This window comes from Dioscorea cayenensis, chromosome 18 (genome assembly GCF_009730915.1).
Source record: "Dioscorea cayenensis subsp. rotundata cultivar TDr96_F1 chromosome 18, TDr96_F1_v2_PseudoChromosome.rev07_lg8_w22 25.fasta, whole genome shotgun sequence".
In the NCBI taxonomy this organism is placed as follows: Eukaryota; Viridiplantae; Streptophyta; class Magnoliopsida; order Dioscoreales; family Dioscoreaceae; genus Dioscorea; species Dioscorea cayenensis.
Window position 1 is genome coordinate 16,184,801 of NC_052488.1, and position 72,089 is coordinate 16,256,889.

Below are 72,089 nucleotides of genomic sequence, written 5' to 3' on the forward strand. Positions count from 1 at the left end.
GTATTAATACACGGTGGCAAGTTTGAAGTCTGGACTATTTTCAGTATTTTTTAGTTGTTCAATTTTTTCGAGGCTTACAGAGAAATAGCTTATTGTTTTGCAATATTTGTATTCATATCCTATTCAATATAAATTAATTAATAATACTTATTAGTTTTTATAGTGACACATCGATGATTTTATTTAGTAATCATGACTTCCACAATCATAGAAGTTAATATTGGTTTTTCTTAATAATTTAAATTATATAAATAAAATAGATGATGTGATTTTTTTTTATATTAACAAATATGCTAAGTTATTTTAAAAAAAGAGTTGGAGATCAATATGTATATTAAAATTTACTAGATTTGATCCTATGACTATTTGAAGTAAATTGGTATGAGAACATTGTGAAATTTCCCTCCCTTAATCATAAATAAAAATAAACTTAAAGTAGCGTAGCATGGAATTTATTCGGAGGATGGGTAGGGACGAATATTTTTTATTAAAATATTTTAATTGGCTTTTGGACTAAAAGAAATCTATCAATTAACATCATTGATTTATAAAATATATAAATACATATTTTTTAACAATAGTACAATAATTATCTATTTATAATGAGAACGCAAATGAATTTTTTTTTTTTTGCTTTCAGATTATCTCCAACGATGAATATAGGCAGGGACTGGAACCAAGGGGGCTAGCAAGGACATCGACCCCCTCGACACCGCAAGCTTCTTCTTTGTTTGGCTGGAAGACATGGAGATCAACTTCACCGCCCTCCCCCACCCAAAAACCGAGTCCCCCTTTGGCAAGGCTAGCTCGGCCAGCAGCCTGTAAATGACTAAATAGCAACTAGACATCAAAAGGACCAAGTTTTCTAATTCAACTCCAACTGAGAAAACTCTTCTACAAGTCTTGAAAATTCATACAAGAGAGAAGACTTAAAAGAAAAATAGAAAAAATGAAAACATTGAACTAAAACATCAGTAATTTAAACAGACTGAAATTTTGGTAACTAAAATGAAACTGACTAGGTGAGTAAGCTAGCCATGTGCAGCAACCCGGTGCATCAAACCGCTTATCAATCTTGCCTTGAACTTAAAGGCACCTCTTTGATTGATCAGATCTGGGCCACACGATCATAATCCAACCCCGATGCTTGACTTTAACCCCAATGCTAGACTTTCTTTTTTGCCTCGAACTTATGCACTCTCTTTGATCTTCAAATCCTGACCGTTCTTCACAAACACAATCCGAGCTCTCTCCTTTTGCCTTGAACTTATACTAAACCCCTTGATGGATTATATCACAGCCATTCCTTTCGCTCTTAAGCTTCAACTGCAACAATGAACTTTCAAAAACCTGTAATGACCATTATACCCCTTGATCATAATCTATTGCCCTCAGCCCCCCTATCAATAAGTCCTGGTTCCGTCCCTGAATATAAGAGTGTACAACACAGAGTGGTGGCTAACTCTAGTGAAGAATTAAAAGTATGATCAATCATTACATTTTTCAGCCCAGGCAAAAGAGAAGAGTCTGATACATATGGTCTTTTGTCAAAACTAATATCAATTGAAATCTCGGCTCAATATGGTAACGTAAAAGATGATAGAGCATCACAATGTCTTTTTAAACAAGTAGTTAAAGAGTAAATCTCAACTAGATCCATATAAGCTACTTGGAAAATGATCATAGTTTGCTAAGATCCACAGAGGGGATTAGTTGTGGTTAAAATAAATTGTGATTTGTTGAGGTTAAAATAAATTGAAATAAATTGTAATAAGAGTTTGTAATTTGAAACTTGTATCTAAGAAAAAAGAGCTTTACTATGAAAACTATGTCTATCAATACCAATTGAAAACTATTTTATGAATTCAAGTTTATTAATTATTTTACTTATGACCGCTAATAGCAACTAGGGTTTTAATTTATTTACAATTGTTAATAGTAGAGTTAAAGCTACCCATCGTCCTACACAAGAATTATTATTTGTTTTCGTGTCTTAATTAATAATAAAATAGTTTTGTGCTTCAAGCAATAACCACTTATATTGAATATATTTAGCCCATTTTAATTCAATGTCATCTACTGCATGGATTCATGTTGGTTTGACGTAAAATGATGTCTTGTGCATTAGAGAGATTATTTCGTACAGACAGTGGATAATAAATGATGAATTAATTTATTTTCAAATTTCTTACCTATCATTTGCATAATTATGTTTAATAAAACATTGTGAAAAATAAAATTGGGAATTTTACTTAAATATATTAGCAATCTCTTCTAACCTCACTTTTTTTCTCTCTACCTCGTAACCATAGAGAGAGATCATAGTCATGGTGGATGACTTGGCACAGTGTCCCTCACCTTTTAAGGAGAATTTTTTTTGTCAATTACATATATTTTGATTTATAAAATATTTGTAATTATAGATTATAACTATATTTTATGTTTTTGGAATAAATCAGAGATTTCGGTTAAATTATACTTAAAATTAATGGAGGTTTGGCATGAATAAAACAAGCTATAAATTTCAAGAATTTATGAAGATTTGTTGCAGCAAAAAACAAATATCTTAGCTTAGAGAGTTGGCACACCTTATCCAACAAAGTTGTTGTTAAACAAAGGCATTAAATTAAGTAGTTATGCCCAATATTTGACAGTCAACCCTAATTATTTTTATCTTTATTTTATTTTGTTTAGTGGTAATCAATTTTAAAAGTTAAAAATTACCTTAATGAAAGTGGAATTTAGTTTTGATTTTAGTGTTATCATTTTGAACTAGTAGAATGACGTTTGGATATTTTCTTTAAAAGGGGGAGTAGTGAAAAGAAAAAGCCACAACAAGAAAATAGGTATTTTGTGTCACTCATTTATTGATGGTAAATAAACCACCACTTAATTTATAATTTGTGGTGGTTTATTTAACTGCAGCTAATAGTTTACATTTTGCGGCGATTATGTAGATAACCACCACTAATATATTGAAATCAACCGTTGTTACACATAACCTATGCTAATTGGTTGCGGTTCTCAACTACAACAAAATAAGATTTTTGTGACATTTTTGATATATCGTCAAATAGCAAAAAAATCATTTGAAAAGCTCCATACCAACTTTTGTAACAAATATTGATTATATGTCTCAATTGCCACAATCACTATGTTTTGTTGTGACGTTTCCAAGAAACATCGATACCTATATATACTAACAGTTGTTGTAATACTTTCCCGACATTTGTAAACAGTGTCAATATATAGATTTTATTCAAGCATTTGTATATTCCTTGAGCAACACCTTTTTTTTTTTTATTTTGTACAATATTTATAAATGTAATTGCCACAAGTTTTTATCACATTAATTTTGAAATATTGCGATATTTATAACTATTGTTATAGAGATTATATAATAACATTTGTTAAAGGTCTCTTAAATTACTCATATCGATCTTTCATGAACATTGGTTTTACAAAATAGAAATTATGAATACTAATTTAAGTCGATATTCATAAATGTCGGTAAAATTTATTCATCTTATCTAATTTTAAAATTAAATGTCATTTATAAATATTGTTATAAGAATTATTTAGTAACATATATTAAATGTCTCTTCAAAGTCTTATATCGACATTTCATAACTACAATACTCTAGAAAGCTAATTTCACTAGTAAAATGAACCTTTCTTGTTGGCTAACCTAGGAAAACCGCATTCTCACCTTGGAATACCTTGCCAAATGGAGATGTACGTAAAAGACACGCAACAACAACTTGTGTTCTTTGTTACTCATCTATTGAAACGACAAACCACATCTCCTAATTCACTGTTCATTTGCTAAGAGAATTTGGAACTTTTTTCTGCCATTTGCATCCATAAAAAATCCTTGGGAACCTTGAGACCCAGGCTATGTTCCCTACAAAAGGAAGTCTGGGATTTCCTAGTACCGCATTGTTGTGGAATGTTTGGCTTGAGTGAAATGAATGAATTTTTAATCATAAATCCAAACCAACATTTGTGATTATTTGTAAAATTGCTCATACGACACACCTTTAGATGAATGTTGTTCCTATAGTAAAGAAGACTAAACTAGACGACTCCATTTTGATGATTAAAATAAACTAGGAATTCTTGGATCCCTCACAATGGAGGCAAGTGATGCTTTTGGATACTGATGAGTAATTTTTAGTACTTATCCTCTGACGTTTTCCTGAAGTCCTTCGTGATTTGTTTTTTCTTTCTTTATGCATTTTCACTCTCCTTTTCTCAGTTATATATCTACTAGTTTTTATTGCCCCCATTTGCTTTTTTTTTTTGATAAAAGTGGATAAATTACTGCTTTATTGCAAATAGAAAGAACATAACAAGACTAACACACAAGAGGAGTAAACAACAGTGAAAGAAGAACAGTACAGCTGAGTTCTCACCAGCAATGAACAACTCAGAAAAAGGGAAAGAGAAAAAGAGAGAAGAAAGTAGCTAGGAAGGCGAAGACATCCATCTGGAGCCACAGGTTTGTCTAAGCTGCAAGGGGGAGTAGATTACTCCTGAGCTAAAGAAGTGTCTGTGTTGCCTGCATCGTTTGTGACTCATGCGCTCAGGATGTCAAGGAAGTGATTAATCTTCTGAGAAGCTACATTGAGAGTATGCTGATGATGAATTGAGGCTGTGGAAAACTAAGGAAGAAGCATATTAGTAATTTTGAACAAAACATTATGGAACGGTAAAGTAAGTGCTTGAAATAAGCGAATGTTTCTTTCGAGCCAAATATTCAAAATAATGGCTCTTGAAAGTAGGTCCCACAATATTCATTGATTAGAATTCAATGAAAGTAACCAGGAAGTCCAAATGCTTGAAACATATGATGGTAAAAAGTGCAGATCAAAAATTTGAGAAAAGTAAGACCAAATTCATTCTGAGTAAGCACATTCCAAAGAGAGGTGCTCCACAGATTCAGAAGCTTTGTGGCAAAGAAGGCATGTATCTGTGGCATTTAGGTTACAACCTTTTCTAAAAAGACTAGAGAGAGTTAGGATTTTATTGTACCAAACAAGCCAACAAAAAAGAGTGATTTTGCTTGGACAGTGGATTTTCCAAAAGTGGAGTTACAGTGGGCTATGCATTCCTCCATCTATTAGAAAATTGTAGAAGGATTAAACAAAATTAATGCCACTTTTTTCCAATGCCCAAGTATTGATATCATCCTAATTATGAGAACATGCTGGTAATGAGTTTAAAAGTGAAGATAAATCTTCTTGTGTAGCAGTATGGAATAAGTTCTCTACGGAGTTGCGAAGTTACAAAAGTTGTCTTAGAAAGATCCAGGGATGTGAGTAATCGTTGAAAAGAGCTGGCCAGAGGTCCATGAGGGTTCGCCCACCAAGCCATCTATCCAACCAAAAGAAAGTGGTATTGCCACTTCTAATAGATTTGGGAAAACAAGATCTAAAAGGTGGTAGGGTGGTATTGACTTCGGCATAGAAGAAGGATTTATTTCTGGGAGGAGTTTGTGATAAAGACCCAGATGATCTGAAAGAGTAGTTGGTTCTAATAATTTTGGCCCAACAGCAGTTAGGTTTGGTAATAATTGTGGTACCTTGTCCTGATTTTTGACCTCATGATTTTTTTTAAATTCTTGTGCATGCATTAGGGGTAAAATGGTCATTTTAAACTAGTGGCATCCTTGCATGATTGCACTATATGTTGTATGTGAAAACCAGCCGAAAACCAGGGGCACCGGTCTTTTGGACTCTTTTCTTGCTATTTTCTATTATTAAGGCCATTTTGGTCATTCCCCCTTTTGTTTAAAAAAAAAAGAAAACCAAGGGCAACGGTCTTTTGGACTCTTTTATTGCTGTTTTTTATTATTAAGGGCATTTTGGTCATTTCCCTTTTGTTAAAAAAATTAAATTGAATGAGGATAAGAGATGCAATGTGGCCTTCTCTATTTTTCATTTCCTTCTTTTCTTCTTTATTTTCATTCCTTCTTCTTCATTTGGCCGAACACCCTTCTTTGAAAAAAAATTTTGTCGACGAGCTTTTTCGACGAATCAACGCTCCTACTCTCCTCCTCCCATTCTCTTGAGCTTGGTAAGGCTTCGATCCAGCTGTATTTTCTTTTGTATTTTTTTCTTGTTTTTGAAATCTTTGAAACCCTAAAAATAAACCTTGGTTGAGTTGTTTTTAGGGTTAAATCGAAACCCTCGATCTTGTGATTCGTTTGTGTATGTGTTTGTTAAGAAATTTTGTGATTTGGTGTTGTAAATCAGCGAGAAACCATCGTTTTAGGGCCTGCTTTACTGTAGCAATGTCTTGGTTAATGTAGCACTTTCTTGTTTACTATAGCAATACACTGTAGTACCAAAAATTTTGGTCTTTTCTTGTATTTCTTTGGTCCAAATTGAAGCCTAGGAAATTAGGAATTCATTGGTAACCTAAAAATTAAATATTAGTTAACCCTAGGATCGATTTGGGGTTGTTTGATAGAAGTCAAACTTGGTTTTCTTGTTTTTCTTTTATATTAATATTTATTGTGTTTTGTTGTGCTTTGACAAGGAGGTGAAGCGTTGGCTCGAGACAAGGAATGAGTAGAGGATTAGCGATTGGAGAAGTGGTATCATCGAAGTTGTGAGTGGGGTTAGTTATGTATAATTCTACTAGAGAATACCAAAACTTAAAATAAGTTTATTTAGTGATGTTTCATACTTAAAAAGCATTATTGTTCAAAGGAAAGGATTTTTGGGTTGTTACTTGATTCTTAAGTTGTGCGTTGATTTATGTTAAAATCATTGGATATGCTTGTGTTTATCATTTCCGTGGGGAAATGGCAGATATTTTTGATATTGATTTTTGTCCTGGTTATGGACTCCTCGTTGGGAGATGCATGTTTGTATTACTTGGTTGGTGACATCCTACTGCAATAGGCAATTTTCATGGCAAGCTTGTTGAGGTGGTGTGGAAGACCAGCAGACTTATTGGTCGTGTTCAGTGGAATGTAGAGCCATAACTGGATGTTCATTGAGAAGCCGGGGTCACCACATGGTGAACCGATGGGTCAACGTCAATGACATGAGTTCTTTGATGGCTCTGAACCTATTCGCGGCCACAACGAAGTTTTAGAGAGGTTTCTAGACCATGTTGCGTTCCTTCTATAGTGTTATATTAAATTTGTGGTTTTGGCGATGAGTATCTGTTTTATGGATTTTGAGACTAGTATTATATAGTTGTTATATATATATATATATATAGTGGAACTGTTATGATCCATTTGCATTATTATAAAAGTTTGGTTTGATGTTTAACTTGTTTTGTAGTGCAAACCCTATATTTGGTCTTTCGCGGATTGGTTGTTGTAAAATTCTAGTTGGGGTAAAAAGGCTTTCTTGACACTATCTTTTGTTATATTGTATCGATGATTTCTGTTATGTTTATCTATATTCTAAATTGTTGGTATTAGTAATGCATTATTTTTATGAGTTATAGCATGTATTTTGGTATATTCTTGTAGTATTGTGCTAACCCACTCACTGAGTAACTTTAGTTACTCACCCCTCTTTTCTCTCCCCAGGCTTTTGCAGCCAGTAGTGCGGTATTAAAGTGGTGTACTGGGCATCCACTATCTGTTTTTATTCAGCACCACGCTCATGTATGTTATCCTTGATCATGTATATGTTGTATTCGAGCATGGATCCATTAGTATGTTTGAAACTCTAAAAGCATGGTTTGTATGTTTGTCTAATCTTTTCGAAACTCCATTATACTTGTTATTAGTGCAATTCTTGATCTCTGCTATCAGGTCATGTGATTGATGCTTCCCTTGTGTACCTTTGACTTCCCTTATTTTTTTACTTGTTGTTTGAGGTTGTTGATTCCCGGTGTTTTGTCAGCCTTGCGACGACTCAAGGGTTGAGTGGTGAAGTATTCCTCCTTGGGTTGCCGCATTGGTTGTTGGGTCCTAGGGCCCGCGGGTCGGGGCGTGACAATAATCTTCCACCACCATTTTCCTAGTAAAGCTTTGTTGAACTCATGGAGATTGAGAATTCTCTAGCCTCCCATAGGGTGTGGTCTGCATATTCTTTTCCAAGCTACTAGTCTGATTCTAGTAGACTTCAGATTTGGTCCTTTCCAAAGGAAATCTCTACGGATCTTATCAATTTCCTGTATTACCCAAGCTGGTAGTTTGAAAACTGACATCGAATATACTAGTATTATGGATAACATCGAGTTAATAAGGGTTAGACAACCACCCAGAGATAGTTAAATTGCTTTCTAAGGTGGGACTCTCGATTGGACCATTTTAATAAGTTTTGTCCAATCTCAACGTTTAGGTCTCCTACCAGATAGTGGTACTCCCAAGTAAGTAACTGGAAGGCAATTTCTATTGCAGTTCAAGATTGCTACAGAGGTAGTATTTGGTTGGTAACCATAATTAGTTGAATGCAGACAGCTTTTTGAGAAATTGATGGATAGGCTAGAAGAGCCTTCGAAAAGGTAAAGAATTAGTTTGATAATGTGAAGGTCTTCTTGTCCACCAGCGGAGAAGATGATAAGATCATCTACATATTGCAAGTGACAGATACTCTCATCTTGATCTAACTGGACACCAATTAGAATTTTGGATCTAAGAGCGTGCTTGAACATTGCACTTAGAAAATCTGCTGCTAAGGCAAAAAGGAGAGGGGAGAGTGGGTCTCCTTGTCTTAGACCTTTGTTGCAGCGAATATAACTCTGGGTTGTACCATTGATAAGAATCTGGTCCTTAACTGTTTTAAGAATGGTTTGTATCCAAGTTAGCCATCAATGCCCAAATCCTCTGGCTGCTAAGATTTCAAGAAGAAAGTTCCGGTCTAAGGAGTCAAAGGCCTTAGCAAAGTCCACTTCGAGGGCATAACCTAGTAATTTTCTTCTTTGGAGATTAAATATTAACTCTTGGGTTGCGATGATATTGTCAGCAATATATCGACCTTTAATGAAACATGATTGAGATTTATCAACTAGGTCATTGATCACCAGACTTAGCCTTGTAGCAAGAATTTTGGAAATGATTTTACAGGTAGAATTGATTAGGCTAATAGGTTGAAATTCAAAAACTTCTGTCGGCGCATTATTGTTTGCTATGAGCGCGATATGAACCTAATTTTATCGTTCAAAATTAATAGTGCGTTTATAAAAGTCTTGGCAAAGTTTAAAGATTGAATCTTAAAGAGTACTCCAGTGTTTTTGAAAGAAGAAAATTGGAAATCCATCCGGACCTAGTGCCTTGTCTGCGTTCAGGTTAAAAACTGCTTCTTTTATCTCTTCATTAGTAAATGGCAGTTCAAGGGAGGAAAGATCGACTTGAGCCTTATAGTTAAATAAACTTTGCTAATCAAGGAAAAATTTGTGATTGGAAGGTGTTCCTAGTAAAAGCTAGAAGTGGTTAGAAAATAAATTCCCAATATGATGATCACCCTCCACCCGTTGACCATTGTATCGAGTGCGAGGAATAAAGTTCTTGTTACATCTTCCGTTAGCCAGTAGGTGGAAAAACTTTGTATTTGAGTCTCCTTCTTTGAGCCAAGTAATTTTAGATCTCTGCTTCCAGTAAATTTCTTCCTGATTATGAATAAAGTAGAGTTCTAAACGAATCTGGGAGTAACAATCAAATTTGGCTTTTGATAAAAATCTACTTTCACTTATGGAATCTAAGGAATTTAATTTCGGAAGTAAATTTTTCTAATGAAGTTTAGAAGCTTCAAGGTTGAACTTGGTCTAGATACGAAGCTTAGCTTTCTCATAAGCTAATATTTTTGGAAATGATAAAAGCTCCACAGCCATCAAAATTTGACTCAGACCAACAGTCCTAGATAAGGTTTTCTAGTTGATCATTGGAGTACCAAGATTTTTCTAATCTAAAAATTCGGGGATGTGGGGAATGAGCCCCAAATTCTAGACAGATAAGGGAGTGATCTGAACCAAATCTAGGTAGAGCAAATTGGTAGGATCTTGGGTATAACGAAGACCAATTGTGGGAGTAGAGGAATTGGTCTGAACGGATCCAATTCGGATTAGATTGTCCATTAGTCCAAGTGAGAAGTAATTATATCTCTTGGGTTGATTTCTCCTTTGTTCTTATCGTCAAAGTTGAAGGTGGTATTGAAATCTCCGTAGATCACCCAAGAGAGGGAAAGAAGATTCTTAACAGTTAGAAGTTCATTCCAAAAATCAGTTTTGAGTGACCGAGAAAAGGGGGCATAAACACTAGTATATGCCCAAACTGAATTATTTTCTCTATTTGTGAATCTAGTCATAATTGAGTAGGATCCTTTGTGAATTAAGCTGTCAATAACTTGAGAACTATCCCAAGCCATGATAATGCCTCTAGCCGAGCCTAAAGATGGGAGGAAATCAAAGGTATCAAGACGGGAACCCCCTATCGATCTCCAGGTTAAACTGTGAAGATCTTGATGTTTGGATTCTTGAATGCAAACTATGTTTGCTAGTGAAGAAAGAATAAAATCTTTAACTAAATGGCGTTTTGAAGGTCTGCCAAGACCTCTAACATTCCAACTTAGAATTTTCATGGTAAAGAGGAAGGTACTAGCTGTCAGATCTCGAAGGAGATACTGATGATATAGAAGTGTAAGCATCTCTATCCGATTCAAGATTACGAATCAGGTCTAATCACTTACTCTTATGATTGGGTGAACCTGGGAATATAACACCACATGCTTTGTTATAATTAAAAAATTGAGTATCTGACCAATTAGAAAAAATAGAATTATTTAATGAAGTATGTGTGGTACCTTCTCTCGGATCCTCAGGTATTTTTTTCTTCGTGGATCTAGGAGGGTGTGGAGCAAACCCTGCTTCTTCATTCCAGTAACCAGACGGTTTCTTGGTCCTTTCGCTCCTTCGAATTTGCTTCTAAGCTTTAGGATGTGAAGAGAGATCAGGTTGCTGGGGTTTTGTTTGAAGAAAGTTAGGAATGATTTCTTCAGTGTTATGCTCTTCCCTGTCTTCTCTAGGGATATTAGAAGTAGGAAGAACAGACTGATCTTTAATCAGGTCAGTTGAATGGTGATCAATCTCCATTTGAGGGAGATTTTCATCTACAAGAAATTATTCATCCTCAACGAACTCATCATCAAAGTAATCATCTCCTTCTTCCTAGTAGACAAATTCTTCATCAGTAGGATCTTCTTGGATGGCATCTTGAGGGGATAGATCTTGTGAGTAAAATTTTTCTGCATTAATACTTGGTATTAGAGTCCATCTACCATGAATGAAAATCCACTTGTATCCTTCTGGAATTATGATTGATGGGGGAAGTGATTGAAGGCAATTTGGTAAAGACCCTGGTTTTGAAAGTGATGCCGAATTATAAGGAATGAGATCCTTACAATATGAAGGAGATTTGGAGCCTGTTGAGAGAGACTTAGGGTCAGTGGAAATCATAGAAAGATTATTATAAGAAGAAGTGGAATCAATTAAGTCAACATGAGTAGCATCAATTGTAGTATGCTTATCTTGGGGCATGAAATCATCTCTGGGAGAGCAATGAGAAGTTTCAAGGATGATCTCATCTCGAGGTGTATTTGTATCCAGGTGAGAGGATATGATTGCCTGATCTACGGGTTGATCATGAAGATCAGCAAGCTGATCACGAGGAGACGAGATCAGAGGTCGGGGATTAAATTCTTGTGCATTGGGCTGATCATGAAGATCTGAGGATTGATCTCGAGGTATTGAGATCAAGGTAGAAGATTTATCTTCATTGATATGATCACAAGGCAAGATCAGAGGTTCAGAGTGAATTAATGAAAGTTGTTTTGAATTATTGATGGAATCTTTGGAGATCAGTTCATGAGATAGAGTAGACGTCTTCATGGCTCCAAGCTGATCAACCCAAGCCTCATCTCGAGGTAATGTAACGGCTGTTGTGCAACCGGTAATTACGTTGCCACTGTTCATGAATAGGATGTCCCCTTCCTCGTGTCTCTTGCGGGAGACCAGAGGAATCTGGGGGACATCATCCCTCCGTCGATCACCAGAGGGTCTGTTCTCAACAGACAAATGACGATTACCAATTGATCAGCTCATCCCCAAAGAGGTATTGGGGTTGCATTGCTGAGTTGCACTTCCCCTCTGATGGCCAAGATCGGAGCTGTGCTCAACGTTCTTGCCATGTGAACCAGAATTGGGAGGTTGGAGAAGGAGGTCTTTGTCTTTGTCTTCTCTGGGGATCTGATGAGTGCTACGGGTTAGAGGCGAAGGAGGAAGCTGCACCGCAATTCTCTGAGAATTCGAATTAGTAGGGAGAGGATCTTCCGAAGGGGTACTCTGACAGGTGGCATGTGGCGATGGTCCTTGAATAATCTTGGATCCTAGAACTGGAACATGTTGAAGTTAAGCTTTATAAAAAGAATAAAAGAGGAGAAGAGGTAGAGCTATACTTGGTATCATGAAGAAGAATGAAGAACTGAAAACATCCAGCAAAGAGAAGATTAATTCAACATTAGAAATGAAGTTTTGATTCATTATATTGTCACATGTTAAACATGTGATTATCCAAGTCAGTTACTATTGAGCTGTATTCCTAATATACTGAAAAACAGAGAGCTATATATAAGGCTCTTATTCTGTAAAACGATTCTTAATGATCATGAATAAAAGTCTCATCTCTTCTCTTTCAAAATTCCTCTAATCTTCTGGAGTTCTTCTCCTTTTCCTTCATTGATTCATGGTTGCTTGTAGATTGCTTTCAGATTTCATGGAGTTTCATGCTTGTTCAAAGGCTGCAGACCAACCCTCTTTGTTTTTCTGAAGATTGAAGCATTCTCTGTGAGTAAATCTTTGATTACTAGATCTATTTCATCATGGTATCAGAGCAGGAATTCGTTCTTCTTTAAGTCTAGATACTTGTTCTGGTTTGGATCTTGTAATTTCAAAGGCTTTGCTCTTGCTTGTCTACGTTTTATATTTGAGATTTTACTCTTTATGGCTGAATCTTCATTTGGAGCTGAAAGACCAACCATGAATCTCTCGGATGTCTTACATTTACATCCTTCTGATCATCTTGGAATGACGCTTGTCTCTAAGCCATTCAATGGTGAAGGATGTGGTTCTTGGAAAAGGGCAATGGAATTGGCTTTGATATCAAGAAAGAAATTAGGTCTTGTAACTGGTTCTTGCAAGAAACCAGATTTGGATTCTGGAGAGTATGAAAGTTGGGAAGTTTGTCATAGCATAGTGATTACATGGATCTTGAATGGTTTGTCACCAGAAATTTCTGATAGTGTGGTGTATATGAAGGTAGCTAGTGATATATGGCTTGAATTAGTAGAAAGATTCGGGCAATCGAATGGGCCTCAATTTTTCCAAATACAAAAAGAGTTGAGTCAAATCTCTCAAGGTTCTAGTTCTATTTCAGGCTATTATACTAGAATCAAGAAGCTATGGGATGAAATTCAGTCTCTCAATAACATTCCTCCATGTTCATGTACATGTACATGTGGCCAGAAGAAAGAACAACAAAAACTGGAGGAAAAATGGAAATTGATGCAATTTCTAATGGGTTTGGATGATAGTTATCTACCTATAAGAAGCGACATTCTTCTAATGAAGCCTTCACCTTCAGTCAGGGAAGTGTATTCTTTATTGATCCAAGAAGAAAGGCAGAGGAAAATTAGTTCTGGAATACAGTTTGGTGTAGATGCTCTCTCACTGCATGCAGGCTCATCAAACAATTCAGTGAGAAATGGAATTGGTGCTTCATCATTTAGGAACAGATCAGATTACAAGAGATTGGTTTGTGAATATTGTAAGGAAGTTGGTCATACTAAAGACAAGTGCTTTAAACTACATGGGTTCCCAAACACACGTAGAAATGGCAAAGAAACTGGGAAGAAATTTGCTGCTGCAATGCAAGGAGATAATGAGGGAAACCCAATTGCATCTCAGGTTTCTCACATTCCTGAATTGACCACTGCACAATTGACCAAATTGATGGATTTTCTCAATTACAATTCAGCTCAAACACCAGAAAATGGAAATGCTAATCTAGTATCTGCTTCAGCATCTATGGCAGGTATTCATTCTGAACTCCTCTCAAATTCTTTTAGCTCAAATGTTCAAATTAGTAAGCAATCTTTTGTTCGAAAGACTTGGATTATAGACACAGGAGCCTCTGACCATATGTGCTATGATATATCAAGTTTTCATACCATTTCTACTTTGTCTAAGCCTTACAAAATCACACTTCCAACTGGGTCTGAGATTTCATTTTCACATATTGGAACTATTATACTTGCAGACAATCTTATCATTGATCAAGTCCTTTTTGTTCCAAACTTTCTTTTCAATTTGCTTTCTGTCACCAAATTGATTCAACAACATAAATGTAGTTTTATTTTTTCTTCTAAATTCTGCATTTTACAGGGCCCTTCACTAAAGAGGCCACTGGTTCTTGGTAGAACTTACAAAGGCTTATTCCTACTTCATACACCAAGTAAAGGAGATATAACAGCTAAGAGTTCTTCCATGTTGCCTCATTCTGATGTTCCACAAAATTCCTTACAACATTTGTGTTCTATACTTCCAAACACTTTCAATATTTCTGGTAATAAAACTCAATTTGAGTTGTGGCATTGCAGATTAGGACATTTACCTTTGCAAAAAATAAGACTTCTTTCACTCTTGAATTCTACTGAAAATTCAGTCTCTCAGACAATCTGTAATATCTATCCTCGAGCTAAACAACATAAACTACCTTTTCCACACAACAGTATTCATACTACTTCAATTTTTGAACTTATACATTTGGATACTTGGGGACCTTATCATACTGAAACACATGAAGGTTTTAGGTATTTTCTAACAATTGTAGATGATTTTAGTAGGGCTACGTGGACTTTTCTTTTAAAAAACAAGAAAGATGCTGCTTTCACCCTTAGAAGTTTTATTCAAATGGTAGAAGCACAATTTCAAATTAGAATTAAACAGATAAGATCAGATAATGCTTTTGAGTTAGGACAATCAATAGAACTTAAGGCATTCTTTTGCAGAAAAAGGGCTTATACATCAGACATCATGTAACTACACACCACAACAAAATGGTGTAGTAGAAAAGAAACATAAACACTTATTAGAGACTTCTAGAGCTCTTCTTTTCCAATCTAATTTGCCTATCAAATACTGGGGTGATTGTGTTCTCACAGCAACATATTTGATCAATAGGTTTCCTTCCAAAGTCTTGAAAAATAAGACTCCTTTTGAAGTGTTGTTTGGAAAACCACCTGGATATACTCATCTTAGATCTTTTGGTTGCTTATGCTATGTGAGAAATATTGCTAAATCCAAAGACAAATTTCAGTCCAGAGCCACAGCTTGTGTTTTTCTTGGGTAACCTTTTGGAAAAAAGGGTTACAAAGCTTTACAATTTGACACTAAGGAAATAATTGTTTCTAGAGATGTAATATTTCATGAAACAGTTTCCTTTTCATAGTTTTAATACCATTGATTCTTCTACCAATTCTTCAACATTTTTTCCAATTCATGACAATCCAAATTTCTATTCATCCTTGAATTCCTATATTGAAAACACAACTCCTTCTACAGTACTGAATTCCACACATATCTTATCAGAAAATTCAGAAAATCCTGCTAACAATCTTCATTCACCCAATTGCAATCAACATTCTTCATCAAATAACCATTATGTCAGAAAATCCACAAGAACTCGCCATACTCCTAGTTATTTGAGTGATTATTTTTGCAGCTCTGTTAATTCCAATACCTTACAGAATTCATCTTCCTTCTCATTAAATTGCCTTCACACCATTACAAACTGTTGCTCTTTCCCAAAACACATTTGTTTTTCCTCTTTATTGCTTCCAAATCAAAAGATGCTTACCTTACTATCTAGCGCAATTGAGCCACAATCATATGAAGAGGCAGTTAAAAATCCAGCTTGGCAAACAGCCATGGCTCAAGAATTTGATGCTCTCAATGCCAATAAAACTTGGGACTTGGTTCCTCTACCAAAGGGTAAAAGACCTATAAGTTGCAAATGGATATACAAAATTAAATACAAGGAAAATGGAAGTGTGGAAAGGTATAAAGCCAGGTTAGTGGTTAGAGGTTTCACTCAAAAGCATGGGATAGACTATACTGAAACCTTCTCACCAGTTGTCAAGATGACTACAGTGAGGAGTTTGATAGCTGTGGCAGTTAAAAAGAAGTGGGAACTTTTCCAATTGGATGTAAATAATGCATTCCTTCATGGTGATCTATATGAAGAGGTTTACATGAAAAGGCCTCCAGGTTTTGCATCAGAATCACAAAATTTAGTTTGCAAATTGAGGAAGTCTCTATATGGCCTAAAGCAAGCATGTAGGCAATGGCATTTCAAATTGACTAAAGTACTAAAGTCTAGAGGCTACAAAAATTCAAAAAATGACTATTCTTTGTTCTTTAAGGAATCAAATGGCCAAGTCATATTTCTTGCAATATATGTTGACGACATTTTAATGACTGGAGATGCCAAGGAAGAAATGCAGGATCTAAAGGCATATCTTGACCAATAATTTAAAATTAAAGATCTTGGTCCTTTACACTATTTTCTGGGAATTGAAGCTGTGCATCAACAAGGAGATATCATACTAACACAGAGAAAATTTGCAGCAGATTTACTTACTGAATATGAATGTGATTCTCTTTCTCCTGTTTCAAGTCCTTTGGTACCTGGTTTAAAATTGAGAATAGATATGGAAGATCCTTTACCTAATCCTTTAGTCTACAGAAGATTAATTGGAAAACTGAACTATCTCATCAATACAAGACCAGATTTAGCATATTTAGTTCAGCATTTGAGCCAATTTATGTCAAAGGCATGCACAGCACACATGACAGCAGCAATACATGTTCTCAAATATTTGAAGGCTAATCCAAATCAAGGCATTTAAATGAATGCTAACTCCTCATTTCAACTTCTGGCATTCTGTGATTCAGACTAGGCATCTTGCCCACAAACAAGATATTCAGTTAGTGGTTACTATATCACTTTGGGCAATTCACCTTTATCTTGGAAGTCAAAGAAGAAACAAACTGTGGCTCTCTCTTCTGCAGAAGCAGAGTATAGGTCCATGAAGAGAGTTTGTGCAGAACTTGCCTGGCTTACTAGGTTGCTTAATGAACTTCATGTTCCTTCTGTGACTCTAATTGATCTCAAATGTGACAGTCAAGCTGCTATCCATATTGGCATATTGAGATTGACTATCATTTTGTTCGAGAACAACTTTAGGTTGGGCTTATTTCATTACAACATGTTCCTACTCAATTGCAATTAGATGATATTTTCACAAAACCACTGCCTGGGCCTCAGCATCACAGAATACTCTCCAAGTTGGGTGTGTGTTAATTTTATACACCCTCCAACTTGAGGGGGGGGGTGTTGAAGTTAAGCTTTATAAAAAGAATAAAAGAGAAGAAGAGGTAGAGCTATACTTGGTATCATGAAGAAGAATGAAGAACTGAAAACATCCAGCAAAGAGAAGATTAATTCAACATTAGAAATGAAGTTTTGATTCATTATATTGTCACATGTTAAACATGTGATTATCCAAGTCAGTTACTGTTGAGCTGTATTCCTAATATACTGAAAAACAGAGAGCTATATATAAGGCTCTTATTCTGTAAAACGATTCTTGATGATCATGAATAAAAGTCTCATCTCTTCTCTTTCAAAATTCCTCTGATCTTCTAGAGTTCTTCTCCTTTTCCTTCATTGATTCATGGTTGCTTGTAGATTGCTTTCAGGTTTCATGGAGTTTCATGCTTGTTCAAAGGCTGCAGACCAACCCTCTTTGTTTTTCTGAAGATTGAAGCATTCTCTGTGGGTAAATCTTTGATTAATTACTAGATCTATTTCATCAGAACACCATCATCATCGTGACGAACTTTGAAGCTACGAACACCCACATCAATAATCATTTCTGTTAGAAAAGCCGCTGGTGATTTGAGTCTCACTAGGGCCTTGAGATGCTCTAGTATAACATCCTCCTTCTTCTTCACATAAATGAGTTTTCCTAACGGCCTGAGAACCTCGACAATGGAGTCCCAATTCCAGCAGTGCAAGGGGAGATTTGATAACCTCACCCAGTTGTAGTTCACTGCTACAATGGAGTGGGAGCTGAACTCCGGCATCCAGTGAGAGAAGCTGACCGTACATGGACCATGATTAGTCTTGAGAGTTAATTGGTTCTTCTTTACCACCATAATTACAGCTTTAACTAAAGCCATAGAGAGGATAAAGTCATTAGCATAAGGTGTTAAGCTTTCACAACAATTGAAGGGGAATTGTTGAGGTAGGGCTGCATGGAGAGATTGAACGCTGGTGTTGCCAGAAAGAACACGGATAATGACCATTTTTTTAAGATGGTGTTTAGCATAAGGCATTAAGTATTATGTTTGACCTATTCTTTAGCTTTACCTAGTCTTTAGCCTTATTTTAAGCATGAACGTTGTTTGGAGTGCAGATGTATGTATAAGAGGAGGTTGTTAGCTCCAAATAAAGTTAACCCTTTTCTTCAGAAACAAAGTGAAGTTCTGTTCTCCTTTGGACGTTGAATAGCCTTATAATTTTGTCTCCATCTAAGTGTGTTTCCATATTGAGTGTGTGAGAGAAAGAGACCTTTGCCTGACATTTAGTATCCAAGCCCGGTTGAATGCCAAAAATCATGCCACGAAGTAACAACTCTAGCAGTGATGATACTGCTGTCACGAGCGCGCCGAGCGACAAATAGTCTAGTGTTTCTCTCCACTATCCGATGTTGACCAAGATGAACTATGTTGTGTGGGCTATCAAGATGCATGTCTACTTGCAAGCTTAAAACGTCTAGGATGCCATCGACCCCGGAATGAATGTGGAGACAAGGAAAGACAAGATGGTACTAGCCACCATCTATGAAGGCAACCCCAAAGAAAGTTTGTTGCTGATAGCAGAGAAAGAGACGACAATGAAGGCTTGGCAGACGCTCGAGACCATGTATGTAGGCGCAGATCGCGTCAAGGCGGCGAGGCTCCAAACTCTCAAAAGTGAGTTTGAAATTCTTAGCATGAAGGAAGCGGAGACAATAGATGATTTCACAGTGAAGCTTGTTGTATTTTTTGAATATATTTCAAAAGATAATATTTATTTGGAATAAGTATTTTGAATTATCAAATGATATTTTATATTTATTTATTTAATAATATAATTTTAATTTGACTCAATCTATTATTATTGATAAGATTTTATTTATCACTCAACTAACTTTTACCACTTATTCCACGTTTATCTAAGTTTTAGTAGAACGTTAGTTCTTTAACGTTCAATTTTATTAGCCCTCTAACATTATAAAAAAAAATTAAGTGAGTCCTTATCTGGATATGTAAATAATTTGCTGCTCATGATCCCTTGAGATAAAGATCTTGAGGACGGCTTGTTTTATCCTGGGGAAATATTTCAGTATCTCGAAATAATTTCTTTAGGACAGTGCTAATAAGCACGACTCAAGCATATCTTAATTCTCATATTTCCAACAATCTAAAGAAACTATGGCCTCGGCTAATCCTTCTTCCGATACTGCTCAACCACCTCAATCTCAACAAGATATTGTCCCAATCAACTTGCCATATGCTAAGCCTTTTCCTGACGTATCCAAGATCGAAGCTTTTGCAAATGATAACTTTAAAAGGTGGCAAGAACGTGTATTTTCGCTGCTTGATGTTCATGGAGTTGCCTATGCTATAACTGATCTGCAACCTCCTTCAACCGATGATGCGAAAATACAAGAATCGTGGCAACATGCCAATAAGGTATGTCGTCACACTATCTTACATACTATTTGTAATGAACTATTCGACATCTATTGCAGCTATAAGGAAGCTAAAACGATTTGGGAAGCATTAATAAAGAAGTTTACTGCTGAAGATGAAACCAAGCAAAAGTTCATCGTAGGAAAATACTATCACTGGCAAATGACTGATGAGAAGGAGATGAAAGTTCAAATCAATAAATATTAAAAATTTCTTGAAGACTTGAAGAGTGAAGAAATCATATTGCCAGAAAAGTTTGCTGCAAGAGTGCTGATTGAAAAGCTACCTGATTCTTGGAGTGACTACAAGAATGACTTAAAGCACAAGCAAAAGGCTTTCACTATTGAGGAGCTCGTGACTTATATACTGATTGAAGACACTAATAGAAAGGAGTCGAATGCTGCCAAAGCCAAGGGGATGACCTTCAAAGCGTATTTGGTGCAAAGCAATAATAAAAGGTACGAACATAAGTCCCAAAATTACAAGCCTAATAATCCTAATTTCAAGAAAAAGAAAGGCATTTGCTTTGTTTGTGGGAAACCTGGTCATCATGCTCCTCAATGCAAAAATTGATATAAAAATGAGACAGGTAAGGCTAATCTTCCTAAGATTAATTTGGCTGAAGGAGATGAAATTATTGTTGCTGTTGTTTCTCAAGTGAACATTGTAGCTAATGTGAAAGAATATGTGGTAGATTCTGGGGCTACTCGGCAGATATGTGCAAATCGAGAAGAATTTTCCTCCTATACACCAGTAGGGGATGATGAAGAAGTGGTCTACCTTGGAGACTCAAGATCTACTAAGGCTTTGGGTAAGGGAAAAGTGCTCTTGAGGCTCACTTCAGGAAAAACTTTAGCCCTTAATGATGTACTGCATATCCCAAATATCAGAGCAAATTTGATTTCTGTGGCTCTGTTAGGAAAAGTTGGGGTAAAAGTGTCATTTGAGTATGGCAAAATTGTAATGACCAAGAACAATGTATTTGTGGGAAAAGGCTATTGTAACCAGGGACTTTTTGTACTTAACATTTCAAATGTTATAATGGAGAATGCATCTTCTTCTGCTTATATTTTTTATTCAATTTATTTATGGCATGCTAGATTAGGACATGTTAATGATAGTTATATAAAGAAAATGCAATCACTTGGTTTACTATCCGCCATTCATAATGATAACTTGGAGAAATGTGAGATATGTGCTGAAGCCAAAATAACAAATAAAACTTGTATAATTGTCAATAGAGAAACTGAATTATTAAATTTAATTCACACTGATTTAGGTGATTTAAAGCAAACTATGACTAGAGGTGGCAAAAGATATTATGTTACCTTTATAGATGACTATTCTAGATACTCTAAACTCTATTTACTTAGAAATAAAGATGATGCTTATAATGAATTTTTGACATATAAAATTGAAGTAGAAAATCAACTTAATAGGAAACTTAAAAGAATTAGATCCGATAGAGGAGGTTAGTATTTACTTCTAAATAATTTTTGTGAACAAGAAGGCATAATACATAAGATAACACCTCCTTATTCGCCAGAGTCCAATGGAGTAGCTGAAAGGAAAAATAGGACTTTAAAAGAAATGATGAACTCCATGTTAATCAGCTCTCATGCTCCTAACAATTTGTGGGGGGAAGTCATTTTGTCTGCATGTCACTTACAAAACAGGATTCCACATAAAAGAACTGGCAAAACACCTTTTGAGTTATGGAAAGGTTATAAACCCAATTTGAAATATTTGAAAGTGTGGGGTGTCTTGCTAAAGTGTTATTACCTGAACCTAAAAAGAGAAAAATAGGTTCTAAAACCTCTGATTGTATGTTCATTGGATATGTTGAGCATAGTGTTGCATACAGATTTCTTGTTTTAAAAAGTGATGTACTTGATTGCAATACAATAGTTGATACAAAGAATACTGAATTCTTTGAACATATTTTTCCACTGTCTAATAAAATTTCTCATGCACTTGTTGAGATAAATACAGAAATTACCTCTAATGAGGAACTAAGAAGGAGCAAGCGGCTAAGAAAAGAATTTTTTTATGGAAATGATTTTCAAACTTTTCTTGTTGACAATGATCCATTAACTTATTTAGATGCTATCTCTTCTTCCAATGCCATATTATGGAAAGAAGCAATTGAAAATGAATTTAATTCTGTTATGAAAAATAAAACTTGGGTTTTAGTAGATTTACCCCCCGGTGCAAAACCAATTGGCTGTAAATGGATTTTCAAAAGAAAATATAATCCAGATGGCTCCATAGATAAATATAAAGCTCGTTTAGTAGCAAAAGGATTTTCTCAAAAGCAAAATATTGATTATATTGAAACATTTGCACCGGTGACAAGAATTTCTTCTATTCAAGTTCTTTTTGCATTATCTTCTATCCATAAACTTTATGTTCATCAAATGGATGTTAAAACAACATTTTTGAATGGTGATTTAGAAGAAGAAATTTATATGGTTCAACCTGAGGGATGTGTTATTTCTGGACATGAAAATAAAGTTTGTAAATTGGTTAAATCTCTTTATGACCTAAAACAAGCTCCTAAACTGTGGCATGAGAAATTTGATCAAATTTTGATAAATGATGGGTTTTCATCTGTGGAAGTGGATAAATGTGTTTACACTAAAGTTGTAAATGATCAATATGTGATCATTAGTTTGTATGTGGATGATATGCTCATATTTGGTACTAGTTTAGATATTGTAAAAAGTACCAAATATTTTCTATCTTCTAATTTTGATATGAAAGATCTAGGTGAAGCAAAAATGAGAGATGATGGTATTATGTTGTTACAAGAACATTATGTAGAGAGATTTCTTAAGAAGTTTAAAAATTTTGATGTAACACCAGTGAGTACTCCTTATGATGCTAATACTCAATTGAAGAAAAATCTTGGTGACCCAGTTGCTCAGTCTTAATATGCTCAGATTATTGGGAGTTTGATGCATCTAATGAATTTTACAAGACCTGATATTGCATATGCTGTGTGTAGACTATATAGATATACTCAAAATCCCAATCGTGAACATTGGTATGTGTTGGTTAGACAATGAAATACTTGAGAGGTACCATGAACTATGGTATTCTGTATAGTGGATATCCCATTGTATTAGAAGGTTACAGTGATGCCAATTGGATCTCTGATTCAAATGAGACAAAATCCACTAGTGGTTATGTGTTCACGCTTAGTGGTGGTGCAGTAGCATGGAAATCAGCTAGACAAACAATCATTGCTAGATCAACTATGGAATTAGAATTTGTAGCCTTAGAGTTGACAGGGTCTGAGGCTGATTGGCTAAGAAACTTCTTAGCTAACATTCCTTCAGTAAAAGATCTATTACCTCCTGTGTCTATACACTGTGATTGTCAAGCGGCTATTGCTATTGCTAAAAATAAGTCTTATAATTGTAAAAGTAGTCACTTGAAATTGAGACATGATGTTGTAAAGCAGCTGCTGAAAGATGGAATAATTTCCATTGAATATGTGAAGTCAGAAGTGAATTTGGCCGGTCCTCTGACTAAACCTACGGGAAGAAAATTAGTTCTTCAAACTTCTAGGGAAATGGGACTTAGGCCTACAAGTAGTCAATAAAGATGGCAACCCAACCTATATGATTGGAGACCCCATGAAGTAGGTTCATATGGGTAATAACAAGTTAATATTGATTCTGCAGCACTTCAAGTTAAGTTCTTTTATAGTTAGTGCTTTGATTGCTATAATTGTGAGGATGAGTTAAAGAACTCTTAATGAATTCATAATCCTTAAAGATGGTGTATTTAAAGCAGTATACACTTGATGAATTCACCTATATGAGAGTGGAGTGGGGACACTACTATAATATTTTTTGGTCAAATCTTTAGAGCTCTTATGAATAACCAGGCACGCGTATGGCCTATTTGTGCAAGAACGCGTTGAACAACAAATTATGGGTTCGCAATATGATTGATGAAGTCTCTGACATACAACAATAATAGTTGGTTCATAGAAATATCATATTTCACCAAAAATTCAGTAAGTCATACTTCATTAATCTAGGTTTAGTTCATAGTCTAAAAGACACTAAACTAATATGTTGCACCCATATAGTTCCAGAAAAGTTTTTACCCGTGTCATTGGTTCTTTTGAAATATGTGGGGGATTGTTGTATATTTTGAATATATTTCAAAAGATAATATTTATTTGGGATAAGTACTTTGAATTATCAAATGATATTTTATATTTATTTATTTAATAATATAATTTTAATTTAACTCAATCTATTATTATTGATAAGATTTTATTTATCACTCAACTAACTTTAACCACTTCTCCCACGTTAATCTAAGTTTTAGTAGAACGTTAGATCTTTAACGTTCAATTTTATTAGCCCTCTAACTTTAAAAAAAATTTAAGTGAGTCCTTATCTGGATATATAAATAATTTGTTGTTCATGATCCCTTGAGATAGAGATCTTAAGGAAGGCTTGTTTTATCCTGGGGAAATATTTCAGTATCCCGAAATAGTTTCATTAGGACAGTGCTAATAAGCATGACTCAAGCATCTCTTAATTCTAATATTCCCAGCAAAGCTGACTGCAATAGTCAGCAAGATTGCTGGTCTGGGTGGAAATATTGATGAAAGCACCGTTGTAAAGAAGCTTCTTCGTGCCATCCCTAATAATTTTTTGCCGATTGTCACATCGATCGAGCAATTTGTTGATCTAACGACAATGACCGTGGAGAAGGCAATTAGCCGCCTCAAAACCTTCGAGGAGAGGGTCCATGGTAGAAGAGGGGATGATAATGAACACGTTCTACTGACCAGGGAGGAGTGGAACGCAAAGGAGAAGCATTTTGGCGAAGGATGCAATTCGGGCACTTCCAAGGGGCGTGGCAAAGGCAATGGGCGTGGCCGGGGACACGGGCGTGGGTACGGTCATGGAATAGACCATGTTGAGGAAGGTCATGATGATAATCGAGACTACAAGCAAAAGAAGATTGACTAGAAGAAGATCAAATGCTATAACTACAACCACATGGGCATTATGCCTCAGAATGCCGATTTAAGAAGAAAGATGAATGAGTGCATTTAGCCGAGAAGGATGATGACGAGCCAACCTTACTCATGGCACCAACCTGCACACTATTGCAAGCACCAAGGAGATAACCGTCCAGGTGATGCTCAATGAAGAACGAATTGTTCCTGATTTGGGAGGAGCAACAAGTTATGTGGGTGATTCTTGGTACTTAGATAGTGGTGCAAGTAACCACATGACAGGAAACAAGGAGAAGTTCACAGAACTGGACAAGTCTATAGGAGGCACCGTCAGATTTGGAGATGGATCAGCATCAATATTTAGGGGTGTGGCATTGTTCTTTTTAAGTACAAAAGTGGTGAACATCGCATCCTTACGGATGTCTACTATATACCACAATTACAAAGCAACATTGTAAGCCTTGGATAGTTGGAGGAGACTGGGTGTCGCATGGTGCTCGAAGACGATCATCTATACATCTTTAATCTTGATAAGAAGCTGCTGGCCAAGGCTAGAAGGTCGAGGAATCAGCTTTATACTCTACACCTGAACATTGTCGAACCAGTGCACCTACTGATGGACATATAGGAGGATGCTTGGTTATGGCATGCTCGCTTTCGCCATCTAAATTTTCAAGCACTCAGGAATCTAGCCAACAAAGCCATGGTGATGGGGCTACCGCACTTGGATCATGTTGATCAAGTGTGTGATGGTTGTCTTGGATCATGTTGATCAAGTGTGTGATGGTTGTCTCATTGGGAAACAATGATGTGTACCTTTCCCACTTAAAACAAGCTACTGAGCAAACCAACCTCTGGAATTGATCCATGGTGACTTATGCGGGCCTATTTCACCTCCAACGGTAGGAGGTAACACATATTTTCTTTTATTAGTTGATGATTTCAGCAGGTATATGTGGATCTCACTACCGAAACAGAGATGAACTTGAAGCTCAAGTCCCTCCGAACCGACAGGGGAGGAGAGTTCATGTCATAGGAGGTTGAAACATTCTGTAACAAACATGGAATCAAGCACTTCTTCACCATACCATATTTGCCCAAACAAAATAGTGTGGTGGAGCAAAGAAACCAGACAGTGGTGGCAATAGCGAGGAGCCTATTGAAGAGCAAAAGCATGCCTAACTATTTTTGGGGTGAGGTAGTGACCAAGGCAGTTTACTTGCTAAATCATGCACCAACAAAAAGCGTTATCGGAAAAACACCCTACGATGCTTGGCGTCAGAGGAAGCCTAATGTGCATCACTTGAGAACATTCGGTTACCTTGCACATGTCAAGTCAGTAATTCCATTCCCTAAGAAGCTCGTAGATCAAAGCACACCTATGATATTGCTAGGATATCAACAAGGAGCCAAAGCCTACCTGGTGTATAATCAGGTAACAAAGAAAGTTCATGTAACACGAGATGTCGTGTTTCAAGAAGACAAGCAATGGAAAAGAACCCAGTTCCACACAAAGATGTAAGAAAGGAAGGTAATGTTTTTACAATTGAAAATTTTCCTTCTCAACATGCTACAGGAACACTTATGGCTGGGGAGGAAATGCACGGAGTCGCGCTTCCATGGTCGCCAACGGGATTAATGCTGGGCGCAAACCAAGTTGCGATATCTACATCGACAACTACGATAACCTCTCCAAGCTCCGGTAGCACGACAGGAGTTGGACCTCAAAACTATAGGTTTCTTCAATATATATATGATACAACCACACCAATTGATCTTGAAGATGAAGTTAGGTTATGCCTACTAGGAGAGGAGGAGCCTACAAGCTATGAACAGGCAAAGAAGCATACGAGCTAGAGGCGTGCAATGGAAGCTGAGTTGGAGGCCATACACCAGATGCACCTTCCAGATGGGCACAAACCAATAGGCCAAAAATGGGTTTTCAAGATCAAGAAGGACTCTGAAGGAGTAGTGGTGAAACACAAAGCAAGACTAGTGGTGAAAGGCTATGTGCAGCGCAAAAAAGTGGATTTTGATGAAGTTTTTGCACCCGTAGCAAGGCTCGATACAGTGTGACTACTCTTGGCTTTGGTCACACAGGAGGGGTGGCATATGCATTACATGGATGTCAAGTCGGCGTTTCTCAATGGAGAATTGGAAGAGGAAGTCTATGTCTTCCAACCACCAGGGTATGAATAGGAAGACAATGAACAGAAAGTTTTCAAGCTCAAAAAGGCCTTGTACGGCCTTCGTCAAGCCCCCGAGCATGGAATTCCAAGCTGAATAGGAGCCTCTTATCACTTGGATTCGAGAAAAGCCCACTTGAACATGCTGTATACAAACGATGTGCTGGAGAATCAAAGCTTCTAATTGGTGTTTATGTAGATGACCTGATTATAACAGGATCTGATGACAAGGAAGTTGACAGATTCAAGAAACAAATGATAGAGTTGTTCCAAATGAGTAACCTAGGATTACTCTCGTATTATCTGGGGATCGAGGTCTCACAAACACCTTCTGGGATCACCATGAGCCAAGTAGGGTATACAAAGAAAATCCTAGAGAAGACCGGAATGTCTGATTGCAATTCCTGCCAAACTCCTATGGAAACAAGGACTAAATTAAGCAAGCTCAGAGAAGAACCTCCGGTTGAAGCAACCTACTACAACAACATTGTCAGAAGCCTCAGGTACCTGGTGAACACTAGGCCAGACATCTCTTACACGGTTGGGATCATGAGTCGATTCATGGAGAAGCTGACTACTCAACACTTGGCCACAATGAAGCAAATTCTCAGATATATACGTGGCACACTTGATATGGGGTGCATTTATACAAAGAGGGAGGAAACAATGAAGTTAGTTGGGTATAGCGACAATGATCTTGCCGGTGATTTGGATGATCGGAAGAGTACCACAGGTGCTGCTTATTTCTACGGTGGGAACCTGATCACCTGGGTTTCTTGGAAACAAAGGATGGTGACCCTTTCTTCTTGTGAAGCTGAATACGTTGCAGCTGCGATTACAACATGTCTAGGCACATGGCTAAGTCATCTCTTGGCAGATCTTAGAAAAGAAAAAGAAGGGGCAGTGATCTTAAGGATTGACAACAAATCTACAATATCACTGTGCAAAAATCCATTATACCATGACCGTAGTAAACATATCTATACCTGCTATCACTATATTCATGAGAACGTGGAGAATGGGAGAATTATTGTTGAGCATGTCACGTCTTAGGAGCAATAACCAGACATCTTAACTAAGCCTCTGGGTCGTGTGAAGTTTAAAGAGATGCGGAGCAAGATTGGAGTGCAGATTATGAAGAAAAAGGAAGAACAAGATTAGGGGGAGATTATTACAAATAATTGTAATCTTGTTGTTTTTTTTAATACTTTGATTTAGTATTATGTTCGACCTATTCTTTAGCTTTACCTAGTCTTTAGCCTTATTTTAAGCATGAACGTTGTTTGGACTGCAGATGTATGTATAAGAGGAGGTTGTTAGCTCAAAATAAAGTTAACCCCTTTTTTCGGAAATAGAGTGACATTTTGTTCTCCTCTGGATATTGAATAGCCTTATAATTTTGTCTCCAGCTAACTGTGTTTCCATATTGAGTGTGTCAGAGGAAGACACCTTTGCATGATAGGCGGGAATGAGAAAAGTAGTGACGAGGGTCTCTCCGAGGAGCATTTTTGCTTCCACCTCGAAAGGCACCACGTGATGGACGAGCTCCGCCATAACCGGCACGAGCGCCGCCATGACCTCCATGAACTTCGCCGTGGCCATCACGATCGCCACTCAGGAACCTCATCCGACTTTTGAGTTAAAAAAGTTATTTACCAAAATAGAAGTGTGGGAGATTGCTGTTGATTTTTCTCCCTCTTATCATTTTTGTACTTCTAATTATACTTATTCATTCTTTTAATATATTACGGTTTATCTATTTCTTCAATGCAGACACGGTGGGCAAGACTGCTCTAAGGGTACACTGTTGAAAATAATTAATAAATGCTAAACAATAAGATCCCGTTCAGGATAGTATCATTCAATGGTCCGCTGGAAACGTGGACATTTTCAAGGTAGATCCGTTCATTTCTACACGTGATAATTACTGCAAATCAATTTATAATCCAAGTGACATCATCTCAACAATCATAGCAAAAATAAAAATAATTAAATTTAAATGTGAAACTTAAGACATTTAATAACGGAAGTCTTTTAACCAATTGATTCTCCTAGTAGTTATCAATTTTTAATTACTTAAAACAATCACAATTGCGCCATTGGAACCTTAAGCATCCATCATTTGGTTTATAAATATTGCATCCAATAAACCATCACCAAAACCAGACATGGCGGCATTCACAGACTGAGCCACATCTCTGAAAGAGTTCGACGAGACCTAGGCAGAGTCAAAGGCCTCGTTGACTCCAGCGTCACCTCCATTTCCACCATATTCCACCACCCTAACATCCATCTTCCAACTCCCGCCGTCACTCAACTCTCAATCCCCACCGTTGATCTCTCCCTTGCGCGTCCCATCGCCTTAGATCTCATCCGCTCTGCATGCCAAGACTGGGGCTTCTTCCAGGTTATCAAGCACGACATCCCTCTCTCCACCATCGACAACACCATCTCCGCCGTCCGATCCTTTCACGAGCTCCCCTCCATGGTCAGATCTCAATACTGACAGCCACCAAGGATCACAAGAGAGCAAGAACACCTAAAAGATCAAGCAAAGATAAGAACATTCAGACCAAGAAGAAGAACAGTAACTTTACTCTCCAGACATTTACCATTCATTAGTGCTCACCTACCTCCACTCACTCATTCACACCGTTTCATTATATTCGTTCACCATACATAGTCTTACAATAATAAAAGGTTACACAAAAGACTAGAAACACAAGTAACTGAACAAGGTTTAGTCTAACCTGCTTACAAACAACCACACACAAGCCTAGAATTAATACAGTAACCCTTGATGAATAGATCCTGACCCTCCAATTTGATCTTCATATTACCTCCTTGACTAGCTAATATAATTACTTGACTTGGTCTAATCAGAGCACTTATAATAGCCTTTCATACTTCAACTTCATCAGCTGCTCCTCTGCAGCCTTCATTCACACCAACATTTCCCCTCTTGATTGAAGGCTGAAAATTCCCAGTTGATCTCTAAGCCAGCAAAACTTCTTGGCTTCCAAGCATTTTGTGAAAATGTCAGCTAATTGGGCATCAGTACTGCAAAAATTCAAACGAATTTTGTTTTCTGTCACAAGTTCACGAATGAAGTGGAACTTCACATCAATATGTTTTGTTCTCCCATATAGCACTAGATTTTTTTGCAATTGCAATACACGATTTGTTATCACACCAAACTCCAATTTGTTCATTACTCTTCACACCACAATCTGATAGAATCCTTTTTAACCATAAACTTTGACAACAAGTACTGCACAAGGCCACATACTCTGCTTCTGTTGAGGAAAGAGTAACTATGTCTTGCTTTTTTGATATCCAGGAGACAATTCCAGATCCTATTGTAAATGCAGCTCCCGTGGTGCTTCTTCTGTCTACTAGACTTCCACCCCAGTCACTGTCTATATAACACTTTAACTGACAATTAACTCCTTTCTCATAATAAATTCCAAAATCAGCAGTTCCTGCAAGATATCTGAGGGTTTGTTTTGCTGCTCCAAGGTGATTCTTTGTGGGTTGGTGCATGAATCTAGACAGTAAACTAACCAAAAAAGCAATGTCAGGTCTGGACTATGTCACATAGATCAGCTGTCCAATCAATTTCCTGAAACCAGTAACATTTGCATATTCAGCTTCTTCAAACAGACTTAATTTAGAACTAGGACTCAGTGGAGTGATAGAGGGTCTGAATTTATCATGTTATAGCTCCTTAAGAGATCTTCAACATATTTCCTTTGTGATACATGAATTCCACATTCATTATGCATAATTTCCAATCCCCGAAAATATGACATCAAACCTAAATCATTCATTTCAAAAGTGTTTTGCATGTCTTCTTTGAATTTGATTGTCATATCCAGTGAAGATCCCATATAAATCACATCATCCACATAGATACACACAAGCATAATCTCTCCTTTGTCATCAGTTTTTGTGTACAATGTATGTTCAGTAAGGCTTCTCTTAAACCCTTGCTGTTGTAGATAAGTATCAAATTTTCCATACCAAGCTCTTGGCGCTTGCTTTAGTCCATAGAGAGCTTTGTTTAATTTATATACCATCTTCTCCTGTCCTTGAATTTCAAACCCTTTAGGTTGTTCAATGTAAACTTTTTCTTCAATTTCACCATTCAGAAATGCAGACTTGATGTCCAATTGCAAAATTGGCCAATTTCTGTATGCAGCTAATGCAATAAGAAGCCTAATAGTGTCCATCCTTGCAACAGTAGCGAAGATTTCTTCATAATCAACTCCATGATCTTGAGTGTAGCCTTTAGCTAGAAGTCTAACTTTACATTTATCAAGTTCACCATTGGCTTTATATTTCCTTTTGAAAATCCACTTTGCTCCAATCATTTTCTTTTCTGCTGGAAGATAAGTCAATTCCCAAGTATTATTTTTTTTTAATTGCAGCTATCTTAGCTTCCATTGCTTCTCTCCATTCAAGAATTTTATGTGCTTCTTCAAATGTTACAGGATCAGAAACTGTCAGTGCAAAAGAGCATTGTTCATAGATTTCCCTCAGAGATCTAACTCTAATAGGAGGTGTAGCTTCAATATCACTGTTGTTTGTGACATTTTGAATTTCAGTATTTGAATTTTCTGTAGAAACTGTATTTCTCCTGTCAATATTTGCTGTTGTATTATTGCCTGAATTGTTGCCAGGAATTTCAATTGTACCAACTGAATTTTTACCAGAATAATCACTAATGAGAGAGGAGCTTGGTAAAGCAACTTTATGATCATCTGTATTGCTTGGATTCCATTCCCAACATTTATGTTCATCAAAAACAATGTCCCTGCTAGTAAGAACTTTACTGGTGAGAGGATCAAACAACTTGTAGGCTTTAGAATCAATGCAGTAACCAACAAATATACATTTTTGAGCTCTAAAATCAAGCTTCTGTATTTTCTGAACTGGAATTTTTGAATATGCAATGCATCCAAAGCTTCTTAAATGTGATACATTAGGTTTAGCTCTAAACCATGCTTCATATGGTGTTCTGTTTATGACAGCTTTAGTAGGAGATAAATTTGACAAATATACTGTTGTAGAAATACCTTCTGCCCAGAAACTAATAAGAAGTTGTTTGCTATTTAACATGCTTCTGGCTTTTTCTACAAGGGTTCTATTTTTCCTCTCAGCAACACCATTTTGCTAAGGGGAATAAGGAGCTGTAAACTCATGCTTAATCCCATAATTTTCTCAGAACACTTTAAATTGGTTGGCCATGTATTCTCCCCCTATTTGTTCTCAAGACTTTTAATTTTTGATTTGATTGTCTTTCAACTAGAACCAAGAATTTTTTGAAACAATTAAGAACTTCATGTTTATTTTTAATGAAATAGACCCAACTCATTCTACTGAAATCATCAATGAACAGTAAGAAGTACCTGGTTCCTCCAAGAGAATTTACTTGCATAAGACCACATAAGTCTGAGTGAACAAGCTACAACGTTTCTTTGGCTCTCTAGGACCTTCCAGAAAAGAATGGATGTCGAGGCAATTTACCATATATGCAAGGTTCACAACTTGCAATCTTCTTTACTTTTGGTAGACCAATGACAATCTACTTCTGATTAAGTAGTTGAAGACTTTGGTAATTCAGATGACCAAACTTGTTGTGCCATAGTACAGAGTTTTCTTCTTCTGCCACTACAACATGTGACTGTCCAACTTGAGAGAATTCTACTGTCAGTTATGCTGCATTTTCCATTGCTAAAAACTAATTGATAACCATTTGTAACTAGTTGACCCACACTAACAAGATTGTGAGCCAAACTAGGGACAAATTGAACATTTTGGATCAATCTAGTTTCACCATTCTCTGTATTCACTATTACTGATCCTCTACTTGCAACTTGTATTACCTTATTGTCTCCTAGTTTCACAGCATGTCTTTGATTCTCATCCAAGGTCTGAAACAGTTCCCTTTTTCCTGTCATATGACTTGAACACCCGTTGTCTAGAAGCCACACAGAGGGCTCAGATAATTCTGTTTCATTGTATGCCATAAACAAGCTTCCAGAATCATCACTTGTCCTTTTATCACTATTAGAACTTGAGCCTTTTTCCATGTTTCTATCTCTGTACCAGTAATTTGACTGTATGTAACCAAATTTCTTACAATGATAACACTGCACATTTCTTAAATTACCTCTTGTAGGTCTCTGAAATGGAACTTGAGTGCTTTGATCTGAATAGCTGCTGCACTGACTTCCTTCCACACTTTGAGCATCACCACCAAATCTACATCTACCTCTATAATTACTCCTGCCTCATCCTCTAAAGAAATTCCTTCCTCTCCCACAAGTATAGTACAAATTTTGATTTATAATTGGCTCCTGTCTTACAGCTAGTGCCTTTTCTTCTGTATTGATCACAAGAGCCTTCTCAGTAGGAGTATCATCCTGGCTCATCAGTAATGATTCATGTGCTTGAAGTGATCCAGCAACCTCATCCATGGTGATCGTTGTAAGATCCTTAGCCTCTCCAATTAGCGCAACAACAAAATTGTATTTTGGTCCTAGGCTCCTTAGAACCTTCCCAACTGCAAGAGATTCTGGCAATTCATCTCCCAAGCTTCTCATCTGATTGCATAGATCGTTCACTCTTGCTATATATACTTGAACTGCTTCATTCTCCTTTTTTTGCAGATTTTCAAAGCATTGTCTCATAGCTTGAATTCTCAAGGCTTTAATCTTAGGGTTTCCTTGAAACTGAATTTGGAGAGCTTCCCATGCCTCTTTAGCCGATTTAGCAGCAGTAATCCGAGAGAACAAAGAACGATGCACCACCTGTTGGATCAAAAACAAAGCATGTGCATCCTTTTGCCTATTCTCTTCAACCTTGATTTCATCTTTGGAAAACCCCCTTTCAATTACTTGCCATAATCCATTGAACTTAAATAAAGTCATCATCATGATGCTTCAGTGTTCATAATCATCTCCATTAAATTGAGGAACAGATAGTTGAGAGAAACCTGAAGAATTACTGCTTGAAGTCATTAAGAACAAACGGAGAAATTACCTCTGGGAAGCGAGAGATCATCAACCGAGCTCTGATACCAGTTTAACAGCCACCAAGGATCACAAGAGAGCAAGAACACCTCAAAGATCAAGCAAAGATAAGAACATTCAGACCAAGAAGAAGAACAGTAACTTTACTCTCCAGACATTCACCATTCATTAGTGCTCACCTACCTCCACTCACTCATTCACTCCGTTTCATTATATTCGTTCACCATACATAGTCTTACAATAATAAAAGGTTACACAAAAGACTAGAAACACAAGTAACTGAAAAAGGTTGAGTCTAACCTGCTTACAAACAACCACACGCAAGCCTAGAATTAATACAGCAACCCTTGATGAATAGATCCTGACCCTCCAATTTGATCTTCATATTACCTCCAAGACTAGCTAATATAATTACTTGACTTGGTCTAAGCAGAGCACTTATAATAGCCTTTCATACTTTAACTTCATCAGCTACTCCTCTGCAGCCTTCATTCACACCAATAAATACTACACACGTGCCATTCTTGGTAGCTTCAGCTACTTCTCAAACCATGACTTGTTATACTCCGAGGCGGCGAGTTGGAGAGACACTTTGTATCAACTTTTTGGTCCGGTCCGACCAGAACTAGATCGGATACCGGAGGTTTGCAGGTCAGAGCTGGTGAAGTGGGATGAGAGTGTAAAGGAGGTGGCAAGGTGTTGGGTTTCAACCCATTTGGGCAAGAAGAAATAATTGGGCTTGGCCCAAGTTGAAAGAAAAAAGAAGAAAAAAAAAACTGCATTAATAATGGAAGCCACTTGAGGATTCAATGGTAATTTTGCCATTGGTATTTATAACCAAGTGAGATGATGAGGATAGAGTGAGGTTAGCCAAGAAAAGAAAAAGAGGGCAAAATGTGAGGGTTTGAAGGCAAGGAAACCATGAAGAAGAGGAAGACAAAGGAGGCTAGGGTTAAGCAAAGCAAGATGATCGGTCGGCAAATCAGTGCTGGATTTCACCCCAACTTTCGGGTAGTCAATCCTTGCGGGTAGCTATCCTGGCCTACCGGTTTGATCTTCCTTAATCTCTTCTTGATATCTCTCTTTGTTATCCATCATGTGTGTTGATGATGTATGTGTGCCAAGAGCTTACTCTTGAGTTGTTGGGCCTTCTTCTTTGATCCTCTAGTTGTATCTAGAGAAAGACCTCATTGTATCCCATTGTTGATGTAGTGAAGCATGTTTAAGAAGCTCTAAGGAGTCCCGTGGTTTTTCCCTCGATTCGTAGGGTTTTCCACGCTAAATCGTTGTCTTGCATTGTTGTATGTTTGTTCATCCCATTCTAACAAGAATTGAGGGGTTTGGTAGTGTTTTATGCTTGAGTTGGAGCTTTGAAGCCTTGTAGAACCCTTGGGAGGAGCATTGAAGCCTCAAGGAAGCTATTGAAGGTGTTTTCCAGAGTTCGCGGGCTGCACGCGGGCCGCGCAAGGTTGTTAGTGGAGTGTGCCGATCGCCAGTAAAGTGCGCAGGCTGCACACGGGCCGCGCAAGCCTCTTTGTGAACCACAGCGGAACGCCAGTGAACCGCGCGAGCCGCAGACGGGCTGCGTAGAATTGCCAGTGAAGTTCGCGGGCCGCACACCATCCGCGCGTGGATAGTAACAGTGCTACACTGTCAGTGAACAGTGCATTGTTACACTGTCTTCCGTTGTTTTCACTGTTTCTAAATACCGTCCAGACCCCAACACAAGGGAAATGATGGGGTTGATGTGTGAGGGGCTTGGGTTGGACACAAGAAGCTAGAGGAGCTTTCATGTCTTGAGAGAAGAGGGATGGCTGGTCACTACTACCCACATTGCCCAGAGCCTGATCGGACGTTTGGCCTCGTTGATCACATAGATCCAGGCATTTTAACGATTCTTGTTCAAGATAATATTGGTGGGCTTCAGATGAAGAGCATGAGGGATGAGTGTTGGGTTGATGTGAAACCCATCCCTGGAGCTCTTGTTGTCAACGTTGGTGATCTCCTCCAGGTATGTATGTGTTTATTGTCAGAAACAAGTAGTTTAGTTTTTATTTATATATTTATTTATTTATTTATTTCCATTTTTATCGCTTATGAAAAACCAGGTAATCAAACTTATATGCTAACGAGAAATATGTGGATAGGTGAAATAGAAGTTTGTGCATCAAATTGAGATTCATTTCAGGCGAGCTTACTGAAATTTTAATTCAATTTAAATAAATAATAACCGGAGAAGTTAGCATTTTTACTCTTGAAATAATTTATTAAATAGTAATATATTTCTAATATATTAATTCTAAAGACTATGTGTTCTATATCCAAGGATGATAATTTTCATCGGTATCATGGTTATCAAGTCTACCTGGACCAAGTAGGACCCAAAAATAAAACCTCTATTAAAATTTGGGATAGATTTAATATATATTTAAAATTTAAACCTGAATGGGCATGGGATATATTTGAGATTTAACCTTTGGTACCACAAATCCTATATACATATAGTAATTTAAGTATATATATATATATCTATGTTTTTTTACTTCTTATACTTATATACATATTTAAGAATACTTAATGAGTTACCATTTATTATTTGGAAGTCTTTAGCTATGCTACTTTTAAGAGATATATTACTTAAGTCATGTAGAAATTTTTCATATTCAACTCAAAGGTAGAAAATAAATTATCTTCTCTTGTATTAATTCCTTCAAAGTAATAGATTTGAAGTCTTGAATATTTTCTGTATTTTTTAATTGCTCAATTTTTTCAAGGCTTATAAAAATTAGCTTATTGTTTTGCAATATTTGTTTTGATATCCCACTCTATAATTATTAATTGATAATATTTATTAGTTTTTAAACACCGTTAAGAGATGCATCCATGATTTTATTTAGTAATCATGACTTACATAATCTTAAAAGTTAATATTGATTTTGCTTAATAATTTGGATTGTATAAATAAAATAGATGATGTGATTTTTTATATTAAATATTAAGTAATTTATAAGATTTTACTTATGTAAAAAATTATGTTAAGTTATTTTTAAAAATTTTTTTGGAGATCAATATATTAAAATTTGTTAGGTTTGTTCCTATGACTATTTGAAATAAATTAGTATTAATTTTGTGGTTATATGTGACTATTTTTTAATTCAATTATTAAATGGGACAAATTTAGTGTTTGGGATGAGTTTGTGCCTGAGAACTTTAAATAGGTTTAGATTTGGAAATTGTTTTTCTCACGAGCATTGTGAAATTTCCTTCCCTAATCATGGATAAAAGTCAAACTTAAAGTAGTGTAGCATGAAATTTATTTGGAGGCGCTATTGGTAGGGATGATATTTTTGAGTAAAATATTTTAATTGGTTTTTGACTAAAAGAAATCTATCAATAAATATCTTTGGATTATAGAATGTATAAATAAATAATTTTTAATAATAATATAATAATTATCTATTTTTAACGGGAATGCAAGTGAAAATATTTTGGCTTTCAATTTTTTTCCTTTCGGAGATAACTCCAATGATAAATATAAGAGTGTGCAACATAGAGTGGTGGCTAACTCTGGTGAAGAGTTAAGAGTATCAATTGGGACATTCTTCAGTCCAGGAAAAAGAGAAGAATCTGATATATATGGTCCTTTATTAGAACTAATATCAACTGAAAAATAGACTAAATATAGTAATGTAAAGATGATAGAGTATCCCAATATCTTTTTAAACAAGAAGTTAAAGAGTAAATCTCAACTAGATCCATATAGACTACTTGAAAATTGATCTTTGTCCATGAAGGGGATTAGTTGTTAAATTAATTCGTCATTGGTTGTGGTTAAAATAAATTGTAATAAGAGCTTGTACTTTGGAAGTTGTTTTTAAGAAAAAAGACCTTTACTATGAAGATTGTTTATCAATACTAGCTGACAACTATTTTACAAATTCAAGTTTATTGATTTATTTTTGACCGTTATAGCAGAGTTTAAATTTATTTACAACCATAAATAACAGAGTTAAAAGCTAACGATCATCGTACAACAAGAACTATAATTTGTTTTTGTGTCTTAATTATTAATAAAATAATTTAGTATTTGAAGCAATAACCACTTATGTTGAATATATGTAGCCTATTTTAATTCAATGTTATTAACTGCAAAGATTCATGTTGGTTAATGTAAATTGTTGTGTTGTATACAAGGGAGATTTTTTTGGTAGAGACAGTGGATAATAAATGATAAATTAATTTATTTTCAAATTTGTTACTTATCATTTTCATAATTATGTTTAATGAAAACACCGTAAATAAGAAAATTGGTATTTTTTTTATTAAGTTCAATCTGTTCTAACCTCACTGTTTTCTCTCTCTACCTCGTAACTATATATAGGGAGAGATTATAGTCATGGTGGGTGACTTAACACTGTTCCTGATTTTTTATGGAAAATTGTTTCGAACCAGTTTTATGTGAGGAAGCATTATACTAGGATGAAATACTTGTAATTATAGGTTATGATTATATTTTGTGTTTTACGAAATAAATTTGAGACTTGAATTAAATTATACTTAAAAAAGGAGTTATAGCATATTAAAAAAAAGTAACACTACAAATTTTAGGGATTTATGAAGATTTATTGGAGCCAAAAAACTAATGTCCAAGCTCAAAGAGTTGGTACAGCTTATATAACAAAGATTCAATTAAAGGAAGGTGATAAATTAAGTAGTTATGGCCCAATATTTGACAGTCAACCCAAGATATTTTTATTCATTTTTAATTTTATTTAGGAGTACACAAATTTAAAAGAAAAATAACTGTAATGAAAGTGAAATTAAGTTTGATTTTAGTTTTTATTAATTTAGTTTGAAATTTAAAAGAAAAATAACTATAATGATGCCGATTGGGAGGAATTGCAAGCGAGAGCAGTGGCTGTAATTCGGCTTTGTTTAGCAGATGATGTGTTATATCACGTCATGCGTCTCTCATCTCCAGTGGAGGTTTGGAAGAAATTGGAAGCCCGGTATATGTCAAAATCTCTAACAAATAAACTTTATTTCAAGCAGAAGATGTACGGGTTAAAGATGCAAGAGGGTGGAGATCTGGTGGCACACATTAACTACTTCAATTGAACCATCAGTGATTTGCAGAGAATCGAGGTTAGGATTGAAGATGAAGATAAGGCGATGATACTGTTGTGTTCTTTACCGCCTTTGTATAAGCATTTGGTGATGACACTACTATGGGGGAAGGATACGATTAAGGTAGATGATATTTCTACCGCACTGTTAGCCTACAACCAGCGCAGGTAGAAAATTTTTGAGGGTTCTATAACTAAAGGACTCTATGTGAAGGGGAATCAGGATCGTGGAAGAAGGCACGGGAAGGAAAATTTCAGAAATAGGAATTCTAGGTCAAAATCTAGAGGTAGAAAACTTGTACAGTGCTGCAGATGTCAACAGTTTATGCATATTCGGAAGGATGTCAACAGAGTTGTACAAAATTTGTTTTGTTTCGTCTCACTATGGTGAATAGTTGGTCATATCCAGTTCTAATTTGTTTTGTCTACTCTTTCCTTGTGTCTTATATTCAACACAAATATTTAGTCTGTATGAATTCTGAATGCATATTACTTCTAATGCTCTTATCATGTTTATATACTTTAATACATTCTAGTTTTAATAATCCTACCCTGATATACTATTCAGGCACATCAGTCACCATTTATCTCATCTACATAAATTTGTATATATCCACATAAATTTGACAATTGATTAAATATTATGTACATTGAGTGGAATTGAAAGTTATGTGCATTGTAGAGAGTAGGGGTCAGAGGTTTGAGTTTACATTGTCCTACAACTCTCAAAATAATGACAGCAATGCAATAAAACCATGTTCTGAATAAATAATTTTTCAAATATTGAAACAATTCTTTGGAAGAAATAAGCAAGTATTTCTAATTGAAGTCATTTTTTTTGCCTTAATTACTGATGTAGATAATGAGATAAATGTATTAAATATATGATTACTTGACCTGGAAGTAGCAAATAAATATATATGTTTACTTGACTTGATAAATCCTGGTTGGTCTTTGGTAAGTGCTTGAGTAGACATATTTTTATATATGTTTTACATGCATTGGGCATCATTTTTACCATGGTTTATGTCTCATATTGTGTATTTGTTGTTCTTTTGTGCAATTAGGTTGTGAATGCCTTGAAGAATTAAAAGGGAGGAAAGATAGGCTATAAAGGCACAATGTTGAGAGTTCTTGTGCAATTCAAAGACGAAGAAGCTAGAGGAGTTCATGAATGTGAAGATGTGTGCTAACTTCCAAGGAGATTCAAGTCAAGTCACTAGTTGGAAGGGCACAAAGGCAGTCACATCTTTATTTTCCTTCTCTTTGTGAAGATTGCAAGATCTCTCGAAGATGCGTCGATGAAGAAAAGTCTTATAGCCTACCACATGATCGTGTGCCCGATTATGTGATCTCTAAGAGGAGAATGTTTGGATCGCGTTTGTGAAAATCATTATAGCAAAGTACTGTAGCAGTACTATAGCAAAGTTACTTTTCATGCGACCGCATGAAAATTCCACTCGCCCGCGTGGAAATTCCTGCGGCCCATGCGGGTGCGTGGAAAATCCACACGGGCGCGTGAGGGCACGTGACAGACGCGAATCTGAGCTATAAATACGCCGTTTGCTTTATTTTTGGGGGACTTTTTGAGGAGCTTTGAGCGAATACTTGGAGAGCAAATCAGCTAGGGTTTGAGGAGGAGGTATTTGCCAATTTGGAGCGAGTTCTTCACCAACTTTGATAGTTTCCTTCGCCGTTATAGCACTTGGGAAGCCATTGGCGACCTAGCTTCCGAGAGGAATCATTCAAGACGTTGAACTACCGATCAAGGCCAATCAGCACGAATTCGAGGGTGTTTTTCTTTATGGATTCCATTGTTTTACATTGTATTCATTATTGTTTTGTAACTTGCTTCATGGAGGGCTAAACCCTAGTAGGTATTTGGGCATGTGAACCCTAGGATCTAGACTTTTGTATTGATTTGCTTTATATTTCTAGTTAATCCGAGTTGATTTGAGTTTTAACCTTGTTATTTCATTGCTTGTATGTGTTAGTGATCTTTGTTATTGATGTACATTGCATGATGTGTTACTTTGATGTGAGAGGTCTCCATTAAAGTTAGAACTTCAAGGTTAAAAAGGATTGAGAGGGTGAGTCATGAGATAGTTGAGCGTCCCCTTTCCCTTCCGATTGAGTGTTTCTTATCTCTGTATTCCCTAGACTTTACGCAACCATATTTGGTGTAAGGCGTGAGATTGAGAGATTTCTCCACTGGGACCTTGTAGGGGGTTAGGGATCCTTCACCGGGAAATAGGATTGGATCTATCTTATTGCGGTCATATGGGGTTTGAGGTGTTGAGATTGAGCGATTTCTCCACCGGGACCTTGTAGGGGACTAGTACCGATTGCTTGGAGACAAGGACCAGTTGTTCTTGGATTACCTTGACTCATTAGACTCGGTTTAGATGCATTTTGTGAATTTTGAGCTTCATGAAAGATCTTAAGGGGATCATTGCCCGAGTACCTCATCTTTAGTGATTGAGAACTCCTTTACTCTATTTACTTGCTTATTAACTCTTCTTGCAATTAGTTTACTCCATCACATTCATCGATTTTGACTAGATAACTGAGAAGTGGTTAATACTAATACTTCTGTTCCCTGTGGATTCGACTACCCACTTACCAGGGTAATTATTACTTCGACACCTGTGCACTTGCAGTTTACACACAACGCGAGCACGTGTCATGTTTTTGGCGGTGTTGCCGGGGAATGGGATATTAGGAACACTAGAACTTGGTTACTTTAGTCATTCATATTTTCATTTACTTTTCTACTTCATATTTCTATCTTTCGCCGTTCTTTTCATTCCATTTTTCTCTTCTTTTCCTATATTTATTGGGTGAACAGTAATTTCTGGTTTCTTTTCCATTTCAAGAAATGTTCAACGAAGCATTAATTATTGGGGCATTGAAGGATAGGATGGCATCCAATGAGAGGAAAATGGAACAATTTGTGTCGAAATTTGATTTGGGTAAGCAACATGATGAGGTGCTGAGTTTAAGGATAGTTGAGCCACAAATGATGAATGAGGAGTGTGGAATGCAATATCAAGGGATGAATTGTCAACATTGTTGGAACACTTTGAAAAATCTGCGTTTATGTCTTTTAGGAAAGGGGCTGAAATTCAATCGAAGAAAATTCCTTCATCTTTTTCTATGGCATTCGCAACAGAATGTGTTGGGTGTAATCTGAGTCAAATGAAGAAGATGAGGCCATAATTTGTGTTGAATCAATCTCGTCAATTGAAGTGTGTGGTTTGAGTAATCAAGTGGAAGATTAAGATAGTTTGGATATCCTTGGGGTAAACAAACCGGAACAAGATATACTCAAGGAAGAGTTAGAAGATACTTCCAAGGGGTTTGAAGAAATTGAGAGGAAACAAGCCAATCGACTACGACCTTCGGTGGAAGAACCTCCCGAGTTAGAGCTAAAAGCACTACCAGAACACTTGGAGTAAGCTTTTTTGGCCAAAGGATCAAAGTTGCCGGTAATCATTGCTTCAAATCTCTCCAGAATAAAAAGAGCAGCTGGTCGCTATGTTAAAGTTGCATAAAACAGCCATTGCTTGGAAAATTTCAGATATCAAGGGAATCAACCCCTCTTTTTGCACTCACAAGATTTTAATGAGGACAACTACAAAACTATGATTCAACCTCAACGAAGATTGAACCCAAACATGAAAGAGGTGGTCAAAGCAGAGGTTGTGAAGCTTCTTGATGGAGGGATTATTTACCCCATTTCCGATAGTGGTTGGGTGAGTCCAACACAAGTGGTACCTAAAAAGGGCGGCATGACAGTGGTGACGAATGAGCAGAATGAGTTGATTCCGACGAGAACGGTCACGGGATGGCGTGTTTGCATTGATTATCAAAGATTGAATGATGCCACAAGGAAGGATCATTTTCCATTGCCATTCATTGATCAAATATTGGAGCGATTAGCTGGTCATAAATTTTATTGTTTTCTAGATGGAATTTCGAGGTATTTTCAAATCCCAATTGCCCCTGAAGATCAAGAGAAAACAACCTTTACTTGCCCATTCGGGATTTTTTTCATATAGAAGAATGCTATTTGGACTTTGCAATGCACCAGCTACTTTCCAAAGATGTATGATGGCCATTTTTGATGATTTATTAGAAGATATAATGGAGGTTTTCATTGATGACTTTTCGGTATTTGGAAATTCTTTTGAAACATGCTTAAATAATCTTGAGAAAGTACTTATGCGATGTTAAGAGACAAACTTGGTTCTAAATTGGGAGAAGTGTCACTTCATGGTCCAAGAGGGGATTGTCCTTGGTCATAAAATTTTTAGCCAAGGAATGAGGTTGATCGGGCAAAAATTGAAACCATTGAAAAACTACCTCCTCCAACCAATGTCAAGGCAATTAGAAGCTTCTTGGGGCATGCAGGTTTCTATCACCGATTTATCAAAGATTTCTCCAAAATAGCTCAACCAATGACCAAGTTGTTGGAGAAAGATGCCTCATTTGAGTTTGATAAAGAGTGCTTGCTTTCTTTCAACTTGTTAAAAGAAAAACTCATACAAGCACCTATCCTTATCTTACCGGATTGGAATCTCCCTGTTGAACTTATGTGTGATGCCAGTGATCATGTCATGGGGCTATTTTAGGGTAGAGAAAAGATAAACATTTTTAGCCAATTTATTATGCAAGCAAGAGTTTGACAAGTGCCCAAGAGAACTACACTACTACTAAAAAGGAATTGCTGGCCGTGGTGTTTGCAATTGACAAATTCAGATTGTACCTCATTCTTTCACAAGTGGTTGTCTTCACTGACCATTCAGTGCTATGTTACCTAATGAACAAGTCCGATGCAAAACCAAGGTTGATTCATTGGGTGTTGCTACTGCAGGAATTTGATGTTGAAATTAGGGACAAAAAGGGGGCAGAAAAATTGGTTACAGATCATCTTTCTCGCCTTAAGGGCTTAGAGGAAGAAGGACCATGGACAACAAAAATTAATGACGCATGTCCTAAAGAACACTTGTATAGTTTGCAGGAAATTTCAAAAGCTGACACAGCATGGTTCGCCGACTTCCCCAATTATCTTTCGGGAAGAGTTCTTCCAAGAGGGCTTTCTTTTCAACAAAAGAAGTTCTTTGCTGACTTGAAGCATTTTTATTAGGAGGATCCCTATCTTTTCAGAATGTGTGCAGATCCTATAGTGCGAAGGTGTGTCTCGGGAGAGGAAGGATGGGATATTTTAGCTCATTATCATTCGGGCCTGGTTGGTGGCCATTATGCTTCAGGTAGGACAACTGAAAAGGTTTTAGCAACGGGCTTTTACTGGCCGACATTATTTCAAGATGCGAGACAATTTATGCAAAGTTGTGATAGTTGCCAACGAGCAGGAAATCTGTCTAGGCGTGATGAAATGCAGCAAAACCCAATACAATTCTACAAGGTTTTTGATGTGTGGGGCATCAATTTCATGGGAACATTCCCTAGTTCTAATGGGAATTGTTATATATTAGTCACAGTGGACTATGTATCTAAGTGGGTTAAGGCTCATGCTCTTCCTACAAATGATGCGAGAACAGTGGTCAAGTTCCTTAAAGGATTTTTCACTTGATTTGGGACTCCTAGAATCATCATAAGTGATCGAGGGACTCATTTTTGTAATGCCCAACTTGAGAAAATTCTGAAAAGATATGGTGTGAACCATCGCCTTGCTACTCCGTATCATCCACAAACAAGTGGGCAAGTGGAGGTGACTAATCATGAACTGAAAAGAATTCTATCAAAATCGTTGGAACATAATCGAAAGGATTGGTTGGAATGGCTAGATGATACATTGTGGGCATATCGAACAGCATACAAAACTCCGGTGGGAACCATGCCATACAATTTAGTCTATGGAAAAGCGTCCCATCTATCGGTAGAGCTTGAACACAAGGCATATTGGGCAATTAAGGCAATGAATTTCAGTCTTGCATGGGCCGATGACCAAAGAAATGTTCAGTTGAATGAGTTAGATGAGTGGAGATTGAGAGCCTATGAAAATGCAAGAATCTACAAAGAAAGAATGCGTCTATGGCATGACAAACACATTAAATTGCACAGAGAATTTAAAGTAGGCAATCAAGTACTACTTTTTAACTCCCATTTGAAGTTATTTCCAAGAAAATTAAGGTCAAGATGGTCAAGACCATACAAGATCACTCAAGTATTCCAATACGGTGCTGTCGAGATCACTCACCTAGCGAAAGGAACATTCAAGGTAAACGGGTACAGATTGAAACTCTACTTTGACGGGGATGTGCAAACTGAATAGAAAGAGGTTTTACATCTTTATGGGCCACCATGAGATAAGGACATGTACATCAAGCTAAGTGACCTTAAACAATCGCTTCTTGGGAGGCAACCTAAGTTTTTAGTTACTTCTTAGTCTTGGAATTTTAATTCTGCAGTAATAATTTCATGAGTGTGCATCTTGATTAATTTTAGTTAATTGCTAGTGTTTTCATGGAATTCTTCGGTGATTTGAATTATTTTACATGTGTATGACATGGTTTAGGGTGAATTTAATGTGTATAGTTAAGAAATTTCTGTTAATTTGGAGTTTCATGGCTTATGTGGGCTGTCTACAGAAATTCTGCAGTCCACACGGCCGCGTGGAATTTCCACGCGGTCGTGTACAGTACCCACACGGGGGGTGTGGAATTTCCACACCCCCAAGTGCCTATATGAAGATGAAGATGCACTATTTATCATCATTCCTCTTCAAAGAGCCTCTTCATCTCTTACTCTTTCACTCCTATAAAACCCAAGTGTTGATCTCTCAAACCAATTTTCTTCAACTCCTTGAAGGTTTTGATGTGTTTTGCCGGAGTTTTCACCCAGTTTCCATCTCCGATTTGATCCGGCAAGCCCTCACTCTCTCCCACCTCTTCCATGCCTTTATGCCCATTTTCATGGAGCTTTCATGGTGTTTTTGTGCAAAACTTCTTAGGAAATCATGCTAGACATCACTTCTTTGTGCAAAACACAAATTTTATGAGGCACAGGAGCCCGATTCCGGCCTAGTCACGCCTTCGTTCTGCGCCAGCCAGCGCGCTAGTCGCACCCTCGCGTTGCGCGCAGCCAGTGCGCCAGTGTGGCTTAGCCCACGCGGGCGCCTAGCCCTCTTGTTCTAGCAAACACGCACCCACGAGCTCGCGTGGGCTAGGACAGTGGCCAACCGGCCTTGTTTTTTCCCGACTCGCCACTCTCGCACACGTGGTGCCCAATTTACACTGTATTCATGCCGAACTAATGTTTTTAAGTGTTATCTTCGCAGATATGGCACCACAGACCAAGAGAATAGCTCATAAATGTCCTCGCTATGACAGGCAGCCAACCCCACCACCGGAAGTCAAATTTTTTGATCCTGTTCTGCAGCAACGATTTGAGTGTCTCCAGCAACTCAAGATTGGACAGTCGCGCTTTATTGACTGGGATGCATTAGAGGACATTGGTCTTGCTCATTTTCCTTTGACCGTGACGTAGCCGACGCTAACTTTGACACAAAGGACACCGTTCATTTCTGAGCCTTCTCAATATATCTCAGACCCAGTTCTCAATATATCTCAGGTTGTACGATCAGGATTATGTCGATATTATTTAGTACATAGAGCTTCTCACCGATTATTCTTATGATCTATCTCAGTCCAGGCCAGGTCTTCCCTGATTTATGCGGCGGCCGTAAGTATGTCCTAGGTCAGTTGAAGGCTTCTTTGCTCACGCGACCAGTAAACAGGTATATTCATACTATTCTTAGTCGGTCAGTGATAGGACGTGGAGATGGTATAGGCTCACTTCGAAGGACCAATCTTTTATATCTCCACTTCATTGCGCATGGAGTTCTCCTCCATTTGGGATATGTCATCGCCGATTATCTCCATTACCAGAGTGAGTACTTGCAGTTAGGAGCACTATTTGCGGGACCCTACATTACTCATCTCATGTTCAAGATGGGTCTGATCTATTTAGTCAGAGACGAGGAGAGGATTAGAAGCCCAGCACCATTGGGACTGGTTACTCTTCGTTTGATGGATATTGTGGGGTGTACTTGCTCAGGAGGGTATGCATTAGTTGAGTCTTCATCTGAGGATGAGGAAGAGCATGCTGAGGCTACAGAGGCACCACTTGCAGCCGAACCCATGGTCACCGAGGCAGCATTGGTAGCATCAGCCGATCCTTAGCCATCTTCCCCTTGAGTTCACGAGCGTCTCGCTCAACTCGAGGCTGCCTTTGCTACCATCCTTGAGAACCAGGCGCGGATCCTAGAGCAACTTGATCATATTCGGCAAACCTTTGATGAGGAGGTCTCATCTGCTACTACAGCAGTACGCACGCCAGCATCAGCACCGGCACCAGATACCGACGCTTGAGGTATCACACTTAGGAGTCTTTTTTTCATATTTTCTATGCTTTTATTTGTTTTGTTAGTAGTTTGTGGACTGTTGTTCTCAGAAAGGTTTCAACTTCTAAGAGTTATCTTCATGTTTTTATTTCTATTGTGAGTAGATGCTTTACTATTTTATCTATGTAAACTTGTGTTTCGTTTATTTTTGGTTGAGCTTTATTGAACCCCTTATATTCTGTGCAGATGACCTTGAGAGTGATGTTGATGATGTTTCAGTCATAGACACGATCATGTGCATTGTCACATGGTCGTGTGAGCTTCACAACTTATACAACACGCGCTTGATTTAGACTGCGCCAACCGTTTAATGAGAAATTCAGGGAAGTATTGTTTTAATTGCATTCCCACACACATTTTGCTTCGAGTGATTCTATCTTTATTGTGCTTACATGTGTACATTGAGGGCAATATACATCTTAAGTGTGGGGGAGGGGTCACCTTATACATGTCATATACTTGTGTTTTCATGAGCATGCTCTTGTTGGCAATGAAGGTTCACCTTAGGATTAAGAGTTTAATTATTAGTTTTTGGAGGTTGTAAACATTAGATTTTATCATGCTCTAGTTTTCATCTAATTTTCTTGAATATTTTTGTTCGATTGCTCTTTGTGCACTTTTCTCACTCATTAGACCTATGAAAACTCGAGTTCATTATTTTTTGGGACTTTAATGTGCTAGTTTTATTTGAGAAATAAAATAAATAAAAATTAAAAGAAAAACAGAAAAATTGAAAAAAAAAATTTGGAAATTGTTTGTTGTTTGTACATAGGGGATCGAAGGAGCTACCACCCATGATGTATGAAGCTACTCTCATAAGTCGGATACTTGTTATGCCCTAATGAGAGAAATAGCTATCTCATGGAATGTGCGAAAACTACCACCCTTGGTAGAAAGAGCTACCACCTCGAAAGTGTGAAAGCCACTCGGGAGACATCTTGGGAAAGGGCTGCCATAGAGGATTGTGTTGAGCTACTACCCATTCTTTTTGTTTATAAATAAGTCACGTGTTAATAAGAACTTTGTAGTGGACATAGTGTTGACATGAGATGAGTTTTTCACACACACACGCATTTGCACTTCATCACATTCATTTTTGATTGGATTGTTTGCTAGAGCATTGATTGTTTTGTCCAGTGTTTTATTTTCTCCATAACTTTAGAATTTTATTCTTGTACCCTCTTAGTGAACCTAAGGCCAAGCACTTCTCTTTTCTTTCTATGAGTTTAATGTTTAATTTTGCTTAAGGACAAGTAAAGGCTTAAGTGTGGGGGAGTTTGATAAGTGCTTGAATAGACATATTTTTATATATGTTTTACATGCATTGAGCATCATCTTTTACTGTGGTTTATGTCTCATATTGTGTAATTGGTGTTCTTTTATGCAATTAGGTTGTGAATGCCTTGAAAAATTAAAAGGGAGCAAAGATAGGCTATAAAGGAACAATAATGAGAGTTCTTGTGCAATTCAAAGACCAACAAACTAGAGGAGTTCATGAATGTGAAGATGTGTGCCATCTTCCAAGGAGATTCAAGTCAAGTCATTAGTTGGAAGGGCACAAAGGCAGCTACATCTTTATTTTCCTTCTCTTTGTGAAGATTGCAAGATCTCTCGAAGACGCGTCGACGAAGAAAAGTCTTATAGCCTACCACATGATCGTGTGCTCGATTATGTGACCTCAAGAGGAGAATGTTTGGATCATGTTTGTGAAAATCACTATAGAAAAGTAATGTATCAAAATTAATTTTCTTCAACCGATTGAACAACATTTGATGATCCTATCTAGGGTCATTGTAGCTTATGGAAGGGAATGTTTTTGCTAGTGACCTGATGAGTGTACAATATGTATGTATTTTATATCACTTTGTACACTCACTCGGCATGTATTAGAATTGTATTGTGGAATTTGATGCTAAATCTAGTGTGTTTCACATTCTCAAGCTTAGGGTAGCATTTCAAGATGAGAAAGCACCAAAAGAAGCATTTTAGAAATCAAATGATGAAGTTGAAGCTCTCTCGACATTATTTGAACAAGGACAAGACAAACTAGGTGGCTTACGGGCAGTTTACTGCTAACCTTACAGCCGTAACTCAATTCCAGAGGACATTGCAGGCATGCTTATGAGTTTAAGAGGGATTTGAGCCAATTCAGAGGACCCTACGGGCAAGGCTTATGTCTGTAAGGATGCCCATTAGGATCTTCCAAAGAAGCTTACGACTAAAGCTTATGCCTGTGAGGGTGGTTGCAAGAAGCAGAACATGTGAAGCTTACAGTCCATCGCTTTCAGCCTTATGTTGGACCGTAACACAAATAGAAGACTTTAAGGATGTGACTTAAGGCCGCAAGTGTTCCCGTAAGGCTCGTGACCATCTTTTCCAACTCTTTTACAACCACGTCCTTAAGCCAATAAGTAGCCCGTAAGCAGTCGTGCATAAATAGAACTTATGAGGATTTTTAGGGTATTCAATTCTTTTCTTTTAGGCATTTCTTGGAGGCAAAGTTAGGGAAGATAAGAGACAAATCTCGGGTACTTAAGGGGCGATTTCAAGGGGGATTTAGATCAACATACAAGGGGATTGAAGATCGTAGCCGTCAAGTTCACCTTGGTGGCGTGCATGGAACATTTCCTAGGGATTCTCTAGTGATCTTTCATCTACACGATTGAGAAGGGGGTTTTCATTTTTTTCAAGTTTTCTCCTATTATTTATATCTTGGATGCTTACCCTCCATTAATGGAGGGCTCATTTGTAGATGTTTGGGCATAGTTGAACTCGAGGGTTTATACTCTTAACATTGGTTGTTGGATCTTTGATGCTTTAATTGTTTTCTTAATTGCAATCAATTCTATTTGAATCTAATTGCGGGTTTGAATGCTTGGTTTATAATGAGGTGAAAGCTCTAGCTATCATGTTTGGTGTGCTACGTGACGAGAAAAAATTCCCACCTAGCATAGACATGGCACAATTCGAGATGATAGCAAGTACACCTATGGTTAGGGTACTTTTGAGGCTTCATCTCTTGCAATACTTTCAAGTGGGTTAGTGATAATCTCCATGCTCTTTGCAATCATGTGGAGTGGATTGCAAGAGAAATCACATCTCTACTATATATTCAGATTAGAGATAATCTCTCTCTATGGAGGAGATTATCTACTTAAGAGATTGTCATGAGCTTATAGTAAGGTTTTATAGAGTGTTAATGAGATTGTGTGGATGTCTATATCAGTTATGCACCTAGTTAGTTACTCTTCGCCTGAGAAATCGGGTTCTAGTATAATGTTGGAAATCTCTCCGTTCAAATAGTATTGCATCCATAAACAACCTTTGTCTTGCACTTTATAACCTTAGAGGGACGCTATGCCAGACATCACTTTCTTTCTTGACTTCTCTCCTATTATTTTCCGTATTTTCTAACCTTTGCTTGCTTTTGTTCACTCACACAACATTCAATTACTTAGGCTATTTTTTGGGTTTAGGGCTACTATTAGTATTCACTTTTTCCCTGTGGATCAACACTCTGCTTTTACATATACTTTATTATGTGATTGGTATGTACACTTACGTCTCTATCATGACCTTACAGTGATGGAAAGGGTGTTATGAAAATGCCACATGGAGAGACATATTTGCAGAAGAGAAGACCAAACTCAGAAAGGTAGACAAGGTGTAATTTATTAGATATATTTATAGATTTAATACTTGTTATAATTAGTTCATTGTCAAAATAACTACTTATTTATTTATGAACTTGTTCATTTGAATCAAATTGTGATGAACTACTTCATTTCATGCAATGTATCTTGGTAAGCAAATGATTAATTCTCTTCTCTTTTATATCTTATTCTTTAAGTTTATAAAAGCTTAATTTGTTCTATTACACACACACACACACGAGGTGATTATAAAGAAGATAAGACATCAAGAGCTTATGACTTGGCTGCTCTTATGTACTAGGGAACAAGTACAAGAACTAATTTTCCTGTAACTTAAACTCTCCACTCTTGTAACACTTCTTTCTTTAATTCCTATCATATATATATGTATATATAATTAATATTGTATACCTTCAGATAACTAACTATGAGGAGCTAGAGGAAACAAAGCATATGACTAGACAGAAATAAGTTGCATCTCTTTGAAGTTATATATATGTATATATGTATATATGTTTCATAGGCATAATTAAGTATCACAATCAAAGTATAGGTTAATACTAGTTAGTCTAATTATAAATGTAGAAAAAGTAGTGGGTTTTCTAGAGGTATTGCTGACACACCCCTTGCGTGTGTGTACAACAAGTGCACGGATTGTCGAATTAATAAAGTACCCCGGTGAGTGGGTAGTCGTATCCATAGGGAATAGTGCTCGGAAACACAAGAATTTATATTTAACTATAGTGAAAACGATTGAGGAGTTGTGTGAACAATATCAATGCAAATAAAAGTAAAGAAAAGAACAGAAGCATAATAGGGATAAGGAGAGATAATCGATAGAAAGATGGGGCATCCGGACATTGCTCACCCTAGGACTATTACTTCAAGTACAAGACTAATCATTATGCCTCCTAACTGATGCTTAATGAGTCGTGGACATCCAAAGACACACGGTCCAAAACATAATGAGTCATAGACATTACTCATCCTAGGACTATTATCTCAACGTCTCACATTGTGTGGGGTTGCATGAAGCTCTAGGGACTCCATGTGGTAAACCCTATTCTCTAAAATAGATCTAACCCTTTGGTCCATGCAAAAGACCCCTAGTCAAGATTAAGCCCCAGCACTAAGGATTACTTTAACACTTTATTTTGTTGCTTGCACAACTAAGCCCGGTGGAGTTGTCTCTTAGCATTCACTCTATCATGACCGCAAAGAAATCTTGGAACGTGGAGGTAGGATAAAACACATCGTAAGGGAAAGGGGGCGTTCCGCTACCTCTCGACTCACCCTCTCAACCTTCTCTAACCTTGCTTTATCTAATCCTAATACAGTGTCACTTATCCACAAAAATTACCAAGATCTCTCGACTCACCCACTCAACCCTCTCCAACCTTGCTTTATCTAATCCTAATGGAGTGTCACTCATCCACAAAAATTACCAACACTACAAGAAAAACATCAATTAGCTTGGGACAATTCCCTAGCTAAAATTGTAAAATCCCAGGCTAATATTCATTAGCTAGGGATTTCCTAGGGATTAACATCCCTGGGTAATAGCCTCGTGGGTAATAATTTACCAAGGGATTTTATAATCCCTTGCTAAATAGCAACGAATTATTCCATGGGTAAATAATAAATTCCCTAGGTAATTAATGTTAATTAATTCATCAAAGACAAGGAATTTGCTTCGAAATATTTTCTCGGAAATCTCTAGGTAATTTAAGTTAAATGATTCGTCATGGACAAGGAATTTGCTTTGAAACCTTTCCTAGGAAATCCCTAGGTAATGTTAGCAAGGGATTTTTCATAGGAAATCCATTGCTAAATTTTTCAAAAAAATTGAAATGTTAGTCCACTGGGTAATCCACAGGTAATATTTACTAGGGATTATGTCCTAGGTAATTCGTTAGTATTTGAATGTAGCAGTAATGAATCCTACCCTTGGTAATCCCTTGCTAAATATACTTAGAGATTATTTCACGGGTAATCCAGTGGGTAATAAAAATTTGAAAAAATGATTATTCCCTAGGTAATCCCTTGCTAATATAAAACAAAGTTTTAATTATTTATTTTAAATTGTATTATAAATTATAATACAAAAAACCTGTATTAAATCATTCATTCAGAATAATCAGTAAAATTTACTACAATATACTAAAAATAACAATTGCAATCTATCATAACCAAGTATGAAAGATTATATTAAACATTGTCAAAGACATTAAAAAACAACACAATTCATATTCAAAATAGCTTCAAGCACATATAGCTAATATAAGTGGCAAGTACTAAAACTCAAAAGTATCACAAGCAAACAAACAAATACGAGAAATATGTCACAAGATAAGAACATTAACTACTTAGTTGGTGGAGTAGGATCAACATCTTCATCATGACTTGATTGATTTATTTGAGAAGGTGCTTGATTTTGAGATATAAGTAATTGTAACATCCTCCTCATTTCAGCCATCTCTTGTCGAGTTTGTTGAAGCTCTTGTTGAGTTTCTTGACGCTCTTGTTGATGCCGCTCTTCTTGGATCTGTAGTTGATTACGGACAGATGCTAACTCATTTTGTAAATCTTCATTATTTTGCATAGTAGATGTTGCAGTTGAGTTATTGACATTTGAATTTGACCATCCATAATAGGAAGATGCTTGAGAACCAAGACCATAGACTCTTCTTTTCTTTTCTCCACCAACAACTTCAATATAAAGAGCTAATTCATCTCTTTGGAGTAGGTCACGAGTTTGTTGATGCAGATTCTGTAGAAATTGCATGTTGTTTCAAAGGTCAACATCTTATCCTACATTGAAAACAAATGTCAATAGTACAAATTTAGAAGAAAAATTAAGAACTTGCATTAAAATGTCAGCGGTCTTAGAAATGCTTACATTGATTGTCTTTGACTTGAGATCTACAAAAAGTTTCCCCATCATGTTTTTTAGTATAAGTATGCAAAAAAAGCTCATGTGGAGTAGCTTTTTCGACCCAATTTAGATTCCTATAGCAATAAGAAACATTAAAATTTCTTAGCAACATGTAATACATGAATTTGCAAAATGAAATAAAATAAACACATTTTAATACATTTAAAAATCTTATATTTATACTTACAAGCTTCTTCCCATGCTCAACATTAGATATTGACCCTCACGTATGGCATGATGGCCCAGACAATACTACGTTGATTTTTAGAATTTATCTCTTGTTTCTTCTTAAATGTAGGTCTATCGAGCCGACTTTTCCAATGCTTGTACTCCTCCTCACTTAGATACTCCGGCTTTGTTGTTGCATCCCTTATATCCCTCAAAAAATCACTATATCGCTGTGAGGCTTTCAAAACCCAAGCTTCCTTTATTTGTGCCTCTAATGAGGAATCCCAAATAAAGTGCTTCTACATAAGATAAAAAATATTCAATGTTCAAAACAAGAATTAATAAAACAAACAAATAAATAAATTAGAAATGATAATGAATAATACCCGAAATTCTTCAAAATAAAAGTCTCTTATAGGTTGTGACACTGTCTTCCATGTGTATCCTTCAAAGTCAACTTTTTCCTTAAACTTTTTTTGTGATTATCCTTGCACATTTGCTAGATGGCTCTAACCTACCATAGTTTAAGTATAAAATAAGCAATAAATAGTGAACATAACAAATACTATCATTGTCAAATTGTGAATACTTACAATCCATTCACAACTGTGATACATAACCTCCCAACAATTGTTGAAGCATCTTGTGTGCTACCATAGTTTGCTTGAGTATCACTAACAGCTACAACATTTTGATTGGGTTGTTGAGATTCAATACCATTCACTGTTTCCTCAACACTTGGAATAGTGGCATTTGAAAATGGTACACTATCAGCATTACTTGATCCTTCAATGTTTAAATGAGCATGAGAAGTGCGGCCTCCACTCCTTCCACCTCTTAATCTAGTCCTTTCTTTACCTCTAGCCATATCTATAAAATTATAAAAATATAATTAGTTGACAACAAAATAAGTCAACATATGTAAATAATACATGATATAAATAAACTAAAACAATGTCTTTTGAAAAAAGAAATATAACTTAGCAAAAGAAAACTGACAATGCACAATAATCATAACTTCAAAAAAATTGCAAATCAAGTACTACAATATATAAAATGTATTGCATTTGTTCACCAATCTAATAAAAAAACTAATGATTACAACTCATAATCATCGGAAATGTATTCATCTTCATCATTTTCTAATTTGTCTTCAGTTTCATAATCTGTTTCAATTTCATCTTCTAGTATATCATCATGGCTATTATCAACCTCCATGGAACCTCCATTTGAATCATTTAGAGGTCTCGGTATATCATCGATATTGTCAATAGAGTGCTCTTCGATTTCATCTTCTTGGAATGCCAAATTTGCTAGTGGAGCATCAATAATTTGTCTTGGTTTAATTTTGCATACGGCCCACCAGTTATCTTTGTCACGTTTCATGCTTGGATAAGATGTATAATATACTTGTGTTGCTTGTGTAGATAAAATGAAGGGTTCATCCTTGTTAAACCTTTTTTTGTGATTGATATCCACAAGATTGTAATCCTTATGTATCTTCATCCCAACATTTAGAGTTGGATCAAACCAATCACACTTGAACAATGTAGTCCTTTTTATTGGGGAGTTCGAGGATACTCTAATTGTATAATCTCCCTCAAAAGACCATAATAATCATATGATGTTGCCTTTGTAATTGGAACCCTTTACACAAACTCCACTATTTATTGTCATTCTTCTCGCACCATGCTGAGTTGTGTGGAATTTATACCCTTTGATGAAATACAATGGATAAGTCATCCACAACTTTTTAAAAGGGCCAATTCACGAGATCCTTCATCATTTGATTTGTCACATTATTATTAGGATCCCATGCCTACATAATAAGATGCACTATTAATATTAATAGACAAGAAATCAATATAGTAAGATTGATAAATAAGAAGAATATATAAAAGCTTAAGACTTACATAAATCTTAAACCGGTTTAGCAAAATTCATTTTCCAATTTATCATCAACTTGTGCATCGAGTTATATTAGGTGTATTTTTCACCACCTCTTCCACAAATATCCTTCAAAAGGTGAAACCATTTTGTGTTAAAAAGAAACTAGAATTTTTTTTTTTTTAATTAAATTGAAGTAGAGAAGCATACTTGACATATTGTTGAACCTCATCACAATTTAGTAAGACATAAGTTTGAGCTTGATGGTATTCTTTATCGATCAAACGTCTTGATTTTTGCTTGCCCATATGGTCGACCGGGAAAAAGCTGAATATTGATAAAAAGACCTTTCAGATGTTTCAACCTCTCCTCCATCATCATTACGAGGGTACTTTTTCTTAACTTTGTGTTCACATGAGGTTCAAAGTAATATGAACAAAAAGTTAATGCTTCTTCAACCAAGTATGCATTACAAATTGAACCTTCAACTTTGGCTTTGTTAGTTACTTTCTTCTTTAAATGGCGCAAAAACCTAAATTATAAATAAGAATAGTTATATTAAATTTAAAAAATAGACATTATACAAAATCGTATATGCTGAATTTATATTAAAGTTTACCTCTCAAATGGGTACATCCAACGATATTACCTTGGCCTACCTATCTTTTGCTTCATATGGTAAGTGAATTGGAAGATGTTCCATTGAGTCAAAAAACCCTGGAGGAATATACGCTCCAACTTGCATAATATTACAGGAATTTCTTCAATAAGCCTATTCATGTCTTCCACTCTAATCGTCAAACAAGTAAGATCTTTGAAAAAAATAAAGCTTAGCTCTGTCAAAGCCTTCCATACCGACAATGGTAATAATTCACGAAAGGCTATAGGGATTAACCTTTGCATGAATACATGGCAATCATGGCTTTTCATTCCATACATCTTATACTTGCACATATCAACACACCTTGCCATATTTGAAACATACCCATCCGGAAACCGAAGTTGACTTACCCATTCACAAACAACTTTTTTTTCCTCCTTACTTAAGCTATAACAAGCTTTAGGATATTTCCCAGTCGCTTCATTTTTCTCCAATTCTTTACGCTTGCAATATATTTTCACATCCTCTCTTGCTTTTGCATTATCTTTGGTTTTTCCTTCCACATCCATCACGGTGTCAAACACATTTTCAAAAACATTTTTTTCAATATGCATGACATCGAGATTATGGCGGATGAGATTAGTACTCCAATAAGGAAAATCCCAAAAATATGCTACGCTTTGTGCCATCCACTTGACTTACAAATAGGGAGCATTCCACTGTCATTAGCACCAACTTCTATTATTTTCTTCAACTTTAAGTCTTGATTTGTTTCAAAATTTGATTCCCAGAAAAAATAGTAGGAGGTGGTGACTCTTCAATCTTGTTTTTTAAAAAATCATTTGTGTTTCTTCTAAAAGGATGATGTGTAGTTAGGAATTGCCGATGACAATCAAACCATGAAACCTTACCACCATTAACAAGGCTAAAAGACTTTGATTTATCCATACAATATGGACAAGCTTTTTTGCCTGCTTTACTCCATCCTGATAGCATTGCAAAAGCTGGGAAGTCACTAATGGTCCACATGAGTGCAGCTCTCATCTAAAAATTTTGTTTCTTGGACACATCATATGTCTGTACTCCAACATCCCACAAATGTTTTAACTCTGCAATTAATGGTTGCAAGTACACATCTAACTTCTTCTTTGGATTTTTGGGACCAGGTACAATAACAGTTAAAAACATATAAGGGTCCTTCATACACATCCAAGGCGGCAAATTGTATGGTGTGATAATAACAGGCCAACAAGAATATTGCTTGCCTGATTGCCCAAATGGTTGAAACCCATCAGTAGATAACCCAAGTCTTACATTTCGAGCCTCTGATGCAAAAAGGATGAATAAGATCAAATTGCTTCCATGCTTCAGCCTCAGAAGGATGGCAAATCACGCCATCTTTTTCATCATGCTCTTTGTGCCACCTCATATCCTTCGCTGTCACCTTTGAAGCATACAATCTTTTGTAGCCTAGGGTGTCGGAGGAAAAATAATACATCTTTTGATTTGGTGAATAATCTTTGTGATTCCCTATGCCTTTCTTCCCTACTTTTTATATCGAGGGATGGTCACAAACCTTGCAACTTCTTACAGTCACTATCCTTACCCCAATATAGCATGCATCCATTTATGCAACAATGGATTTTTCTGCATGGAAGACCCAAGCCGACCAACAAACTTCTTCGTATTATAGAAGTTATCAACCAACTTATTATTAGGCTGGCAATGCTTCTTTCATAAATTGCAATCTGACATCATAACACCTCTCTGATATGTGAAACTCAGATTTTATTGTTAATAATCTTGCAATGGCAGATAATTGAGTGTGTGATTCACATCCAGACCATAAAGGTTCTTCTACTGTATCAAGCATGTCATACAATTTTTGAGTTGTAGGGTTTGGCATTTCCTCTTCATTTTCATCATAATATGGATCAAAGTTAGGACCAATTGCATCAATAATCATGTCCCTATATGAACTTGATCCTTCCACATCTTGCAATCTTGAAGAGTTGCACTGAGTTTCACTATAATTCGTATATACCAAAGGTTCCCCATGACATACCCACTGATGATAATTTTGAGTAAACCCATTTCTTAGAAGGTGCAAATTCACATTATCAACCACTTCATACCTTCGATTTTGACACTTACAACATGGGCATCTTATTTTATCACCGTCCATAAATCTTGGTTGATCACAAGCATATTGGATGAATGACTCTACCCCAACCATAAATTCAGGGTTAATGAATCTATGTCCGTGTGTAAGTCTATTATACATCCACTCCCGATCAGTTCTCATTTATATTCTGATAACAAAGAACAATAATAGGCTCACATGAATACTATTGAATATATATATTTTAAGAGTTAAATAAAATTGCAAATTCAAAATAAGTCTACATATAAATTGTTCAAAATACAAGGATGGGAGAGAAGACCTAGATGATCCAACCTCTCAAACACTTGTACTCGTGAATTGAGTTTGCAATAGAGGTATGATGACGGATTTCGCCGGCGAGTCAGTAGCCGAGAAAGGATGACCCAGTTCCAAATATAATCATCTACTTAAATTTCTAGAAAGCACATATTCAACAGTGGTTAGTCTTTAAATCAAAATTACAAACAACTATTAAAAATATAACATCAAATCAAATATAGTAACCAGAAAATTTAGGATTCAATTGAAAAAGTTGAACTATTAAACACTCACAAAAAAAACTAATAATAAAATAATATATATATATATATACACACACATTAATTTATAGTTTATAAAGCTCACAAAATTATGAAACAAAGATAGATAAATACTTAACCAATAATACTCAATTTCCGATCCTTATAAATAATGTAAAAATTAGAATAAATACTATTATTATACTGATTAATTATGATGTTACGGAAGTACTAGTGATAAACAAATCAAGGTGTTAAACGTAACTGCAATAATATTCAAGGTCTTATAATTAAAATAAAAAAAAATAAAAACCATGCTAGAATCCCACATTTATTCACCTGCTTTATCCCTGTCTATCTGTCATACAACAAGCAAGTACAAGGTAAAAGTAAATAATGTTCTGTTTATACTCAACTCTATAATCCTCCCTATTCTACATGGAATTCATCAATCACAAATTATATTATTATTATAAATACAAATCAAGTATATCTGTTAAGCATGGCATGGTAAAAAAAAAGAATAAAATACTAGAAATAGTCTCTATTGGTCTAGCAATACAGTGAACTGAACCAAGATGATTTGTGTTACTGTTGCACAGAAACGCCTAAGCCATAATTAATTCTAATCCAAGTTTAAGGATGAAATTATATCAAATAATTAAGAGCTCTCATAATAATGTTTCTATAATGTTGATCCTTAATAATGGAAAGTTCTTTTTGACTTTGTTAGGGGTTGTCTTAGTATTCATATTGATCCTGTTTATCTTCTCCATATCTTTATATATATAATTAAGAAGTACATGTGCACATAACATGATAGGATTTCATTGTCTCTAAATGACTCTCATTAGCTTTCCTTCTGATATATTGGCAGAGTTTTAAATAATCTAAATTTCTCAAATAATGTAACATCTAGCAATTAGGCTAATAATGTTGCATAATTATAAAAGTGAATTAATTCCATCACATGATAATAAGAATAATACTGCAAAGTTCTCTCTTTCTTTTAAACCACACACCCCAAACCTACACAGGGACTTTACAACCAGCAATAAATGAGTTACAAGGATGTACAAATATCTATGTGAAAATCAAAAAGCTTCCATAAAGATTTGGGTTATTCTCTGTTTTATCAACTTGAGTAGTAATTTCAGGGATGAGGGGCACAAAGAAATTATCATATAAATTAAAAAGTGTGTTGCAAAACCGTAGGCTACCACACAGAAAAGTGAGATATGTCAAGTTCTGCAGCTCCTCTGGTATTTTACCAACCACATCCAAGGCATATACTCTCCTGCATACACAACAAAATGAGTAGGATATTACAAGAAATTACACAAAAGCTAATTGATTTTATGCATTTATAATCAAAATTAATATTTCCAATAACCCTTGTAACAAAAAATAAAAAATAAAAATTTATTGCATATCATGTGTTTATTATTATTAGGTGGACAATAAATGCAATAAATAAAAAATACAACACATTTCAAGCACTAATATGACAAATTTATTATTTTGAAAACTTGATACTAAAATATTCTCATCAACAACTAGCAAACCTAATGAACGTCTTCCAAAATTATCAAAAAAAAAATTAAAATTAAAATTAAAATTAAAATTAAAATATTCTCATTGCTTTTATTTTCTTAAGTGAATTGGGCCACTACAAAAAGAAAATCTTGCCAAAGCTTGGAATTTATTTCATATATAATATATTTTCATATATAAAAGCGTTAACTTGAACACACATGCAAAATTTGCTACATTTGATGCATATACTGTTTCAACATTATCCAAAGCACTCGCAAATGAAGAACAAATAAGCAACCAAAATGAAGTCACATGGTTTTTATAATTTGCAAATTATAGTTGTACATTGTATATCAACAAACTACACTTACTAGAAATAGAAAACTGAAACACCCTGTTAGTCAATGAAATCAGCTAAAGCTCTAATGTCCATATGATATTATAGTAAATGATAAGTTCCACATGAAAGCAAGTTGACCTACCTACCTGGCTACCTTAATGGTATTTCAGTCAATGTGATCACCAAGCCATAATATCATCAAATCAAAATAGTGAATTGCATGAAACTCTAAAACATAAACAAATGTAAATTTCTGAAATATTAAATAGACAAACCATATGCACAGTAATTCCCCTATACACATACTCACATATCATCACAAACTTCAAAAATTTGATTCACATATATTACAAAAATTATGCTTGCTCGAATACATTAAAAACTATGTAGTCTCAACACAAAGTAATCATATTGGATTCTGAATCTATAACCTTTTATAGAATAAGCAATAGTCCTACGTCGGTTAATTTGGAACACTCTTAGCCGAGCATACAGAAAGGTCTCAAAAACATATATAGAACAGAGGAACACAAACCATTAGTGCTTCTCTTTGGGGGTTTCTTCTTTTGGAACCTGTGTGTCCAATTCTTTAGGCCGGGTTCGTTCTGCGGACCTGAAAACAATGACAATGAAATTTATGCTATACTTAGAAATGATAACGTCTTGATACATGCATATATAAAAGCCAACGAAAAAGATCAAGATTATTGATTTGACCAAAGAAATTAGATAACAACAATCTACAAAGTAACAGAAAAGCTCAATCAGAATATAGTCTTGTTCTACCCTCGAGTTGTTTCATCCTAGTTCCTTTTCAACTTCTAAACATAATCGCTTTCGACTTCAAGCAATGCCAAAAAACAGTGAGAAGAGAATGTATGGAAAAATCTTTCCAACTTGAAATTATACCAATACATATAATTAAAAGCCGTAGCCATAATTCAAGCATCTTTTAGATTTAAGTGATTATCCCAAATTCATTCCTAAGCATATAATCGATCATTTCAGTAGTCATTGTTAAAAGGAGAAATTTGTGCAAGTGGTTGAACACAAACTCAGCAATGTGTGATTTACCTGACTTGTTGTTTGAAGCTTGGTTGTAATCATGAATAGTTAAAGGAGTTAAAAAACATCGCACGCTCTGTTTTAAAAAATAAATTATAACTACATGCATTTCTGAATATTGAATTGCTGAGATTGGTTCTTTTTCATACCTGTAGCACTCACTGATTTAGAATCCAAATCCTTGCAATTGAAAAATGCAGTAATGCAATTTGCTTTAGTTTTTTGTAGATATTGCTTTCATTCTGTCAAAATACGAAAAAAAAGAACGCGAATCAATGATAAAAAATGAGCGCCAATTGTTCATGTATAAAGTTATATTGCTTTAAATAGAAAAGGTCAACAAGAAGAGAAGTAAAACAGGAAAGTTAATTATAAATAACATAACACTTAGTTCTCAAGTATATGCTTATAGAATCCACTCTCTTTTGCCTTTGAATCTAGAAACCATAACAAGTGAGATGTTAGTTTACAGATTTTTATTAAATCAAGAAAAGCATGAGTCAAACATTCTTGGCCTCTCCTTTTATGGAACCAAGATTAATCACAAGATCCAAAGACATGGACATGGCCTTGAGTAGTTTAGGTTTTCAATCGCACCGACGTCCACGTGCATGGCTTTCAATGTAGCAGCCCACGAGCGATTGGGGCATTTTCACATGTTCCTAATATTATTTACTAGTCCCTCAAATGTTTTCCATACCTTCTTTTAGTCCAAATTCAAAGACATTTTATGAACTTAATTAATGCTTTTATAAATAAAATATCATATGTGGACAAATACACAATACCTTGATGAAACATCACAAATGCGACAACTAATATTACAAGTATATCATGGTCTTTTTTATATATATAAATATAGTTTAAATAAATAAATAAATAAATAAATAAAGACCCTGGACCATGTAAAAAGAATTTTGACTATGATGGATATGGATGGAAAGTGATAACACTAAAGCATTATATCTTTTTCTCAAACGGAAATGGTCACTATCAATCCAAGGTCTTTTGCCTTCTGGTTACCACCTTCTTCCTCTCTGATGTCTGCCATTACCTCACTGTTTCTTTATTAAGCTTGGAGCCCAAGACTTCATGGTTGACTCTTCTAGTGTGTCCACGTTGTAGTATTCTAATTTTCTAATAATTCTCACCGTTTATATATATATATATTAAAGTTAGGTGATAATGCATTGATTTAATTTGAATGGGCTTTCATATATCCTTTTTTATTTGATAATCTTTAGTATGGCATCACATTTTACTCATATCACAAAGATCTGAGTAATAATGCATAATACAACATATATATATATATATATTAAAGTTAGGTGATAATGCATTGATTTAATTTGAATGGGCTTTCATATATCCTTTTTATTTGATAATCTTTTAGTATGGCATCACAATTTACTCATATCACAAAGATCTGAGTAATAATGCATAATACAACACCCTGATCAAGATTTTTTTTGTTTTTACAGGCTCTTCTAGCATCTCGAATCTGGAGCTATTGTTTTTTTATTGGCACTTTTTAGTGCACTTGCGTAAAGTCCGATCACTCGGCATGGCAATCATAGCTTGCTTCACTTCTCATCCCCTTCATGCTGCTCCATTTTTTCAAACTAACCACATCTAGAAAGAATCGACATTCTACTTGTTGTTACTTCTAAATCTATATTTTTATTGGTAGAACTAATTCAATTGGAGATATTGGAAACTTATGATGATTCAATTAAATCACCTTCAACAGAACATAACATTTTGATATGAATTCAACTGACTATGCACATATGATTTTTACACCTTTCTTGATAGGATCCAAATTTGAATTCAATTGGACTATATCCTAATAAGTATCATAGGTTCATGGCAATTAACTATTGAAATGGAAAACACACAGGTTAAAGACCATCCCTTGTCCTGTCACCACCATATTACAAATTTTCTTTTACATTATATTACTGACGAACTTTTGTAGATCTATTATTTTTTAATCCTTGAAGCAGCAACATATTGTAGTTATTATCATATGCATCAATTAATGAGAACAATTTCAACAAGTGTGGCATTATATATATATAAAAAACTCATGTAGTTTTCATTTTTGGAAAGAGTGAATGTTTCAATTAACAAGTGAGAATGATATTTGAAATGGAAAGATAACCCAGAGCAATTCTTAAAAAGTCTAATCCAACTAATCTGATCCAGCAATTCGATCTCTCTTCATCAACAATTTAATATAAAAAGACTTGTGTATAAAGCAAATTTCATTAATGTTACACTTCAATGAATTGAACCTGATTGCTCAAAAGTTACCAGCAAACTCCATAAACCTGAATTATATATCTCTTCAACATCAAGACACCGAATGGAAACAAATAATTGGCCAATGGATTGGATTGATAAAAATAAAAGACATAAAAGAGAGAAAAAGGGGGATCATAAAGAGGATGATTAATACTTTTAATGGAAATTTAAAAAGTAAAAAGCTATGGTCACCAGGAGGACCAAAAGCTCTTTATGTTTGCTTTTTTTGTGGCTAAGCTCACTCGTTGATTCACCCCTTCATGTTCTTTCCTTATTGCTCAATCTAGCATCAGAAACCTAATTAACTAAGAAAAGAAAATCCAACTCAGAACTTATCCTAATATCCACATCGCTGCACGTCTTCAAATGAATTTCAGCCGGGGCTACCTACTAAGCTCAAAAAACAAACCTAAAGATCACAAATATCTAAAATTTCAAGTTTAGTCCATGTCCATATAGAATAAAAATCTATAGATAAAAAGAAAAAACCTTCTTTTTAAATTAATAAAAGAAAACTAAGACAGTAAACATATCAGTTCCTTCTCTTCAAGAACTTCTAAAAATCTTCTCTCTCTCCAACATAAGCACAAGAAAAACAAGGAGTAAATTAATCAATTCAACCATGCAAATCGAACTCCCAACAACCCAAAAACATCCACCACCAGACAACAACAAAGTCTCTATGGTTTAAAATAAATCAAACAATATAAATATCAACACAAAACATACCCTACCATGTTTCTTAATCAAAGATTACGGAATCAAACAATTCATGACCGAAGTAACCAAACAATAGAAAAATTCCATAAATTCCAAGATCTTTTGCTTAAGTAAAATCCATCAAATAAATAAACAGATAGCTCACCATATAGTTATTAAACGAAGTATAGCCAGATTGATCACCATATGGTTCTCCCAGTTCTCTTATGTCCTCTTGTGTCTAGAAATCTGGGTTAGCAACACAAAAGTGAACGACGGTCAACTTCGCTGGATCTATAAGCAAAACAAAAGTGTCGAACAAAAGTGGTGAGAGAGGAAATTTAGGGTAGAGAGTGTGTGTGTTACCAGTTGGGCGGGGATAGACCTCGGATCCAGCATTGGGTCGGGCGGTGAATCTTGAGAGCGCAGAGTGAAGGTGTCAGGCTCACGGGACCGGCGAAGTGCGGACTGATGGCATCGGGATCAAGGACCTCAACGCGCGTGATCTCAACGATGAGAGCGTCAGTAAAAGAGGAGACAGAGATCAGGGATTAGGGTTGGGGTGAAGAGGAGGCAGAGATTAGGGATTAGGGTTGGGGTGAAGAGAGGCAGAGATCAGGGATTAGGGTGGTATAATTACGAAAACAACCCTAAAGAAGCTATTAATTATTTGGGTTTGACTTGGATTATATTTTTATGAAATGAATTTTGGTGTGACTTAGATTTGTAGCCGTTGGAGGTTTTGGTTTGTATGAACTGAAAAAAAATTGTGTGGGTTTTTATGCAAATACACCCTTCGCAAAACTTATATTATGAATTAGTAATTTGAAAAAGTGTTTTTTTTTGTTTTATAATTAGTTATATATTTATTTGAAATATGCATTTGATCCCAATAATTGTTCTATTATCAAGATAGTTAAAACCAATTGCATTGCAACTTGTTTTTTTATAATATTGTTTTATTAATTAAAAAAAATTGAAAAAAAATCAAATCAAAACTGAATTAAATTTTAGTTAATGCGAAATTTGTTAATAATAATAAATGGAATATAATTATAAATGTTTTTAGGGATATTAAAACATAGAGGCTAGAGTACAAAGAGACATTGAGGTTATTAATTATTTTATTTTCTTTTGATGCAATTTTTTGATAAAAATCATACTATTAAATTATATATATATATAATAATAATAATAATAATAATAATAATAATAATAATAATGAAGTTTAAACAATAAATAATAAGATTTTTAAACTCAATAACAAATCTAAGAAAAGCAATTTAATACTCTTATAAAAAAAATCAAGTTACTTTTTATTTACCTAGGGATTAGCTATGAACTAAACATGATGGTTGTAGTCCCTAGCTAATCCCTAGGTAAATTTTAAGATCAACAATTTTACATACGGAATCTAATCCCTTGCTAAATAAAAATCCTAACAAATAAAAATACCCAGGGATTAGCTACGGGCAAATAACAACGACTATTTACCTAGCTAATCCACGGGTAATGTAAATGCTATTCAATATACCCGGGGATTAGCTAGGGAAAAAAATAACAACGAGCGAGTGCCCTAGCTAATCCCCAGGGTAATTTTTAAAGTTGTTCAATTTACCCGAGGGGATTAGCTAGGGAAAAAAATAACAACGAATAATTTACCTAGCTAATCCCTAGGTAATGTTAAAAATTGTTCAATTTTACCCAGGGATTAGCTAGGTATAGATACCAAAGGATAATTTTCGATGGTAATTCATTGCTAAATATTATCCGCGAAGTTCCCGCGATATTTAGCAATGGAATAGCTTGGGAAAATTTTGTCATTGCTAATTCCCTAGGTATTTCCCTGGGTAATCCCTGGGTAATCCCTGGGTAATATTTTTAACCTTTATATCTAATCATTCCTTTCTAATCCTTAGCTATTCCCTAGTGAATTACCTAGAAAAATGTTTCCTGGGTAAATTCCGTTGGTAATTAACAGTTTTCTTGTAGTGCAAGATGGATTCTCAATCCTATTGTTACTTTAAGGGAAAATCAATACAACAATCATTCAAGGATGGAACTCAATTAAAACATCAATTAAAGAAGCATAATAAAGGTCAATGAAACAAAATCATCCTGGGGTTTACAAGTCCAAGTATCCAGTAGGGGTTTATCTTTCCATGGAGCAATACACAATCAACAATGAAATCAATAGTGAAAACATGCAATCCATAGATAAAACTACCTTGTATTCCGTATCGATGGTCTTGTGGAGCCTCATCGTCTTCTCCAAAGGTTCCCTTGTTAAGCCTAGGTCACAGCTCGCCGAATCAATGCAGATGAAAGCTCCCCAATAACTCTCCTCCAAAGGAATGCGATGTCGAAAGCCGTAGAACCGCTCCAAAAACCTAGGTAAAGCCTCTCCAAATCCTAGTTGCGTGCGCCTCCATAGATGGGGAAAAGATGTGGAAAAAAAATCTTTAATAACTCTCAAAACGCGGAATTTATAGGGGCTGAAATTGGGCATCCACACAGCCGTGTGGAAATTCCACACGGCCATATGGATTTCTAGAACTTGTTTCGTACGAGCTGTGAACAGTAACTACTACAGTAATTTTGTTGCAATGATTTGCTACAGTACCTATTGCAGTACTTCGCCAAAATGTTCTTGAATCCACTCTTTTCATCAAGGGCACATGAATGAGCACACTTCCATGCGATAGATCATGTCGTGTCTTCAATGAAACCATGTTGACGAAGCTCTTGCTAATGTTTGCACAAGGCAGAACATATGAGTGTGACTGTCTTTATGCCCCTCCATTTTGTGTATTCTCTTGAGCACGATGGAGGTTGGCACACACCCACATGTCTTTGAGCACAACTTGTGTCTTCAACTTTGTTTAACCCAAGAACTTCATCAACAATTGCATCAATGATCTACTTTTGTTTCCTTTCTTCCAAAATTATCTTCACAACCCTAAATTCACAAAAGAACACAAATACACATTCATAAGTGATAAAATCTAATAAAAGTGATGCTCAATGTAAGAAAAGAATACTTCGTATTACTTATACAGAAGCACTTATCAACCTCCCCACACTTAGACTTTTGCTTGTCCTCAAGCAGAAATAAAACATTCAAGCATATAAGAAGGAAAATTGAAAGTTCTTGGCCTTAGGTCCACCAAAAGCATGCAAGGTAAGCATTCTACAAGTAAGGAAATATTCCAACACCGAATAAGAGAAATCAATACTCTAGCTAAAAACTTGAATAAAAAAGGGCAACAACCTGATATCGTGTAAGTGTGTGTAAACTCACTCAAGTCAACCCAACATGTACTCCTCAAAGGTCTTATTAAGAGGGACTTATTTGTAAACACAAAGAAAAGGTAGTAGCTTCACACATCCTCTAAGGTAGCCCTTTCCTAAGAGGCCGCTAAGGTGGCTTTCACACTTTCGAGGTGGAAGCTCTTTCTACTAGGGTAGTAGCTTTCACTCATCCTATGAGACAGCTCTTTCTCTTATTAGGGCAAAACTAGTATCTGACTTATGAGAGTAGCTTCATACTTCATAGGTGGCAGTTCTTTCCACCCCCAATGCACAACCAAAACAAACATAACTTTTTTCTTTTCTTTTTTCCTTTATTGCCATTTTTTCAAAGAAATTAAAACAAGAAACAAACTAAAAATAGATCCTTAAACGTTGAACTTGAGTTTCCACAAAGTTTAATGAATGAGTAGTGCAACAAGTGTTACTCGGGCAAAAATTCCTAACAATTCAAGTAAAACTAGAGCATGATAGTATTCAATATTAAAAATTATCCTAAACTTAAGAATACAATCTATTGCAACTAAGGTGAACCGCCATTGGCTACGAGAGCAAGAACAATGAAAGCATAAGTATAAAACATGTGTAACGCGAACTTCCCCCCACACTTAAGATGTACATTGCCCTCAATGTACGCATGTAAGAACACTAAAGAAGTATAACAATAAAAAATAATGTGTGGAGATGGGCAATTGAAACAATACTCCCATGAACTCCTAATGGTACGTTTGATGGAGCTATATTCATTGAGAGTTGAGTTCCAACAGGTTGTGGAGCACACACGGCCATGTGAATACCACATTGACCATGTTCATGACTATTCCTCACATTTCAGACTCACACGACCATCTACACTTATACACAAGGGGATTTAGTGAAGCTCAACAAAAACAAAAAAAAATCGAGTCTATAAAGATATAGAAATGAAATACTACTCGAAACAACTGAAAAATTAAAGATAAATTCAGTAGGAAGATCTTTTCTGAGTAGTATAAGTCCAAAGTAAATGCATAAATAAAATATGAAAAACATGAAAACAAATAAAGTAAAGACGCCTTAAGCGTTAGTGTCAACGGCGGCTCTATTGCTGTTGTTGGTGATGCTGCCGGTGTTGCTGGTGGTGATGGTGGTGCTGCAGTTGTCAGAGGAGTGCGAGGTCGCATCACAAATGCAGAGGTCACATCTCGCTCTAAGATCTGTTGTAGGATGTCAAGACGTGCCATCACCTCAGTATGGTTCATAGCCTGTATAGCGCGAACCTCAGCCAAATCCGACTGTAGCACTCCCACCGCACCCTCGAGTCTCTCAAAATGATCAGAGGCTCGAGTCAGTGAAAAGATATGCACTTGAGGTGGCTCCTATATTGCTGGGGGTGCATCAGTTTCCATATGTACATCCTATGGCTTGGGAATAGGCTGAGACCCCTCAACTGCTTGACCCTCACCCTCGACTGGCTCTGGTGGGGGCATGATCATCCAATAAACTCTGTCCCTGTATCTGCAGATCATCCACATCAAACGCATGGTCTCCGATAAGTGCTTTTGTATTAGTAATACGAAGTATTCTTTTCTTATGATAAGCATTACTTTTATCAGGTTTTAGCGCTAATGCATGTGTATTTGTGAACTTTCGTGCATGAAGGGTTGGGAAGACAAATATGAAAGAAAGAAGACAAAGTGGATTGCGATTGTACTTTGTTGATGAAGTCTTGGAGTGAAAAAATGTGAAGACACAAGTTGTGATTAAAGATACATGAATATGTGCCACCATACATGCGCTCAAGCAATTATAATGGTTTGGGGGGCACAAAGGCAGTCAAATTTGCGTATCCTGACTTGTGCAATGATAGCCAGATCTTCACCATCAAGACCTTTTATTGAAGAAGCGATGCGATCTACGGTATAGACATGTACCCGTTTATGTTGCCTCGATGAAAAGTGTGGATTCAGGAGTATTTTGGTGGAGTACTGTAGCAGGTTATTGCAGTAAAATTGCTGCAGCAATTTACTGTAGCAGTTATTGTTTATATCGTGCAGAAAATCAGATTTCCAGAAATCCACACAGGCATGTGGAAATTCCACACAACCGTGTGGATGCCCGATTCCAGCCCTTTATAAAGCCGCGACTTGTACCGATTTGGGGATCCATCTTTCATCCTTTCTTCTATCTTTTCTCCAACTTTTGGGAGGTCGACGACTAGGGTTTAGAGAGGCATTGGCGAGTCTTTTGGAGTGGTTCTATAGCTTCGACACCGCTTTTCTCTTAAAAGATAGTTATTGGGGAAGCTTTTGTCGGCACTGATCCGGCGAGGTGTGTCCTAGGCTTGACAAGGGGACATTTGGAGAGGACGAGGCTGGGTAAATTTTTTAGTAGGTCACTAAACTTTGACTCATTTTCACTTTGATCATCAAACTTCAATTTGCATCAAATTGATCACTCAACTTTAATTTGATTTCAATAGGTAATAAATCAAATGATTTCGGCCCCCAAATAAATGATGTAGTTTTTTTTCAATGACATAGACACCTCCAATAGACTTAATAATGTGTCATAGGGAGGACTAATTCGGATTTTCAAACAACTATGTAATTAATTAGGAGTTGAAATTCTTGATTTATTGCTCGGTGAAATCAAATTAAAGTTGAGTAACCAAATTGATACAAATTGAAGTTCGGTGATCAAAGTGAAAATAAGCCATTGTTTAGTGATCTAGTAAAAAATTTACCCGGACGAGGCTACTCCACAAGACTATTGACATGAATACTGATCGGGTTTTCTTATGGATTACATGTTTTTACTTTCGATTTCATTATTGATTGTATTTTGCTCCATGGAGAGCTAAACCCCCTAGTGGGTACTTGGATTTGTGAACCCTAGGATGTATTTGTTTCATGAACCTTTTATTATGTTTTTTTCCTTAATTGATGTCTTTAATTGAGTTCCAATCTTGAATTCTTGTTGAATGATTTCTCCCTTATAGTGACACTAGGGTTGAGAGTCCATCTTGGTAATCTTTGTGAGTGAGTGATACACTATGAGGGTTAGACAAAACAAGATTGGAGAGGGTCGAGAGGGTGAGTTGAGAGGTAGCGGAGCATCCCATTTCCCCTATGGTGTGATTTATCCTACCTCCACGTTCCAAGAGTTCTTTGCGGTCACAATAGAATGAAGGGTTAAGGGATGAACTCCGCTGGCGCTTAGTTGCACGAGCAACAGAGTGAAACGTTGAAGTGACTTTAATACCAGGGGCTTAATTGTGACTAGGTGTTTTTCGCCAGGACCAAAGTGTTAGATCTACATATAGGAATAGGATTTA

General features: G+C 36.1%; 1 protein-coding gene and 1 pseudogene across 1 annotated transcript; both read left to right on the forward strand.

Annotated features, from left to right (window-relative positions):
* The first annotated feature begins 26,680 nt into the window (after positions 1-26,680).
* On the forward strand, positions 26,681-28,053 carry LOC120282831 (uncharacterized mitochondrial protein AtMg00810-like). The gene is made up of 3 exons (XM_039289673.1): positions 26,681-26,854; positions 26,915-27,003; positions 27,102-28,053. Exons 1-3 carry the CDS (start codon positions 26,681-26,683, stop codon positions 28,051-28,053), a joined length of 1,215 nt encoding a protein of 404 aa, XP_039145607.1.
* Positions 28,054-28,573: 520 nt separating this feature from the next.
* LOC120282832 lies at positions 28,574-37,711 on the forward strand (annotated as a pseudogene).
* Positions 37,712-72,089: the final 34,378 nt, after the last annotated feature.

Coding starts and splice junctions, on each gene's coding strand:
- LOC120282831 (XM_039289673.1), top strand. CDS start 26,681: ATGGAAGCTGAGTTGGAGGCCATACACCAGATGCACCTTCCAGATGGG. Junction 26,855..26,914: donor AAAAAGTGGATTTTGATGAA/GTTTTTGCACCC, acceptor TTGGTCACACAG/GAGGGGTGGCATATGCATTA. Junction 27,004..27,101: donor TATGTCTTCCAACCACCAGG/GTATGAATAGGA, acceptor CAAGCTGAATAG/GAGCCTCTTATCACTTGGAT.